General features: G+C 41.9%; 5 protein-coding genes and 1 long non-coding RNA gene across 6 annotated transcripts; 4 read left to right on the top strand and 2 right to left on the bottom strand.

Annotated features, from left to right (window-relative positions):
- Positions 1-3,312: 3,312 nt before the first annotated feature.
- Positions 3,313-20,832, bottom strand: LOC119740741 (BDNF/NT-3 growth factors receptor-like). The gene is made up of 14 exons (XM_038216146.1): positions 20,184-20,832; positions 16,145-16,381; positions 14,034-14,270; positions 13,639-13,707; positions 11,876-12,014; positions 11,325-11,419; positions 10,531-10,773; positions 8,904-9,014; positions 8,432-8,619; positions 7,767-7,889; positions 7,501-7,612; positions 7,141-7,237; positions 6,518-6,617; positions 3,313-3,402 (listed from the first exon to the last, which is right to left on the bottom strand). Exons 1-14 carry the CDS (start codon positions 20,830-20,832, stop codon positions 3,325-3,327), a joined length of 2,478 nt encoding a protein of 825 aa, XP_038072074.1. The 3' UTR covers positions 3,313-3,324.
- A 2,432-nt stretch (positions 20,833-23,264) lies between these two features.
- On the bottom strand, positions 23,265-24,149 carry LOC119740743. The gene has a single exon (XM_038216147.1). The coding sequence runs from the start codon at positions 24,147-24,149 to the stop codon at positions 23,265-23,267; it is 885 nt and encodes a 294-aa protein (XP_038072075.1).
- Positions 24,150-44,371: 20,222 nt separating this feature from the next.
- LOC119740456 lies at positions 44,372-45,041 on the top strand. Its single transcript, XR_005272681.1, has 2 exons — positions 44,372-44,546; positions 44,945-45,041. It is a non-coding gene; the product is annotated as an uncharacterized LOC119740456 (long non-coding RNA).
- Positions 45,042-46,420: 1,379 nt separating this feature from the next.
- On the top strand, positions 46,421-48,274 carry LOC119740748. Its single transcript, XM_038216153.1, has one exon. The coding sequence runs from the start codon at positions 46,421-46,423 to the stop codon at positions 48,272-48,274; it is 1,854 nt and encodes a 617-aa protein (XP_038072081.1).
- Positions 48,275-48,769: 495 nt separating this feature from the next.
- LOC119740749 lies at positions 48,770-50,056 on the top strand. The gene has a single exon (XM_038216154.1). The coding sequence runs from the start codon at positions 48,770-48,772 to the stop codon at positions 50,054-50,056; it is 1,287 nt and encodes a 428-aa protein (XP_038072082.1).
- A 116-nt stretch (positions 50,057-50,172) lies between these two features.
- Positions 50,173-51,315, top strand: LOC119740750. Its single transcript, XM_038216155.1, has one exon. The coding sequence runs from the start codon at positions 50,173-50,175 to the stop codon at positions 51,313-51,315; it is 1,143 nt and encodes a 380-aa protein (XP_038072083.1).
- The last annotated feature ends 20,774 nt before the right edge of the window (positions 51,316-72,089 follow it).

Consider the following 72,089-nt stretch of genomic DNA (forward strand, 5'->3'; position numbering starts at 1 on the left):
ATTGTTCTGAAAGCACTGCCATACTCTAACGTAAACAAGAGATGCAATTTGTGTATAGCAGAGAAGTACATAATCATATGTAGGCCAGATCTAGGTACACTGAATAAGAGAAGCGAAATTGTCTCCAAGTGCAGGCATCGAGACAGATGTGTACTTCAGTGACGTAAACGCTTACTAACTTCAATGACGTAACGCGCGTAACGCGTGCGAGCGCTTGATTCGAAATAAGGTAAGATGCTACTTGTATTCTATTTTTCGTCATTCTGCTGATGAGCGCCTTATGGTACGAAACAGTCTGTCCAGAGGAGAGATATGCCAAAGTTTGTTTAACTCATATTCTGAATTTATTGCTTATATATATATATATATATATATATATATATATATATATATATATATATATATATATATATATATATATATATATATATATATATATATATATATATATATATATATATATATATATATATATATATATATATATATATATATGCAATAAATTCAGAATATTCTCTTTCTGAACAGACTGTTTCGTACCATAAGGCACTCATCAGCAGAATATATATATATTTGTTTTAAGTAATTACTAATCAATTTCAGCATTCATTCCGAGCGTATGTTTTTTCATTAAAACCCGAAACCTTGATTATCAGCTTCTATGATTACACATGTGTTGACTGTTTACGATAATTCATTACTTATCACTACAAATAAAAAAAGGGATTACACATTAATAAGTATATTAACACTTCCTGGTTCCTTTCTCTTGAATTTGATGTTAATTAAAGTCATCAACCTCTACACAAAACATACATACACATAGCATTAAATGTTGCCACGTTTTTCCCCAAGGCTATGTGAAACACGCCATGGGCTTCAGCTGGTTGGTGGGTTGGAGGGTGGACAGTTTACTCCGGGTGGATTATACGGTTGCATGCGACGTGTGTATCACAGCATTGCCAGTGAGTTTTTATGGAATACCTGCAGTTTGCGACACTGGTACGCATGCGTCTAATTTACATATTAGATCACGCCCCATTGCACGGCAAAATTCGCGGTTGTACGGTTCGTGGAACCGCCTTGGGTTGTACCACTTTGTACTTTTTTTTCATGTAATTAGCCAATGTATCATCTCTGGCCCTTCTTCAGACGATTTTAAAGTTGGCACTGAAACCGAGGGCCCAGGGTTCTCTTTTGGCTCTCAATTGGTGCAATGGATTAGCACTGTGAGCTGGTTTTCAATGCTAAATTGAAATTCGTCTACCAAGGTGATTTGTGGTCACATTGTGTGAATACAGTACGCGCGTAACACACAGTTTACGTCCTCACGAAGCGTAGACAAATGCGCGCTTCATAAACACGAAAAAAATGGAGGGAGGACTTTTGTCAAATTTCCAATTTTGATAATTAGGAAATCAAATACAATTTTTAACAATCTGTTAAATCGTTCTTTGAGACAAATATAAAAAGGTGAGAAAAACTCAAAATCGAAAAATTATCTGTTAGTTTTTTTGTTGCACTTCTTGAGAACAGCAAAGATATTCCTATATACAATTATTCATTACAGAACCAGCCGTTAGAAACACCGTTGCTGCAGTACATCAGCCAGACAACAAACACAATTCATTGGTATTCATTCTATGAGATGAGGAATTTGGTCTATTCTGTTTATGCAAAGAACAGGTAGTGTTCCTCATTATTTTTTTCGGGGAGGGGTATGGGGCGGGCAATTCATCCTGAACTACCTTCATTTAATCAAGAACTACCTTCAGGCACAAAAAAGTACCCCAAAATCACAAAAACTACCAGTCTTCCCGTTTGAATTAATAACATAACTACTTCACAACACACATCTGCGTAAACTATATATCGTATTACAAAAATGGAAATATCTGAACAGCATGTAATCACATAATTCAGTACGCATGTAAGTACTATAGTATTGGTGTTTAATATAAAGACATTGTTAAAATCAATTTAACCATTTTTTATCCATTCAGTATCTCGTAATTTAACTTTCTGCCATTGGTTTTCCTAATAATTTGATACCTAGTTTTTGTTTACACTAGCTAAACCAGAAATGTTAATGAGATGGAGTGTCCTGTTGTCCATTTTACAGCTGTGTAGCCATTCAGACTGTCAAAGTATAGTTTCGTTTTCATTCAAAATATTGAAAAAAGGGAATTGCACAGTGATGTTTATTTTGATATCATGTATGCATAGTACTGGTATCGGAAAGCTTCAACATCACAGGGCCTGTTATTATTAAAATATATAGGCAAATGCATGCTTTTGTCTCGGTTTTGCGTTAACTTTGTTGTGAAGCGACACACAATATTTGACAATATGACTGTATTTAATCGACACCATGCATGTATGCCATATGCATGGTAAAACAAGACAAGATATTTCTTTGTTTTCTATATTTGTTCAAATTCTCTCTGACGAAAGAGCCTTTTTAATTGCTTGGGTATAAAAGTAGTGAATTCTATCTCCTGTAAAATTTCATATTTTTTTGGCAATTGATCAAACATTTCCATGAGGTTTTTTTCAGAGTTGTAACCATGTCATTTTTTTCCTAGTCAAGTCAAGTCCGAAGTCAAATTTTAACCTTTAAATTTTAAACACCTTTTTCGTATCTAAAGAGTCTAAAAACGCATTTTGGTATAATATTTTCGAACTTGTTTCATCATGTTGAATTTTTGAAGGACGTCTGACAAAATGTTCTTCGATCGGAACGTTTTCGTTTATTGCATGATGTGAATTATTTTTGCTTTATTGCGGATTGGGGATAGCAGCCGTTTTCCAGTCGTTGAAACCCTAGTTACATTCAGCACGCTAAAACCACTCAATGTGTACATGTAGCGGTAGCCTATGGTCTCTCTGGAATGACCGCTCTATAACAACTGATGGTACTCAGACTACGCACGGCACAAACTTCACCTCGCATGCACGAGGTCCAGTATGATACGTTGTCCATAATACATGCATAGTACTAGTCATGTAAATGTACATGACGTGTGGCAGGCTCAGGATGCCGAACTATTGCGTGCTGGTTGCTGATTCGCTATCTGCATTCTTTTCAACCGATTATGCTAGTGCGCACAAACGCCCAGAGGTTTGTGGGTTTTTTTGTAAGAAACGTGTTAATGTCAGTAAGTCAAATTTATTCGAGTCAAGTCAAGTCTCAAGTCATTTTTTCCCAAGTCTAGTCAAGCCTCAAGTCACAAAAATAGCGACTCCAGTCCGACTCAATTCCGAGTCAGCGACTCCAGCAAACAACACTGTTTTTTTTGTCCCGCAAGACCTTGTTGTCTACTCTCACAGTTTTTCTTTCGTGCGTTCCACGATTTTTACTTCGTAGATCCTTTTATCCAGGTTGCCCATGTTGATGTAATCCTGTTAAATATTGGGAAAAAAAACATACATTTCATGAGTTGCATTTACATATTAATAGCGAAAGCAAGGTGCCCATCATGCTATGAGAGGAATTTGTATATGTAGGACATTTCATATCCGCCCTCTGGTGACCTTCGAGACGTCATGACATTTGTATATACTTCATTTATAGATATTCATAAGATTTGTCATTCAAAACACCTTTTTTAAAAATCCGAGTCTAAAAGTTGGTTCTAAATTCGTGTCAGGTACAGAATTTTCAGATGTGGAGGGCATTTTATGTCTAACCTCTGTTAACATTCGAGAGGTTAAAGAACTTTAAATACCGTATCTGTTGCTTTTTATCATATTTATTCTTCAAACCCACATTTTTCACGGCCCATTTGTCAATGGTGCAAAATACATATCTATATATATAAGAGAGAGTTTAACTCGGCCTCCGAGACGATGTTTGCTCCTGAAAGGATCTGAGACCGCGGACTCCCGCGGCGCCAAAATCGCTCCACGTCCGTGGAAAAATGCGGAGGGTGTATTCCGCCGGGTCGGACACTTCGGGTCGTCCTGATTTTCCCGTACGGATCGGCGATCCGTTTCGGCGATTTTTCGTGACTGCGTTTTGCGCAGGAATTTGCCGTCGTGTGTGCTTTCACGTTGACTGCCTGGCCGCCCCCTGTGCTGGCTTTTCTGCGAGCTTAGACTGTGCGAGGTCAGCGAGGTCAACGTAGGGGTTCCGTTTACTTGTTATACTCGGCCGTTCTGCAAAAGCGTTCACCAAACGGTAGTATGGGGTGGCCTTGGTAAAATATTTTTGGTCCATGGTGCGTGGCCACCAAGTGTCCCTATTCTTTCATATGCTTTGCTTGCCGCCCCTGCGCTGAGTGCAACGAATACTCAGAATGACTACACATTAGTATGCCTTGCGCGGTCTGACCTACACATTTAGTATGCCTTGCGCGGTCTGACCAATCGAAAGTCTACACTGCGTAGTATTTCCGGGCTATGCGTAAAACCGTCGATGGCAACGCGTACTGCAGCCTGCTCCACACCCTGGAAACGAGGTTGAGTCTACGATGATCATTGCTCGCTATTTGAAGCACAAGCATGTGACGAGAGTGCTCTGTCGCTTCCATCGTGTGTACGTGTTAATAGAGATCCATGCTTCCACCAAGGCTGAGCTATGTGAGTTTGCTGTCCTCCACGTATAATGCAGTGTCGGGTTATAATTTCGGGGACCTGTTTGGCATGCTTCAACTATCGCGATCTTAAACGCAGTCACACAAAACATCGACGAAAAAGTGTCCGACCCGGTGGAAGACACCCTCCACATTTTTCCACGGACGTGGAGCCATTTTGGCGTCGGTGGGAGACCGCGGTCTTGCCGGATTCTTTCTGGACTGAGCAAACATTTCTCGGAGGCCGAGTAAAACTTGCTAGATGGTTGAACCAACTTGAATAAAAGTTGAATCGACTTTTTCCTCGCAGACGGTCTCGCAAATTGTAAGAAGTTCAAGTTTACGTCTGTTGAAGAGTCCAATACTGAAACTTAATTATGCTCTTCCTCCCTGATTCAGACCGTTTGTAATTTTATGGTAACACTCAACATTTTCATTTCAAATGACACCTTCACGTTTTATTGCATTATGATGTATTGTCAAAACTGTACAATCAGCCTTCGCCTGTGTACTACAGTAACCTTTCACTACGTTTTCCAAATGCGACTGCCTCACAAATTGCCAATTTAGCATACCAACAGGAACATTTACAGACAGTTGCCATGGTACATGATAATCATGTGCGTAAATGGACGGGGGACGGGGAACCCCCCCCCCCCCCCATTTGAAAGTGGGGGACATTGTTTGGTCCCCATCCCCCACTTCTTCTTCCCCGAATAAAAAAATGTAGCCTACAATAATGATTCTATTGCTCAGAATACATGTAGCTGATTCAATTACTCCAAACTCAAAACTTTAAAAGATGATATTTTGCTCAAATTGGTTTTAGTGGTCAGAAATTGCCTCAGATTACACCACAGAAATTTCTTTTCTATAACTGCATGTCTCCCCAATCATGCCCCAACTATATTTTCCATTTACATTTAACTCCCCACATTTTCATCCCCAACACTACGCCCTACCCGATCTATGATCGGATAAATCAGCTTGTATATATACATTAATATTGCAGCTATTATTCTATACCTATTTGTGGATTCACGCCCAAAGATTTACACATGTCATTGTCACATGTACACATGTCATTGACCTTATTGACCTAATGAAGGTCGCCGTAGGTCAGGTATGAAATTTTCCCACACCTGAAAATGATCTTCATGGAATAAAGATATATGACCTAGACTTCGGTCATAGGAAAGTGGCGTTTTCAAAAATGATAATCAGTCGAGTATGTAAAGGTAATTGGCCTTTCAAAGGTCACCAGAGGACAGATATGGAATGCTTCTACATCTAAAAAAATTCTTCATGGCATAAAGACCTTACCTGTGAAGTTTCATGACTTAGTCAAAAAGAATACAATTTGGTCCCGTTGCAGCCCACAATGTAGGCTTAGTAACGGTTAAATATTTCGTTTCTGGTACAGCTATACTATTGCTTTTGTTTACTAAAAAGAAATTAAGTGTCTTAAATTTGTCCAAGATCCATTGCAGCATGCATATCTGTTTGGTATCCTGCTTTGTGGATTTTTACATCTCTTCTCATGACCAAAGAGTTAGAATTTTGGTTCCAGAACACGTCTTATTTTTTCTTTGGCAAATCACTTCACTCCACTTGCCTGTCTTTACTCACGAGAATTAATGGCTACTGTTATGAGCTTAGGAGTAAAACCTACAGAGCAGATTTTGACCTCATTTAGGGAGAAACATGTATATACATGTTTATGTATATTTATAGTCACTGTCATTTTATGCAACTCTAAAAGGAGAAACACGCCGACCTTATGTGCCTCCGCTGGGTCGGGGCAGTACATTTTTGTTTCTAACATTAAAGTTGCAGGCCCTCCGCTTTAGCAGTGTTATATCGAGCCAAGTCCCGGTGTAACTGAGAGAAACATCTAATCTTAATACTGATATGAAATACTTTGCAGTCTGTGTTTCACTAACCTGATCTTCAGACACCATGTCGTCCAACTGCTGATACAGACTCTGAAAGCTGGGTCGTTCCTTGGGAACCTCCTTCCAACAGCTGCACATCATTTTGTACCTGAAATATGTGATAATCGGTTAAGAAAAAAACACAATATATTTCAACCTCCATGTCTACTCTCAACTTCCTATCTTCAAGGGAGAATCACATAAACATGAATTATTTCGAGCGTTCCATGCGCGGTTCTACGGGGGGGGGGGGGGGGGGGGGGGGCTGGGGGGGGGGGCTGTAGCCCCCCAAAATTTTGTCTAGCCCCCCAAAATAAATTCCGTAAAAACAAAATTGCATTAGCAAAAAGAAGGATTGTGATCTACATGCGAACGGTCTCCTCCTAAAGAAGAAATAGCCGTGACAAGGGTGCATTAGTTAATATAGTGTGAATGATTTCAGAATTTTTTGGCGCTCCCCATTGAAAATATGGCATGAGTGTATGGCATATGGCTAAGTGTCTGGAAAAAATAACCGGTCAACATTTCAGCACGTCTCCCTGAAAAAAATCTGGATCCACCGTGCTAGCCCCCCTAAAATATTGGTTCTAGAACCACGCCTGGAGCGTTCCGCACAATTCGACAATACTTACAGCGTTTTCTTGCATTGTCGAGGCTTCGGCATACGATAGCCCTGCTGTAGTTTGCTTATCATTGTCGTTGCTGTCAACAGCGGATACGGCCGCGCACCTGTCGGAAATAGAGATGCATTTAAACGTTGGACTGTAGAGACTCAACACGGTATACGTTTTCAACCTACATGGTTTGAAATCTTAATTGTGACAAATGAAATCGTTCCACAAACATGTGTGTAAACACCTTCAATAATGGACCTCATATTGTCACCCTTTTGTTAATACTCAAACCTTTTAGAGAGACCTCCCTTATCCATTTCACACATCCACCCAAAGTGGACCTACCGCCAACTGTAGAACCTATGTCCTGTAACTCACCAAGTGTCACAATCTCCCACAGCAGAATCCCGAAAGACCATACGTCACTCTTTGTTGTGTACACGTCCACAAGAATGGATTCCAACGCCATCCAGCGCATGGGAAGAGGACCCTGAAAACAGGTACATCTTTTCGTGACTGTTGTCAGTTCTCAAGAGCTAGGCTGATATTATTAATAAGCTAAATAGGTGATATGGCATATTAGACATTAACGATGTCTTGTTTGGACGGAGCTATATAAAAAAAAAACTGAATTCGTCTGGTACCTGTGATTGTCGTTGGTAGATAAGGGTGTTCATGACGTCACGGGCCAGTCCAAAGTCAGACACTTTACACACCAGGTCATCTCCCACCAACACGTTACGAGCGGCAAGGTCACGATGCACATACTGAAAAAAGAAGAAACTTATCAAATAGAAATATAAATCAATCAACTTATTATACTAACCAATAGGTTAGTGTATGGAAAATAAGAAGCAAATACAGAGAGTATGATTGTTTCTGTTCTCATTGGATCAGTCTTGACGCCCTTGTGTCCTCTGGTTCCCTTTTTCACTAAAAGACTACCTGTCTGTTGTGACTTTGGTTACCCTTGTCACTGACAAAGTAGTCTGAGACCAGCTTTACTAGATTTGCCCAGTATTAGGTTTAAGAGTAGTGCACTCCTTGTAACGGGACGCGAAGAGACAAGCACGGGGACGCTTGGACCTGTACACTGATAGCCCACCCTCTGAACACTGCTGTAGAGGAAAATGCGATACTTGACCTAATTTGCAATCATCCATGCTCGAGCATGGAGTGATTGGCACAAATATTGTTGTCTGTACCTCTTCGGATTGGAGTTCCTTCAAGTGTGCATTGGGCGTGGGTTACTTGATCGGACTACTGTGTTTCTAAAATCGATATTACAATGTCCACGTGTATCAATTACCTTTTGAGAGGATATGTAAGCCATTCCATTTGCGACATCCCTGGCAAACTTGACCAATGTCCTAGCCAGTGATTTGCTCACGCCGGGTAGGTTGGAGTATTCTGCCCCAGGGTCCTTCTCTCGATACTCACTCAGAACTTTCTTCAGGTCACCCTTAGCAAGGTACTCAACAATAACGTACACCGGATCTAGAATAAATCACAGAAATGGCTCGTCAGCCACACTTATTGTTTGTACCTGCCTGTAATCTTATGCTCTTCTAGAGCGCGAGACTAAGGCCAGAACTGTTCAGAGAGAATCACTTCAATACTTTGAAAGGGAACACTACAATGAAAACTGGATTGGGATCTATAATCCTACAACGGTGTTATCGAATGATGAGTTTCGTCTTGTCTTTTCGTCTTGTCTCTAGTTTTTGTCGTGCGGAATCGGACTTCCGTAAGAGTGATTTCTCATTCAAACTGTGATATACCTTTTTCTGCACAATATCCCAGCAGCTTGACCACGTTTGGATGAGAGCCGACTGTTTTCATCACTTGCAACTCGGCCACAAGCTCGTTCTTGGCGTGTTTGTCGGCGCCCTCTATAAATTGATGAAGAGGTTAATAAAAAAAGAGGTTTCCGATCTCAGCCTTATGATCGCAGACCCCAGAATTACATGAAAGCCAATATGCCTCAAATAGAACCACTAGAAGCCTTGGCCTCATGTCACAGGATTGTATCTTTCTGAAAGAGAAGGGAACTACCTTGGGTCGATTTACACAAAACAGGGACCAAGGGACCAAAGCCAAAGGCAATCTAAGGTTTGGAAGATCCAGTGGAAAGACGCTGTCTACACATACTAACGAAGTAAGGAGGCTTATACCATTGATTAGCAGTTTGTACAAGAAGAAAACACACTCTTCCGATAAACCCATTGTCAGTTAAATTATTGCAAAGATCGACTTTTGGTGCGCTTGTCCCTCTGAATCAGTGTTAAAGAAGCTATAGACAGCATGTAGCGTAGAATAATAATAATAATAATTTATAATAAAATATATAAAAAATATAATACAGTGAGTATACAGTGTTTAAACGTCGGTGAAGGGCTTTCCCATAGACTTGTGCACGAACCTAAAATTAATGTCACCTTACCAAATTTTACCTTTTATAAGATGGAATTTGGCGTCGGGGTTATAAATCAAATTAGGTTTTGCCCTTCACCGACGTTTAAACACTGTTAATCAGTTTATAACATCCCGGGTGAAATTTGGAAAAAAAATCACTTGAGTGGGACTCAAACTCACGACCTCCTGCTTTCTAGTGCAGATGTCCAACTTTCACACAGGAGGGAAACACACTGAGTATACAGTGTTTAAACGTCGGTGAAGGGCAAAACCTAATTTGAAGGGCAAAAACCTAATTTGATTTTTCACCCCGATGCAAAATTCCATCTTATAATAGTTTATGCGGTACCCGCTACTATGTACATCAGGTTTGAAACAGCCAATCGATCCCGTTAGCTCGGTGGTCGAGTGGTAAGACATCTGCACTAGAAAGCAGGAGGTCGTGGGTTCAAGTCCCACCCGAGTGATTTTTCCAACTTTAACTCGGGAGGTAACACACTGAGCATACAGTGTTAAAACGTCGGTGAAGGGCAAAACCTAATTTCAAAGTTTACCTTATCCTTTCTACACGAAATTCGGCTTTTTTACTTATTGGACCACGATGAATCAATCTAGTTGGTTGCGACAATAAACGTACTTGTCCTAAGGGTCGTTTTCACAAAAAAAGGTTACAGTTATATGTCGCCTTAATGTGGACGCAGTTAGCAAAATCTGTCGCCCTATTATAGCATTCAGACCACCACCATCACCAGACTAAATGTAGTCAGGAAGGACGGATAATACTTACACATAGGGAAAGTATTACAGATATACCGTACACGTTTAAGTCAATGAATGGAAATTTGATGCTGTAATGAATCAGATGTGTTTCATCAACTTTTTTTATTACATCTCTGTGATTGTCTTCAAGACAAATCACTTCTCAATGAGTATACATAAAATTCTCTCCACTGCGCAGAGCCCCGATTTGATGAATGACATTTGACAACAAACCTTTCACAGTCTTGACGGCAACCTTAGTTTCTTTTCCGGCTTCCTCGATTCCAAGTGCCTTTCCCAAAAGCACTCTGCCGAACTCTCCTCGTCCCAGCTCATTCTCGATCACCACGAGATCTCGCGAGAAAGAGAGTTCCGGTCCTACGTTGCCGTACGCCACGTCGTTTGATGCCTCAACGCCGTCTTCAATGGAAATACTTTCGCATACCACTGCTGAGGCAATTGGTTCCAGAGGAATATCTGAAACACATTTGTTAGTGTTACTAGAATCCAAGATTTAAATTTAGGCAGGCACCTTGCAAGTACTTGTAATCCTCATCTAGTCATACCACACCAAAAATAATTCGATTTTCTAATCCAATGAACATGTATACACTACAAAAGGGTTGAATAAATCACTGTTGGGCAATGTAATTTACCCAGCTTTGATATGAAATTACCTCATATTGGGTTGAATGGGAAGAATTTGCCTAAGAGTGTAGGGTTTTTGTTGCAGCATTGTGTAGGTATTTTTTGTAGTGTACCATTCCCTGTCGCGGTCGGATTCGTCCCTTATCCGAATTTGAATTAGACAGTATCATAACATATATTCGAAAAAATGACGCAGAAGTTGTTAGGTCAAATCTGACTAAGATTCAGAGTCCAATCAGACAAGTGAATTTAAAGGGAGTTCAAGATTTACCAACCTTCATATTGCACAATATACCGGAATAGGTTTTTGTGCCACTTTTTTTATTTTTGTAGTTTATCCTCTGCTTTTGTTTTGACTGGATTCGCTCTTTGATTCTTACCGTTCGGATGATGGGGATCTAGTCCAGGAGACGACTGATCAGTGACAGGCAGTGGTGGGAGCTCACTGTCTGCTCCTTGTGATGCAACGTCATTTCTGAAAGAGGAATTATGTTACATCAACAACAATTGTCGTCTGCATCCATTTGTCACTATAGCGCTTGAAAGTGCCCTTTTCATTACGCACTGTAGCACCAGAAACAGCCATAGCAATTACATTGATTTTTCAGTGAACAAACTCAAATAGTGCTGTGCCGTTAATGTGCTAATAGGTCATACTTATACAAGTAAATGTTATTGTTTTGTGTTTCAGTTTATAGAGGGCGCAATAACAGAAATACCTGCCTGTTATCAACAAATTATTTTATGCCTGTTATCAACAAGTTATTGTTTTATGATTCAAATCAAGAGGCTGCGATAACAGGCATATGTATGGAAAAGAAAAAGATTACTTTGAAAGTCAGGCAGGCATATCACTTTTAAAAGAAACAATACATCTTTGCCTTCACATTAATATTAGTCTCTTTCTGAATGTAGCCTTTTGTTCACTTACAGGTCATCTTTTACGCCTGTTTCTGTCCGTTGTTGTTTATGACGACGCCTCCACACGACAAAAGCGAGACCACCAACCACGGCCACAATGACAATGACTGCCACTACAGATACAACAATGATGCCTACAAGTGAAGAACCTGCAGGAGCAAGAGGAACTTTTCTCAGTTTTTGTAATAAATGTCAGAACATTTCGCCTGTTTAATCCTTTGTACATCTTGTGGACTCACTCAAAACCTTGTCTCCCCCAGTCGCCCCCCCCCCCCCCACTGAGATTTGAGTTTCTAAAAAAATTATCACTGATCTAAATCTTAATAGTCGCGAATGATCCACATGATGTCCACTGAGAAACGACCCTTCGACCGGCGACCGCGGACCAGTAAGCTGACAACCGGCGTGACATATCGCATACTGGTAATCTAAAATGCGTATTAACACCCACTGCACTGCTCGCTCACACCACGGAACACGTATTATAGACAGGTGGTCCGTGGGTCACACAGTTTCAGTCAGCGATATCACGCGAAACGGCCACGCACAAACTTTTTCCTCCATTCATATAAGCTAAATAATAATAATAGACCAATTAAAATTCCTTGAAGTCAGTGGCGTAGCCTCGGCGGGGCGTGGGGGGGGGGGACCCCATGAAACCTTGTCGCCCCCCCCCCCAGTCGCCCCCCACTGAGATGTTGAGTTTCAAAAAAAATTATCATTGATCTACATGACGCCATGGGCGTCAACCCTTGGGGGACATGGGGACTGGTCCCCCCCCCCACTTTTTGAAGGGTGGTGGACACGATATCAAATGCCCCCCCCCAGATTTTTGAACTCGTGTCTCATTTACAGGGCCCTATTATGTACTACAATGTATCTCTTTTGCTTAGAAAATATTGGTTAAAGTGGTCAGAAATTGCCTCACAGAGCATTGAGAATCCAAAAAAATTCGGGGGCCCTTAAGCGGGCCCCGAACCCCACGCCAATAGCTCAGGATTCTAGTAGCTGATTCAATGACTCCAACCTCGAAAACAATGTTCAAAATTTTTAGCTGAGAAAACCTCAAAAATTATGTTTAAATTATTATCTTTTGTGCTAAGATAATTATTGGTTAAAGTGGTAAGAAATTGCCTCAGATCACACCACAGAGCATCGAGAATCCAATTTTTTCGGGGCCCTTAAGCGGGCCCCGAACCCCACGCCTATAGCTCAGAATACCGATAGCTGATTCAATGACTCCAACCTCGTAAACTATGTTCAGATAACTATCTTTCGCTAAGAAAATATTAAATAAAGCATTGACGAAAGTGGTAAGAAATTGCTTCAGATCACACAAAAGAACATCTAGAATCCAATTTTTTTTCGGGGCCCTTAAGCGGGCCCCGAACCCCCACGCCGTAAGGACTTGGCGCTTCGCGCTCGCATCAGTTCTGATCAAGGTATGTCCCCCGCCCCACTTTTGAGAAGCGATTGACGCCCCTACATGACGCCCCCCCCCCATGAAATGTTCCAGCCTCCCCAGCGCCCCCCCCCTCCATGAAAAATTCCTTGCTACGCCACTGCTACTAACTATATTAAACGTTGATTACAGTAGGTTAAGGGCTGCACATTTGGAGGTAAATCTGATGAAAAATAAAAATTAAAAAACGCAAAGCTGTGGTTTCCGTTACGGTTCTGTGCCATTGAAAACTGTATGTTCCACATTGCAATTGCAATTGCAATTAAGTGAAGGAATCTGGTTTAATTCAGTTGGAATGTTGCAAAACTTACCACTCCTCTTCGAGGCATCTGTGGGCCTAGTACTCGTGCTTTCACTTACACCTGTCGTCCGAAGCAATACTGTGATCAAGTAATGAAATTCAGGAAGAAGATTCCAATCTGAACTATGGTGTTTTTTTTTAATTATAGAAACATTCTGACATAGATTGACAATGCCAAAGATTTCTGGAGAGGTTTTATGGAAACAATTGTTAAAAACGAAATGAATGTCTTATAGACTTAGATGTTACAGCCAAGACGAATTAATTAATGTGAAAAAAAGTGGAAATAGTAAATCACATCCACATACGGATGCTCATAAGAAATACATTGTTACTGTTTGCAATTAAAAGATACAAAATTATTACTTTATTTGATTTATTCAATTACAATCGACGAAAACTCACCTGGGCACAGCGGTTCTTCAAGTTGCCGTGACCCAGTTCCAATCGCATTTGTGACATTACAGCTGACCTCTGTGCAGTAATTGTCATCGACATAAAATGCCAGGGTTTTACCAGTAGGCGCGCTAGGCTTGGTGCCATTTAGAATGATGTAATACTCAATGTGTCTGAGTGGATTGCCATCGGCGTCACAAGTGATGATTCCGTTCCTGTATGTCAGGGATGTTACCACCGGAACAACTGTGAGAAAAAAAAGAATTGCACACATTGAATTGATTAAAGTCCTGAACATTAAACCCCAAAAGGCCCGGGGCGGAATCCAACCCCCCCCCCCAACATTATCCGCGATAGCCTCTAACAAAATAGTGACCCCAGCTGTTATGACTTTTTAGCCTCGAGCATTGCGCATCTTTTGATACCAAAAACAGAAAATCGGACCACGGGTTGCTGCGTAGCGAAAAAATTTCCAGCGGTACGCACCGTGAGAACTGAATTTTCGCATATACGTCGTGTACACAGAGCATAATTGCCATTCATACATATGAATAATTAATTAGCCATAATTCCAAAACCCTTTGACCTATAGTCATGAAATGTCTTGGGTATGTTTAGGAAGAGTTGCTCTATGCATGTGCTGAGTTTAAAGAAATTTCGCACTCGATGGCCGAGATCTTAGGGGGAGTGGAATCCCCCCCCCCCAGCTGAGAGACGGTCAAAATAACCCGGCCTCCTTAGGGTTAAGCCTTGTCTGTAATAAATGCATATTTTCAGAATAAAAGGAGGCATGATGTATTGATATTTTTGTAAGGTTGTGGATCGGATAATGCACATTTCGGTTGAAGGTAATGTACATTTGGTAAACATAGCAACATCTACCACGTTATTATGAAATACCTTTCTTGCCTGTAAGTGAAAAATAGTCTACATACAATGAAATCATGGCAATTCGAATGCTAGGGTTTTAATTAATCCGAAGGTTCATTTATCCGAAGGTTTGATAATCCGAATTAAGAATAAGGTTAATCAGTCCGCAGTTTCAATAGTCCGAAACGAAAATAAGGTTCAATAGTCCGAAGGTTTATTATTCCGAATTGACAATAAGGTTTGATAGTCCGAGAAGATTATAAAGTCCTATAGACCGAATCGACAATAGGTCCGAAAGTCCAAATCAAAAGTAAGGTCCGATAGTCCAACTGACGAACCGTATTGCCCATTCGGACTATCGAACCTTATTCTCAATTCGGACTATCGAACCCTACCGTATATTCGGACTATCGAACCTTATTGTCGATTCAGACTATCGAACCCTACCGTCTGTCGAACCCTATCGTCTATTCGGACTATCGAACCTTCCGATTAATTAACCTTATTCTATTTTTTGACTAATGGGCCCTTCGGACTATCGAACCTGTGGACTACTGAAACTTCGGACTATTGAATCTTCAGACTATAGGGCTGCAACCGTCCTCAGGACCAGGACCTGAATAAACCATGATATGAAAAGTGTATAGTGCCCACATTTGATGAATGGAGATTTGACATAAAAAAACACATGTTTTGCTTAAATGTTTTTCAAGCTTTTCTTTGGAAAAAAGATGGGCTGATAATGATATTAATGGATTAGGCTGCGTCAAGCTTTTTGCAAAAGAAAAAAAAACACTCATGTTGAGGTGGTGAGTCGAGACTTTACATAAAACAAATGTTTGAATTAAATGTCTCCAAGCTGTTGTTTGGGAACAAAAAGATGGGCTGGTAATGATACTAATGGATCAGGCTGCATCAGCTTTTTCTAAAGGAAAAAATCCTAAACAGTCATCTCGACAGTAATAGAAATAACTATTTTCCTGAAGTCCTTGGAATAAAATAAATGTCCACTGACTTTTTTCTATAGTTTGTATTTCTGAAAAACCACAACAACTTTATTTGATCTTTCTAAAAAAAAAACAAGGAAATGGTTCATATCAGTATCTTAAATCAGACTTAAATCGATCTGGTTTCTGAGAATTTGGGCTTTTTAAGTCAATTTTAGGGTTTTTTTCTGCTGGTAGAAAAGTTAACATTTAAAAGCTAATTATATGACTTGATTTCTTTAATTACAATCGACGAAAACTTACCTGGGCAAAGCGGTTCTTCAAGTTTCCGTGACCCAGTTCCAATCGCATTTGTGACATTACAGCTGACCTCTGTGCAGTTATTGTCATCGACATTAAATGCCAGGGTTTTACCCGTAGGCGCGCTAGGCTTGGTGCCATTTAGAATGAGGTTATACTCAATGTGTTGGAATGGATTGGCATCTGCGTCACAAGTGATGATTCCGTCCCTGTATTTCAGGGATGTTACCACCGGAGAAACTGTAAAAAGAAAAGTAAATTTATTACTTTAATTACAATCTCTCAACATTTAAGCCTTCTCTGTAACGGCCAATAATTATTTTCACACTGATCGAAAAAAAAGAGCCTGATGTCTTGATCCCTGTAACATATTTCTCGAAAGCCTTTGAGCAAGATACTACTGCGATTCAAGCATAATGCCGTCTGACATTTTGGATTTATATATGTTCATTTTGGTTGAAGGTAATATACAACATATGCAAACATAAAAAAAATTAAAATTATAATAATAATAATAATAATAATAATAATAATATCTAAATTCTTGTATAGCGCCAAATCCGTCGAAATTGACGCTCAAGGCGCTTCACAGAAATAAAAATGAACAGGTTAAAATTTAAGAATAAACTAAAACTTATACAGTCAAGACAAAACCTTTAAAATAACTATGAAATAATATGGTTGATAAAAGACAGCCAAATTGTCAAGATAGGCAATAAGAATAAGACAAACGGGCAATTAAAAATTGACGCACAAGGCGCTTTACATAAATACTGATATACCAGTTAAATTTTAAAATACAAGAGGTGTCCAAATAAAATTGTCTAAAACAGGCAGATATAAACGGACAGACACAGAACATCAATCAAGTAAACAGAGAGATGACCATGACAGAGAAAATTAACAGCACGACAGCCATTACGTATATGGGTCATTCCATGTCAGACCAACGCACTTTTTTACCTCATGTCTTCCGATTTTAATAAAAATTGCTGTGCTTGTAGGTCTTAATGAGCAATGAATACACACCAATTTTTAGCCCGATCCGACCGACCATGTGGTCAGGGCAGAAGCCAAAAGAAAATGGAATTTTTAGAGTAAAATACCACCCTTTTGGTATAAATATGTCAAAACTATGGCAATTTTCATCGAATATATGTGAATTTGGTTTTAAAATAATGAGGATTGCATGCTAAAATCACTTCTTTTGTCACGTGACCTTTAATATGCTATTGTGACCTTTGACCCAATTTTTGTAATAATGTATCATTCCGAAATTCAATGAAATAAAAATAACTTGCAAGAGCATGTCTTCCTCTATCAGAATCTACTAAAAATCAGTTGGGGTCTTCAAAATTTACAACTTTTTGACTACTTTTGTACAGTTGGTAGGTTACAAATGAGTCAAATATAGACTTTACATAAGAAATACACCAACACAACTTACTATTCTGTTTCTTAAGTTACTAAAATTAATCCAGACTTTTATGTATAAAGTACAAAGCCAGGAAAAACAACTTTATGACTACTTTTGTACAGTTGGTAGGTTACAAATGAGTCAAATATAGACTTTACATAAGAAATACACCAACACAACTTACTATTCTGTTTCTTAAGTTACTAAAATTAATCCAGATTTGTATGTATAAAGTACAAAGCCAGGAAAAACAAAATTCTACCTTCTGATTCCAAAGAAACTGTCTAATCAGAATATCTGGACTCGGAAGTGTGCTAACCACTAACAGTAACCAGGCCTTCACCCAGTACAGCGGACTCACGTCCAGGTGAAATTCATCTCAAAGGAACAAAATGCCAAGTCTGTGAGAGTCATTAAAGTTCAAGAAGCACAGTGATGAATGAGTAAAGGTAACTTTGATTGTAATATTAAGTATTGTCTTCAAGCAAACTTGAATCCTAGACCCTGATTAGTCCATCTATAGCAACAACTGTGTGATTTTATATAATATTGCACAGCTATATTGCACCCCAGATATTAAAAATGTACGTGTACATATGTTGTGTTATTTCCTGCAGAACGCAATCCTGCAATTTCCTGCAATACACTACATGTATGCACGTACATCTTCACCGCGTGTACGCATTTGGTATCAAGTTTGCTTGAAGATAAATTGGTTATAAATCCCACTTGCGCTCGTGGAACACGGAATTATGTAGTGCATCGAGTGGCATATGGGTCACAGCAGCATTGCATTATTTCATACTCCAAGCGAGCTCGTGGGATAACTAATTATCAGTGGCACCCAGGAAGGGGGGGGGGGGCTTGAACCCACCCCCAACATTGTCAATTTGTTTGTTTGATTATAGGCTAGTTTTTGTTGGTCCAATCTTTTACAGAAATTTGAACAAAAAAACCGATTTATGACCCCCCCCCCACCAAAAGCCAAATCCTGGGTGCACCACTGCTGATAATTTACACTATGAGTCTGATTAGACCTCATCAGCCCTCAGAATGAGAAATTCACAAACCAAGATATATTTTAGTAACTTTAGAAACAGAATAGTAAGTTGTGTTGGTGTATTTCTTATGTAAAGTCTATATTTGACTCATTTGTAACCTACCAACTGTACAAAAGTAGTCATAAAGTTGTACATTTTGAAGACCCCAACTGATTTTTAGTAGATTCTGATAGAGGAAGACATGCTCTAGGAAGTTATTTTTATTTCGTTGATTTTCGGAATGATACATTATTTCAAAAATTGGGTCAAAGGTCACGACAGCATATTAAAGGTCACGTGACCTACTTTTCACAAAATTTAATTTTGACAAAAGAAGTGATTTTAGCATGCAATCCTCATTATTTTAAAACCAAATTCACATATATTCGATGAAAATTGCCATAGTTTTGACATATTTATACCAAAAGGGTGGTATTTTTCTCTAAAAATGCCATTTTTTGTGGCTAATGCCCTGACCACATGGTCGGTCGGATCGGGCTGAAACTTGGTGTGTATTCATTGCTCATTAGGACCTACAAGCACAGCAATTTTTATCAAAATCGGAAGACATGAGGTAAAAAAGTGCGTTGGTCTGACATGGAATGACCCATATCAAATAAAAAAAGTGACGCTCAAGGCGCTTCATTACAGAACTACAAATAACCAGTTACAATTAAATTGAAGTCTTAGAAATAATGTGAAATATGTTGTAGACCGAATTTGTATTGGTGTGTATCAATTTCTAATGATGGTTGGCCGACCATCAACGGAAAATGACTTTGTTTTTTAAATATCGTCCCAATCCTCCAAATTTAGTCCGCATTTTTTTTGCAATTAGTTACACATTCGTGAACGGGTACAAAGCAGATGACCTGACATCTCCCAGACGTCTGTAAATTCCTCTTTTTCGTCTGAAATAGATTCAGAGTGTGGGTTTTGATTGTTATTTGGCAAAGTCGACTCACCTCTGGTGACTAATGTCTGCGCCCGTTAGTAGAACCTGGGCCTGCTGCGTGGTGTAGTCCGATGGTGGTGCACCGCGACTATGTCGGAACGGCCCGTCGGATTACATACGATCCGTCGAACAACAGTTCGGCTTTATTCCCAGTGAAAATGGCAATAATAACGTTCACAAAGACTGACAGTTATGTACATCTGACGAAGACGAAATAGACGATGATATTTACGAATGACGATGACGAAAATGTACACAGAGGAAAACGATGAAAGCGGATGAAAACTTGGTGAACGCGAAATAGTAACTTGACTGAACAGTGATAAAAACAAGATGGCGATATTTACATGTGCGTTTGTTAGTTGGAGTTTTCATGTCTCCAAGTGCAACGCACTTTGACCTTTGGCCACAGCAAAGGTATGGGCGGCCAAACGGACAAAATTAGAAAGTGTTTTACGTGTCGCTACAGTAGCTCCCCCGTAGATCGTGAGCTAACAAAACGATCGATGAAAAGGCTGTGTCTCTCCAAGTAGCACAAACTTCAACCATGATCATATTGCAGTAATTTGGTTGGCCAATGTACATGGCGTCCAGATCGCGTTGTTCGTTGCTGTGATTGAGTTCCGTCACTAGGCAATTTGGGCGACGCTACTGATGTGTCTGGCACGGGAGGTCGAGTTGGCTTGGCAATAGGCTTGTCAATCACAATAGGCGGATTGTGATCCGGTGCTGTTACCATGTCTTTGTCGGAGTATGCTACTTTGAGGCGGTCGATACCTACGGTGTCCCTTCTGCCATTGAGTTCCAGAACAAAGTACTTGTCTGCTCTTTTGAGGACTCGGAAAGGGCCATCGTAAGGGGGTTGCAGTGGTTTTCTGACGGCATCGTGCCTGACGAAAACGTGGGTGCAAGTGGCGAGCTCGGGGTGAATTTGAGATTTTCTCAGTCGAGTTCTTGTAGGCGACGGTCGCGTGTCTTGCATGAGACGTTTCAGGCGATGGACGTAGTTGCTTGGGTCAAGATCCCTGTCTGGTTTTGCAGTCTCTACGAACTGACCTGGCAATCTGATGGTTGTACCAAGGACCAATTCTACTGCTGAACACCCGAGATCTGCTTTTACTGCTGTGCGTATGCCTAGCAGGACGAGGGGAAGTGTCTCCGTCCACTGCTGGTTGGAATGTGCTTTCAACGATGCCTTTAGCTGTCTGTGTAACCGCTCGACCAGTCCGTTAGCAGATGGATGATACGCTGTGGTTCGTATTCGTGTGGTGCCAAGCATGTCAGTGAGTGCCTTGAAGAGGGCAGACTCGAATTGGCGACCTCTGTCGGTAGTTATGGTTGACGGGGCTCCGAATCTTGACACCCAGTGGTTAACAAATGCGCGAGCTACAGTCTCTGCTGTGATGTCCGGAATTGGCACTGCCTCAGGCCATCGTGTGAATCTGTCCACAGCGGTCAACAGGTAGGATTGACCATTCGATGGAGGAAGTGGGCCTACCAGATCGATGTGTACGTGATCAAACCTGGCGTCCGGTGTGGAGAACGTCTGGAAAGATGTCTTGGTGTGCCGGTGAACTTTACAGCGCTGACACTGGTGACAAGTTTTGGCCCATGCACGTACATCCTTGTTTATGCCCGGCCACACAAACCGTGCAGTTAACAACTGCTGTGTTGTTCGGATCCCAGGATGGGACAAACCATGCAGACCGTCGAAAACTGTCCGACGAAAGTGGGTTGGGATTTAGGGTCGTGGAGTTCCTGTGGACATGTCACATGTGATCATGCCAGTCGACGTGGGTAGGGGTACCTCTGTCAGCTTGAGTGAAGTATCAGACAAATGAAGCAGTTCGTTGTCTGTCTTCTGAGCTTCAGCAATGGCGGGAAAGTCGATGACTGCCGAAACCTCCAAGGCTCCAATTGCTAAGCGAGAAAGTGCGTCAGCCGCCGCGTTGTTATTCCCACTGATGTGTCTCAAATCAGATGTGAACTGCGAGACATAATCAAGCTGGCGTATCTCCCTTGGTGAATGGCGATCCGGCTTGGAGCGCAGGGCATAGGTCAGTGGTTTATGATCAGTGTAGACGCAGAATGTGCGACCCTCAAGCATGTGCCTGAAGTGCTTGATGGAAAGGTAGATCGCCAAGAGTTCTCTCCCGAAGGTGCTATACCGACTTTCAGCTGGTTGCAACCGTTTGGAGTAGAAGGAGAGTGGTTGCCATACCCCTCGCACTTGCTGTTGTAGCACGCTACCTATGCCTACATCAGATGCATCAGTAATGAGGCAGACTGGTGCGTCGAGGCTGGGGTGGACTAGCAGTGTGGCTTCAGCTAACTGGCGTTTCACTTTGCTGAAAGCAGTACGCTGAGTGTCATCGAAGGCGATTGTCGCATTCTTCCTGGCCTTGGTCTGCAGCATATCCGTGAGTGGTTGTATCACATCGGCGCAGTTAGGCAGAAAACGCCTGTAGAAGTTAACGAATCCCAAGAATTCACGTAACTTGCGGAGTGACGTAGGCTCAGGGAAATCGTTGACGATCTGTAGCTTCTCTGGTAAGGGGCATATGCCATGTTCGTCGACAGAATGACCTAAGAAGGTAAGTGACGAAACTCCGAACTGGCACTTGCTAACATTGATGACGATACCGTATTCAGTCAGGCGATCGAAAAGGGTCCGGAGATGTATTTCGTGCTCAGCAGCTGACGAACTTGCAACGAGTAGATCGTCGATGTATGCGTAGACGAACGGCAAACCTCTGATGACCTCATCAATAAAGCGTTGAAAAGTTTGTGCCGCATTCCTCAGGCCAAATGGCATGCGGACAAACTCGTATAGGCCGAATGGTGTTGTGATCGCCGTCTTGTGGATGTCACTGGGTTCTACCGGGATCTGATGATACGCGCGGATGAGATCTATTTTGGAGAAAATGCTGTTCCCGTGTAGTGCGCATGCGAAATCTTGTAGATGAGGTATCGGGTAGCGGTCAGGTATGGTGTTTCGATTGAGTGCACGGTAGTCACCGCATGGGCGCCAGTCTCCAGGGGATTTCTTCGGCACCATGTGAAGTGGTGAAGACCAGCTGCTGCTTGACTGCCGGACGATACCCAACTCGCACATGTGGTCGAATTCTGACTTTGCGATGGGTAATCGGTCTGGGGCGAGGCGACGTGGTTGCGCTGCTACTGGTGGACCGACTGTATCGATGTGATGAGTTACCTTATGTTTTACATCAGTGTTCTGATACGTAGGACGACACAAGGTAGGATAATCAGTCAACAGTGTTTCAAATTGTGAGGACAATGGCTTCACTAACACCGGGCTGAGACTTGGCTGCTTCGAAAGAACTCCATTGACTACCAGGCTGGTTATGGAGTCTACGAGTCTGTGGTTCTTGACGTCCACCAAGAGACCAAAATGTTGCAGAAAATCGGCACCAAGAATGGCTACTGGCAAATTTGCCACTACAAATACCCATCGAAAAACACGGCGTAATCCAATGTCTAAGGTGAGAGAACGCTCCCCATAGGTTGAAATTGGTGACATATTTACCGCTTGAAGCTTGGTAGATGAAGTTGAGTGATGTGTATTCGTATCTCGCCCGGGAAAAACACTCACTTCGGCACCAGTATCGACAAGGAAACGTGTCCCTGAACACTTGTCCTTTACGAAGAAAAGGCGACTGGTTGTGGGTGCGCCAGCAGGACTTGTCGCCCCTAGTTGCCGGCCTCCGCGTTTCCCTGGGGGTTGGGGTTGGTCTTGAAGGAACATGGTTGAACACACTTCCGTGCCTTTGATCCATAGCGCCAATGGTACCAGCAGTCGGTTGGGTCACGAGAAGGGCTGCGACTGCGAGACTGGCGGTTGTGATTGGAGGTATCTCGGCTACGTGACCGTTGTCGTGTTTGACGGCTTAGTTGGCCAGTGAGAGCTTGGACTTGCTCAGTAAGCTGGTTGATCCTTGTCTCGAGGGTCTGGAAGTTCGCGACTGTATGGGCAGGTTCAGGGCTGGAAACTGCAGCGGCATGAGTGTTCACTGTAGACACTGTTGGTACCGATACCTCGACGATTTTGTCGGCGATATCGGCCAGCTGTTCGATGTTCACCGCAGTTGATGTGGAGGCAAGAATCCCTTGGATTGTCGTGGGAAGACGTTGCAAAAACAGTTGCTTGAGAATGTTGTCCTCCAGGGTGTTCTCGCCTAGAAGTTGTCGCATACGTCGCAACAGCTGAGACGGTTTTCGGTCCCCCAACTCTTCTGCGATTAGCAACTGGTGTAGGCGTTTTTGCTCCGAGGCGGATGTCCGCTTGATTAATTCCTTATTTAGGGAGTTGTAGCGATCGTGAGTGGGTGGGGAAACCAGTAAATCACGCACTTCTTGAGCGATGTCCGGCTGGAGCGAACTGACTACGTAGGCAAATTTTGTGTCCTGCACTGTGATGTGGCGGGTGAGAAACTGTGCCTCGACTTGGGCAAACCAAAGTGTGGGGTCATTCGGCCAAAATGGCGGCAGTTTCAGACTCACTGCTGCCACGGGCACGGCGGGCGCTAATTCAACAGGAACGGGCTTGAGTTCCACGGGAGGGTCCGACTCGGCCATCACGTCAGGGTCACCAATTTGTGGGTTTTGATTGTTATCGACTCACCTCTGGTGACTAATGTCTGCGCCCGTTAGTAGAACCTGGGCCTGCTGCGTGGTGTAGTCCGATGGTGGTGCACCGCGACTATGTCGGAACGGCCCGTCGGATTACATACGATCCGTCGAACAACAGTTCGGCTTTATTCCCAGTGAAAATGGCAATAATAACGTTCACAAAGACTGACAGTTATGTACATCTGACGAAGACGAAATAGACGATGATATTTACGAATGACGATGACGAAAATGTACACAGAGGAAAACGATGAAAGCGGATGAAAACTTGGTGAACGCGAAATAGTAACTTGACTGAACAGTGATAAAAACAAGATGGCGATATTTACATGTGCGTTTGTTAGTTGGAGTTTTCATGTCTCCAAGTGCAACGCACTTTGACCTTTGGCCACAGCAAAGGTATGGGCGGCCAAACGGACAAAATTAGAAAGTGTTTTACGTGTCGCTACAAGAGAATATAAGTAGAGCGCCTGTTTCTTTTTTTCTGGCATACATGATCACAATCTTTGGACAAGTCAGTTTAAACAATATTTGCTTTTTTGTTGATATCTTTAGAATCATACACCACACTTAAGAGATTTTCATTAGCTCTGATTTAAACGTCTATGTGTAGGTGATATTAGTTTACCAAACGTTAAGATGTGCTTTCTTACTATTTGTATGCATATACAAAGTAATCAACTTTTTTAGAACGCTATTTCAGGTAATAGAGCAATTACAATATCAACAGAAATAACTTACACAGAACATTGAGTGTAATGAATTCAGACTGTGTGGTTTGAGGTCCTATTGTGCGACATTCTATCCTGCCCCCATCATCATTTCGTGTTGGGATGAATGGGCTGTATGTACTCTGTGTATCTGTTGCCTCACCACCAGGTGGAATCGTCTCGGTGTCAGGTGTAAGAGGATTGCCGCCGTTAAACCAGTCTATAGACACCCGTGGTATTGCTCCCAGTGCTGTGCAGGTGAGTGTGACGTCAGTATCCTCTGTCACAGTCACCATTGCACCTGAGGATTTGTCTTTACCATCAACAGCTATGGTGAGACTGGTGGCAGGAGCTGCATGAATGGAAAATATTTAAAGTCAACATCATTTGTTCTTAACATTTCTTACACATTCTGCCGTCCTTAGCAATACATTACCAACACCATTAAAATGTAAACCGAGAATAAGCATAGAGAAAATTGTGATCGAGTAATGAAAGTCCGAAAGAAAATTGCAATTTCAAACTCATTTTTTGACTTATAGAAACATTCTGACGTAGAATGACAATGCCATGTAGGCGCTAGGCTTGGTGCCATTCAGAATGATGTGATAATTAATGGTACTGATTGGTTTGGCATCGGCTTTACAAGTGATGGTTCCGTCCCTGTATTTCAGGGATGTTACTAGAGGAGCAACTGTGCAAAAAAGGAATTGCACACATTCAATTTAATTACAATTCATGAACATTTAAGACTTCTCTGTAGTGAATGCATATTTTTAGAATAAAAAAGGGGCAGGATGTCTCGATATTTCTCGGAGATCTTTAAAAAAGATACTACAATGTTAAAAATGCCCGTAAATTTACGGACTCCGTAAAGTGAAATATTCCGTATTTTCGGCGTAATTATACGGATCTTTCCGTAAATGCAAATATTAATCATGCAAATTAGCGTGATTACAATCAACCACATCGGCCCAAACACCTCCACATAATATAGTTCATCTGTTCACGACCATTATGTCTGTTTGGTCAATTACGTCCGACAACAGATTTTGACGAGCGACGGCCGATTATGTCCGACCCATTGTGTCCGACAGCCGATTATGTCCGACCCATTGTGTCAGACGTCCGATTATGTCCGACCCATTGTGTCCGACGACCGATTATGTCCGACCCATTATGTCCGACGGCCGATTATGTCCGACCCATTATGTCCGACGTACGATTATGTCCGACCCATTGTGTCCGACCTACGATTATATCCGACCCATTATGTCCACCGGCCAATTTATCCGACCCATAGTGTCCTGATTCTGATAAGTGCTGCAATTGTATTCAGTTCGGCAATTGCACTCTCTGAAGAGATTCCACCATAGTGCAAAACATAATGACATTGACACTAGTGAGAGTAATTCGAGCCCAAAATAGAGGATGAAATAAATCAGATTTCATAAGACGCCAAAATATTATGACAACAAACTTTCAGAGTTTACCGGACAAAATTGGGTCAGAGAAAATCGGATTCCGGGTATCCAATTCTGGTCAAGTCCAATCTCACTTTTATGAGTGAGTGTTTCTATTAAAATACAGCCGCATTGTCACACTACGGGGTAAAGAATAGATTTGGCTTCTACATAATCAATAAGGTAGACCTACAGGCAAGTTAGACAAAATCCTCGATCGGCGGAACCAAGAAGTCGGACGTAATCGGCTGTCGGACACAATGGGTCGGACATTATCGGCCGTTGGACACAATGGGTAGGACATAATCGGAAGTCGGACACAATGGGTCGGACATATTCGGTCATTGCTCGTCAAAATCTGTTGCTGGACGTAATAGACCAAACGGACATAATGGTCGTAAACATACATCTAAGTACATACTGATATTCCACTCACAATTGTGTACACATGTCCAAACTCGTGTTAATGGTCTGTTTATTTTACGGAATGAAAAAACATTCCGTAGGCCATTATCGTTTCAAAATGCTGCTAGGTAAAAGGTGAATAAGTTTTAAAACCAGAATATGATAGATTATGTTTTAAAAAGAATTAATAGTCTATGTTCAACTAAAAATTGTGGTGCATTTTGTGAAAAAAAAGAGGATTTTACATGCTAAGTTGTTGGTGACATGATCGGTATTCAACCTTATTCTCATGTGTAGTTAGTGTGTGCTTGTCAGGTCACAAGTGCTGAAAATAAACCTGTTATAGCCTTGAAAGAAGCTTCCTGGGATAAAATTGTGGGTTGTGTAAGTACATGTGGAAAGATATAGATGGTGTGGAAAGGAAAATTTCTTGTGAATTTGATGCAAAGAAGAGGGATTTGTACGGGTACCACAGGAAGTGCTTCGAATGTTTCACAGACAAGAGGCGTATAGGCCAAGCGCTCGTTCGCAAAGACAAGGACCATCTGAAGAGTAAAAACCCTCGCATTGATGTTCCCCACAGATCAGAACATGTTCTCCCAGAGACATGCATCATTTGCCTAGCAAGTAAAAGTATCGTTGGCCGTACCACCAAGAAGAGAAAACTCTGGTCACATGCGAGACTGATGCGTCAAAACTGTTGGAGGCTACTAGGGCCAAAAATGACTACAGACTCGAGTACTGCTGCAAATCGAGGGCCTTGATCCTGTGTGCATTGAAGTCCGCTACCATGCTTTTTGCTACAAGCAGTACACAAAATGCACTTATGAAGGTAGGCCGACTTCTGGTCAATATCTATCAGAATCGTTTGCCTGCTTTTGCGATGAGGTGATTACCAGGAGGATCATTGCAGGTGGGGAGATCGTGAAAATGAATACTCTTAACAAACTGTTCCTAAACAAAGTGGGAAAAAGAGAGTGCATTGACATTAGCACATACCGCAATTTGCAGTTAAAGGCAAGGCTAGTGCAGAGTTTACCTGAACTCCAGAATGTACACCCCAAGTCAACCTCGTGTGAGTTTGTATTTTGCCCAGCTGATGAGGATAGAGTAATTGTAGGCTCACAAGACAGTGAATCAGATAGTTCTGAGTCCGAAAGTGAGGAATCACGCACCAGCAGTGAAGGCGATCCACGCCAAGTACATGACCCCGACAATGACGATGCTGCTCAGATGTATAGATCTGCACTTGTTCTCAACGATGTTGTCAGCAGTACAGACTCTGTCACAAAGTGGCCACCAACTGCAAGCAGTCTGACAGAATCTTAGAGCGCTGACATTGTTCCGCCACTTCTCTTCAATTTCATCGCATGGTGCACTGGTTTGCATAATGATTTTTCCACAGAGCGAGTTGCAGTACAGGATCATGCTGACAAACTGAAGGTGCTCTCCATTGCACAGGACATCATCTCCCTATCTTCACAGGGACAGAAACTGATGCCAAAGCACTCGGCTTTTGGAATGACACTGCGTCACATGACAGGCTTATCAAAGTTGCAGCAACTTCTAAATGGATTTTGGCACTGCGTCTCACATTCTGTCAGTCTAGAGCACGACACCGCTCTTGCTACCCAGCAACTGCAACTTGGAAATGGTGTCAGCGGTATGTTTACAACATTGGTATGGGACAACAATGATTTCGGAGAAGAAACCCTTATAGGTACAGGTGTGCTTTTAATTTAATTTATTTTTTGTATTAAAACATTTTCAAAAGATTTGCTATGTCATCGGAAACTGATTTCATATAAACTTTTTATTCATTAAAGCCAGTATAAAATATAATTTATAAACCAAATGACCAATGACGTTGTCAGTGAAAAAGTAAACAAATATTATTTGGTCAATCATACATGTCATTGTAAGAAACAAGAGAAAATGAAAACAATATCCGGGTAGTGAAAGTGGAATGAATTTAAAACATGGAAACAATTGTAAAACTGCAACATTGACAATACATTTTCAAATTGTAAGGAAAAGTAATTAAGTAAGTAAGTAATTCCGTATTTTTTTACGATTAAAAACATACTATGAGGTGAACACAATGTACACAGACATGTATTATGTACATTGGAGACTACCATTACAAGCACAGCTGAATGCATAGTGAAGTAAATTAAATATTGGAGAATGCTTGTCTTTACACAGGGAAAGGTACCACGCATAATTAAGACCAATGGGAGAATCATACAAGTCAGCACAGATTCTACTCAAAGGCATCCCGAGGCCGCATCTCTCTTGCGTAAAAGAAAGCGCACGTTTGATTCTCCAGCACCTGATATACTTTGGCAAGAAGTGGTGTGGCCTGATCCAGTTTCGTGGTAAGCTTTCTTTGTTTTGTGTTGTTGTTGGTTTTTTTGTTTTTTTGTTTTTTGTTTTTGGTTTGTTTGTTTTTTTGTTTTTCTCTGGTATTAAACAAAAACCTTTCTGCGTTGTTTTTTTTTAATAGAAAAGTTAAGAATGTTGTTTTCGACCATTTGAAACAGCTCTTTCAACCTTTCACTCAAGTTAAAAGATGAAATTAAATGTTGCGTTTTTGGTCTTGTTACAAAAAAAGAAATAAGCTACGTCTTTATTAGGAAAGAGTTCATACTGTTTATCACCGGCACCTCAATGAATTGTATTTGTCAGGACAAGCGGTTGACCTCGGTAGAACATCTGATGTCCAGAAGCAGTACAGGATGATTGAACAAGCTATTTGGTTCGCTAAGCAGTACAAGGTTAGTTGCAAATAAGACACACTGGATGCTGGTTTTGATTTTTTTTCGGGGGGGGGGGAGCATATCCGATAGTGTGTATGATCAACCTCTTTGAATTTCGCCCTCATTGAAAGATTGTACCAGCCTCAGCCCCGAACCCCTTCTCCCAACTACTTGATTTTATGGAGGTCAAGCGTCCAGAAAAAAACAAGTCTACATTTCAGCATGGATAAGCGAGTGCCTTTTTCAAGAAATTGTTTAACCCCCCCCAATAGAATGACCTGGCTACGCCTATTCAGTTGACCATATTTCACGTGTTCAATGATTTTCATTTGTCATGCATCTACACGTACATGTATATCTCAAATCAATGAGCCACGATGGAAAGCAATTGGGACCTGCACCTATAATGCATTCGTGACATGATTCCTTGGTTCCTTTCCTAAAGAAGTGCCAACTATTCGAGGTATTTGCCGGCTTATCTTGAGATGACAGCTCTTCCCTCAACGCATCCTCTCATCTATGGGCAATTGATGGATGGGGTAATTTGGACGAGAGGAATCCGTTGAAAGCATTATTTGCAAGATTTGGCGACCACGTTTGCGGCCATCTTGGATTTCAAAATCGATTATTTAACATAACGTATGTACTAGGCATCATAGGAAGACGAATTAAGCTGTAGGCTTAATATTGTAGTATAAGCTGGAAATGGTGATGGTGAACCAACAATCATATCATAAATATAGTGTGGTATAAGCATGCCAGTATAATCCCGGTACATACCGTTATTTCGTTTTACCATTTTGAATTTCCTCAAAAAAAGTTAACAAACCATTGACTGTTTTGTCGTTTTACAGTTTTGTAAAACAGTCAAACGGTATTAAGATAAATACGGTTTTTTTCCGTTTTATCAGTTTTATTTGTAGTACAGTTTTTTACACAAATAACTTAAAAAACAGCAAAACGGTAAGTATTGATACAGACTGTTGTTATTTTTAAAACTTCAGTCACGTTCACAGTTAAAAGCCCGTGGTGCATTTTGTGGCGGTGGGCAAGGGGCTGGAGGGAGACCATGCCGCACAGGCATGAATTGTTACCTCGGCATAATTTATGCGTGGTGCGATTAATGGCGTGACCCTGACCCCCTTCTCATGCAATTCAGTTGGTGGGGCTTAAAGAGTTGCAAGCAAAAAAGGCGCTGGAATATTTCAAGGAGGACATTAAGTTTTACAATTGATACAGGATGGTAAGATTACTAAGAACGTTTATAGCTCTATGGTTAGAGCACACGTATGAAGAAGTTGCAGATATTTTGAAGGATATGATTCTTCAAAAGCCAATTTGCAAATTCTGTTGTGAGAACGAACTGTAAGGAGGTCAATTTTGGTCCCAGCATGCCAGGCAATGACTTGATCCCAAGGGCGCATTAACATTCCAAGGTGCATTGCTTAATCGCCGAACCTAAATCCAAAAACGGTATGCAAGACTATTGACCGTTTTGTCATTGCCATGTTTTTGTAAAATAACACTCTAAAATAAAGCAAGTAACCGTTTATCGCTTTTTACAATTAAAAACAACAACAAGTTTTGTGTGTGTGTGCGTGACTTGATACCGTTTGACCGTTTTACAAAACTGTAAACCGACCAAACGAGCAATGGTTCGTTTACTGTTTCTGGTTTTGAGGAAATTCAAAACGGTAAAACGAAATAACGGTATGTACCGGCATTCAGTATGCATGGTGATGCGGTCCTATCCATCCCCTTCACTCATTGCAACGGTATGCAAGACTATTGACCGTTTTGTCATTGCCATGTTTTTGTAAAATAACACTCTAAAATAAAGCAAGTAACCGTTTATCGCTTTATACAATTAAAAACAACAACAAGTTTTGTGTGTGTGTGCGTGACTTGATACCGTTTGACCGTTTTACAAAACTGTAAACCGACCAAACGAGCAATGGTTCGTTTACTGTTTCTGGTTTTGAGGAAATTCAAAACATTAAAACGAAATAACGGTATGTATCGGCATTCAGTATGCATGGTGATGCGGTCCTATCAATCCCCTTCACTCATTGACATGCTGCAGAAATCTGCTGAGGAAGCCGAGAATCTATGGTGGAAGAGCATCAAGAAATTGATTATGATGAGTTATGACGACTAGACGCTCAGAATGGCGATGAAATGTCATGGATTACCATTTAAAGTGTGACTGTAAAGATCGACCCACTCTTGAGTGGCAATCTCTACCACATTGAGTGCAGGTCAAGGATCAGAGCGCCTAAGATGACCTGCCTGCTCCTTTCGTCTGGCTCCCTTGTCAGTCAGGAAGTCATTATGAGAATTTTCAGCCCATCTCATACCCTCCTGTACTCTCTGTCGTCTGCAGTGCGTTCCCAGGTGTTGGGGCCTATTCCAGATGACTTCAGGTCTCTCTTGCAGATTTCCTTATAGCGGAGATACCTGAAGGGTCGCCCTGCAGGTCTTGTACCTTCATCAAGTTTTCCATAAAGGAGATCATTCAGGAGCCGACCTGAGTCCATCCTCTTAACATGGCCCATGTCATCTAAGACGTCTTATGCCGAGGAGAGCAAACGTGCTCGGGATACCAGCACGCCCTACAACCTCCGTGTTGGTCACTCTATCCTGCCAGCTTATACAGAGGATGCATCCGAGGCATCGGAGGTGGAAGCTGTTTAGTGATCTCTTCTCCAGTTCTTCTGACTGTTATAGGTTGCCCAGGCTTCACAACCATGGAGGAGTATACTGAGGACACAGGCCTGGTACACTTGCATCTTGGTGTGCACGGTAACAATGGTGGTTGTTCCAGACTCTCTTGATCGGTCTAATTTAATAGGACAGCTGCGGCCTTGGCTTTTCTGCCGTTAAGCTCTGTGTCAAGAGACAGTGTGCTGGAGATGGCTGAAGCGATGAAGGTATCCACCACCTCAAGAACGTATCCGTCGATGGTGATGGAAACAGGGCGGTCTACAGTGTACACGAATATGTTCTGGGGCATGACGTTGGTCTTTTTTTCAGGCTGATGGTCGGCCCAAACTGATTGCGGGCATGGCGCAGGCAATCAATGAGCCGCTAGGACTGGGAGACATTTCTCCTCCGGCTGGCAAAGTAAGAAGATCATATTCACAGTGGATCTGCGTGCTCTGAAGCCAAACTGTGACTCGGGGTAGACACTTGACGCGATGCTCTGTAGACGGCTCAGAACAACGCGTTGTGAAGACCTTACCGACTAAGCTAAGCAGAGCGATTCCGCAAAAGGTACTACAATCGCACCTGTTGCCCTTGTTTCGCTACAAGGTGACGATGTTTGCATCACGTATGTCGGAACGTGACCCATTTCCCAGCAGAGGCTGAAGAGTTTATCAAGGCGTCGCAGCAACGCTGGTTCCTCGCTCATTAGGACTTCAGGTGGGATACCTCCAGTTCCAGGAGTGGCAATGCGTCTAGCCACTTACTTTACTGGCGTCTGGGTTGGTTTCCAGCTCGGCATCTTTCACCACATTTTGTGTGGCGTAGTGTTCCACCCATGTTCCAGCTGTTTTCCTTTTTCGGTGAATTTCTCCTGTCTTGAATTTCAGCAGTGCCATTTTCGAGATACTCGGTCCTATTGCCTTATTGATGCCTTAATACCTGCCTCGGTGCATCACTAATCTCTTGCGGCCCTGAGAGCATCTTGTGTGCTGCGACTGGGATCTTTCATTGTGGGCAAGGAGAGCTTTTCTCTTGACAGGAGAGCTTTGGGCTCGAACCAGTAAGCGTTCCTACATTCTCCTTTCGCGTAGGAAGAAGTGACGGGGTTGCAGATCATCGCGCAGGTGGGACCACTTACATTCCACGGTGCCATCACCGCCTGAAAGTTCTGCCAGAGCCTCTCCAAGATTGTCAACAAACTGCTTAGTCCTCTAATAGTTGTTGATACGGCAGGTGGTGATTCGCGGTGACCCTAGTCTTAGTGTGGTGGGGCTTTTTGGTACTAGCTTCACTTAACTGGCTACGAGGGAACGGTTTGCATCACCACCAACCACGTAAGGGGTCACCAAGACTGTAAGGAGCTCGACCAACCTGGGTATGTGGTACGTTTTCCTTCTCCTAGGCAGAATGCCTACCCTGGCTTGGGAGTTCTACCTACCAGGGTTTGATGAAAACCCTAAAAGTAAAAGGTAAAGAGGACGTAAGAGCCTGTGTTCCCTTTCCCTTTAACTTTGAAGGATTTGTGATCAGAGTTGTCCTTCTCCTAGGTGGACTAACAACCAATTCTAAAGAGCTCCACCAACTCGGAGCAACCTTGTTACAGTACGAAGGACTCTCCGACACCCTCTGCCATTCAGCACAAATAGGGTTGGTAGGAAAAGTCAGACAGTGGGATTTGTTTTGGAGAGGCTAATGGTGAGACGCTGTGCTATACAATGGAATACTTTAATGGGGAATTTAAATCAGCTCAATCCGGCATTACAACCCAGCACATCGTTACCCTTTTACTCCTAGAATATAAGAGAGGAACACATGTAGATAAGTGGCTTGCAAGATTCCGAGTGCAAATTATAAGTTTAAAGGTATTTAACTTGTTTCTATCATTAAAAAGTTACATTCTATCGATTCGCCATGCCCAAATTACCCCTAAGACGTGTTGCCATGTGACTTTGATGCGTGATTTTTACTGACATTTTAACCTGGCAACCTGGCAACTTAGAATTTTGGCAGCCATGATGGATGGCACACGGACATGTTTTCTACTTGTGTTATTTTTGCATCAGCCACTCAGCTCGTTAACACCATCCATCTGGATAGAGCTCTCTATTCTTCTGGACAAAATTACTCCTATATGTGTATGTTCCTGCCTTTGAAATAAATAAATGGTATGTTCGAAACCATGACCATTCCTCTACTGGGGACACACCCTTGCTCAGTAAGACTCTGCCCTACTGGATTTTCCTTCACTAAAACATCTATCATCAAGTGGTCCAAACATGGCAATACATGCTTGGCCATACCTGGCCATGATCCCCCCATGGATATAACAGTATTTATGGACATTTTACAAAATCCAGCCCCCCCCCCCCACCAGTGTGTTACAGTCACATAAGGATCCTGGCATACTCAACTCTAAAGTACTATCATATAGTCGTCATCAACTATTAAACCTGCGTGCTCAAAACCAATGGCATATTTCGATTCAGAGGATGCAGAGGAGAGAAACGAATTATTCCTGTTGCTGTAAATCACCGCCGTGATTGTTTAATAATCAGCGTGATTGTTGGACACCGGCCATCAGGTTTAAATCAACAAGTTTCTTCAAGTGTGTCAGTGGTCAACCGGACATTGGTTAGGCCTCCTCTACAGTGCTTCCCTGCTAAATTAACTGGTAATCACCCTGAATGTCACTTAACGTAATGTACGCTTAATTTTCGTTCACTGAAAAATAAGTCTGCTGATTTTGTGGATTATGTTTGCACCAGTGGAGCTGACGTCTTCGCACTGACTGAAACCTGGTTAAAGGACATCGATTCTGCTCTTAGATCTGAAGTAACTCCGTCGGGTTTCAAGCTCGCAGATCACTGCACGTGAGAGAAGGAAGGGTGATGGTACTGCTCTCCTTCTACGGGACTCGTTGGAGGTTAAAAAGATTTCCGCCGCAGAACAGACGTCCTTTGAATTCTTGGAGTGGCTTGTGGGATTTGGACCTCAGCAGCTACGCGTTGTTGTCATTTACAGACCACCCTATTCAACTAACCATCCAGTTACAATGACAACATTTCTACAGGAATTTTCCGATTACCTGGAATCAGTTCTGCTGACCAGCGCACCACTGATAATTACTGGGGACTTTAACATTCATGTGGATGATGCTGACAACAATGAAGCAATACGGTTTTCTGAGCTATTGGAATCATTGAACCTTACACAGCATATTGATCAATCAACTCATGTTCTAGGACATACATTGGATTTGATCATTACCCGTAAATCAGAGACAATAATTGAACGTATGCCTTTTGTTGATCATTTATTCTCGGATCATTATTCCATTTTGTGTAAATTTATTTTAACCCTAAAGGGGCCGGGGGGGCGGAATCCGCCCCCTCAACATTTTCCGTGATAGCTTCTAAAAAAAAATTTTTTGCGACCCGAGCTGTTATGATTTTTTAGCCTCGAGCTTTGCGCATCTTTTGATACCAAAAACATAAAAATTGGACAACGGGTTGCCGCGTAGCGAAAAATTTTCCGGCGCTACGCGCCGTGAAAACTGAATTTTCGCATATACGTCGTGTACACAGAGCAGAATTGCCATTCGTACATATGAATAATTAATTAGCCATAATTCCAAAACCCTTTGACCTATAGTCATGAAATTTCTTGGGTATGTTTAGGAAGAGTTGCTCTATGCATGTGCCGAGTTTCAAAATTTTTCGTCACTCGATGGCCGAGATCTTAGGGGGGGGCGGAATCCGCCCCCCCCCCCGGCTGAGAGATGGTCAAAATAACCCGGCCCCTTTAGGGTTAAACAAACCTGATTTATCTGTAAAAGAGGTATCTTATATGAAGATTAGCTCTGTAGACATGGATATGTTTAAAAATGAAATCTCTGAATCTGATTTGTGTAATAATGACTCAAGCCAAGGTAAATCTGATGATCTTGACCATTTGGCTATTTCATATAATACCATCCTTAGTGACATTGTTGATCATCATGCTCCTGTTGTTAAAAAAACGAATATTGCTCGGCCCTGTAAACCATGGTTTAATGAGGAAATCAGAATTGCTAAGAAAATGCGTAGAAAAGCTGAAAGGAGATGGAGAACAACTGGGCTTCAGCGTGATTTTGATTTGTTTAAGTTAAACAGAAATAAGGTCATTTTCTTGATGAACAAGGCTCGTCAAGATTACTTTTTCAACCTGATTAATGAAAATAGTATTGATCAACGGAAATTGTTTCAGGTTAGCAGGTCTCTGCTCAATCTTAACAAAAGCTCTATTGTGCCACCGCACACCGATGATTCGATTCTTGCGAATGAAATGGGTAAATTCTTTGTTCAAAAGATTTCCAATATCAGGTTGAGATTGAGTAATGAGACCTGCTCACCTCAGTTATCTTCCTCCACACCCTCACCACCTAGGTCTGGGGGAACATTGACCGATTTTGTGCAACTTTCTGAAGATGGTGTTCGTAAGCTCGTTTTAGGTTCTAGTAAGAAGTGTTGTATCCTTGACCCTATTCCAATGAAGTTACTTATGAGTTCTTTAGATCTGTTATTGTTAGAATGATCAATTCCTCTTTATTTACTGGTCATATCCCAGCAGCCTGGAAATCAGCAGTGGTTTTACCATTGCTTAAAAAGCCTAGTCTAGACTTAAAGATGGAAAATTTTAGGCATGTTAGTAATCTTCAATTCATATCTGAGTTGGTGGAAAAGGCAGTCGCATTCCAACTACAATCTCATTTAACATTGAACGGTTTATATCCAATTACTCAGTCGGCCTACCGTAGTCACCATAGTACTGAGACGGCCTTATTGAGAGTTAAAAAGGATTTACTAATGGCTATGAACAAACAGCATGTTTCTGTATTAGTCTTACTTGATTTAAGTTCTGCTTTCGATACTTTAGATCATACGGTTTTGTTGAACAGGCTCCAGTCCAAGTTTGGTATTGATGGGACTGTTCTCCTCTGGTTTATATCTTATTTGTCTGACAGATCTCAACGGGTCTCTGTTCACGGTAAACTTTCTCAGAAATGTGACCTTGAGTGGGGTGTACCCCAAGGTGTGGTACGGCTTTTTATTATTTACATAATATTAGACGTATCAGAAAGTATCTGACCAGGGAATGTACTGAAACGTTAATTCACTATTTTATTTCTAGTCGGTTGGATTATTGCAATAGCCTCCTCTATGGATTGCCTGACGTTCAAATATCACAGCTTCAACGTGTGCAAAATTCCTGTACCAGACTAGTCTGTAACGCTTACAAGCACTGTCATATCATTCCACTGTTTTTGGATTTACATTGCCTTCCGGTGAAATTCAGGATTGAGTTTAAAATTCTGTTAATTAAATTTTTATGGTCTCGCTCCCTTATAATTATGCCATCTAATCCAAAAATCGTGCATTTGAGTGTGCTGCACCTAAATTATTTTTCTTTGTTTGTTTTTATCAATTTTGCGTATAAGTCTGTTTATTTCATTTATTTTTTGCCTATAATGCGCATTTGAACATATTTTAAATGGAATTTGCGCACTATAAATTATTAAATTAGTATTATTCTTCTTACTGGTATGATGCCTATTTCAAAAGTTATGTCAAATAACTGATTTTAGTCGAAATCCAAGATGGCCGCCAAGATGGCAGGCAAGATTGAATCCTCATGCCCAAACTACCCGGGAAATGTGTTAAATTGTCTTACTATGATGCCTAGTTCAAACGTTACGCCAAATAACCGATTTTCCTCAAAATCCAAGATGGCCGCCAAGATGGCCGCCAAGATGGCCGCCAAATGAGCCCCATGGGACAATATTTGATCTTGGGAAATGATCACCAGACACCCTAAGGATTACAAAAATTAGGTAAGAAAAATATATCCAGGGGGTGCATGGGAACCCTATATTCCTCACCAACTGAAATTGGACTACAATAAGCGTATATTTGTGTAAAATAAAATGTTTATATTATACATCCGAGTGAAATATATTCTATGTACTGCAAAAAATACGAGGTTCTTTTTTTCTTTACCTAATAAAAGCCCCCTCAACTTTTTCCACCATAGCTTTGAAAAATATATTGTGTGACCCGAGCTGTTCTGACTTTTTAGCCTTGATAGACCAAGATGCATGGCCGATTATCTTGCAGGTTCGTGACGCATATCACAGATCTAAACAAATTGTACTTTAAACTACTCAGGAAGCTGTTGGGATGCTTACATATAAAATCCACCGTTGATTCGTGACCCAAAACGGTACCAAAATCGCGATTTAAAGTTCAGATTCCCTCCGTTTCGGCGCAAAAATTGCCAAGTGAAGAATTTCGTCATTATTTTCCAACGACCAATCAGCGAGGCCCTTCTGTCGTGGTGCGGTGAATGGACCAATAGCGGGCGCCGTAAGCACGAGCGTGCGCATGCGCGTAGGCACTACTATGCAGCAGGATGGCGGACGCCATAAGCTCCTCGGGCGACGGCGATTCGGACGAAAAAATGCATTATGCGTGTTTCGAATGCCCGATCAACCGTTTCATCGTTTTCAGAGAAAAGCTGGACAAAATTCATTGCTTGTGCAGGTAGATGGAAGAATGCGGGGGAGTCCGAAATCGAAGAAATCGTGAAAAAGCGGAGGAAAACATCGGCATGCCAATAGCACTCGTGGAAGGAGATGTGCCGGAAGGAAATAATTCCATATACCTTCGCCATGACACCCTGTGTACCCTGTGTTAAACCAACATTTTGCCATTCTTGAAGCTGGTAGCTCATAGCGTCCTCATTTATGTAACTGTACATTTATTTCCTTACAATTGTTTTTCTAGATGGTATAATAAAATCAAAAGAAAGTAAGACACTGCCCGCTTGTCTAATTTTCAAGCCCTCACTGTCAATATTTTTTGTTTTTTGATTTTGCCTTTTTGCCCCATTTTTCTAACATTTTGCCTGATCACTGATCGCCTGATGAGGAATAGCATAAATTATGAATGTTTGTACCTGTGGATGAATATTTCCCTAAGTTGAAAGATAGAATGTTCCATTCTACGAGTTAAAGCTGAGTTGAATGGAATAGTTCTTTGACCTGTAATCTTCCAATCAACTGACAAGGATGTCAAGGTATCTTTTCCTTTTTTTCCTGTGGAATCAAATATCACACTCCCATAAAAAAAATATAAAATATCAAGAACAGGGGCTGAGGAACAGAGGAAAGAGACACAGGAGGATTTTCCCCCCGAGGAGGAAACTTCTCTCAACATCAGGCTTCCTTCCAGGAAATCCCGAAAAACCTCACATACTGCCACGTATATGCATCATCTGCAAAAAAAAACAAGAGGTGGAGTTTGAACAAGAGGACAAGAAAAACTGTGCTTGACAAACTTTCCCAATGCCAGACGCTCACTGCAGGAAAACGTCTTGAAGCAGCAAGGATAAAAGAAGATCAGCGGCTGCTCTCACAGATTGAGGGAAAGGATCTTGTTGCAATTGAGGTGTGCTATCATCGCCTGTGCTACCAAGAGTAAACAGGGTTCTTAATGTATCTGGCCCCTGCACCACCTGATTTGATGTCTCAGAAATACAACGATGCCTATGACCAGTTCTGTTCAGATGTTGTCAGAAAAAGGCTGATTGAGGATAAGGAAATTCTATGCCTCACTTCACTGCGACGGAAATTTGTGAAGTATGTGAAGGAATTGGAAGGTGTGGATTGTCCAAACTACCGCTCGCACAATCTGAAGATGAGACTGAAGAACACGTTTCCTCAACTTGTATTTCAACCGGCAGCTGACAGACGTATGAGTGACATAGTCTACTGTGAAACGCTTGCCAGAAAAGAGAAGAATTGGTTGAGGATGCACTGGGCTCAGAGACAGACACCTCGTCTGAGACTGAAAGTGAGGCTGACACCTGTGATGTTGAGGCAAGACCAGGTCCATCAAGCAAACACAAGCCGTCGGACTTCCAGCAAACAAATCTGCACACCCTATTCACTGCATCTTTAGAGCTGCATAAAATCATCAAGGATCCTCCGTCTGTTAAATGACCTTGGCTACCAACTGCAGAGGATTTGACCTTGCATCACTCAGAACAGCTGGTCCCCCATCAGCTATACAATACCATGGCATGGCTGACAGGCTACTCTGATGAACCTGAAGCAACTTCCCGGGTTGAGGTAGGGCAGCAAGACCACCTGAAGCTGCTGTCAGTATGCCAGGATGTGCTGTACTTGTCAGGTAGAGGAAAGTTGGCCACACCGAAGCACACTGCATTGTCAATGGCCATTCGACACCTGTCGGGCTCTGCACAACTCGTTGGTTTGTTAAATGGGTTGGTCCACTGCACATCCGTGACATCTGTGCTCGAGCATGACACAGCTTTGGCCAAGGGGCAGTTGATGTTGGGTGAAAATCCAGCTCCAGAGGATGTCAGAGTAGGGGCAATTACTACCTTGGTGTGGGAAAACATTGATTTTGGGGAGGAAACCCTGTCTGGTAAGGGTACAACCCATAGCACATCTGGAATCATTGTTCAACCGGGTATTTATGTGTCATCACATCCCCCATTTTCATCTGGTAGTCGTGCACCACAAACCAAAACCACAAAATGGACACTCCAGAGAGCCCCATCCCATATTGCGTCTTATTTTGGTGGAAAGCAACAAGGCCCACAACCATTTGCCACAGAAATTCAAATTGAGGAGAGTGAATTCACCCAGTTTCAGAAACAGGCAAGCAGATTAGATCACATCTTCTTCATGTTACGTCAGACTATTCATGGATGGACAGGATTCAATACCGTACTTCAAGGCGCCATGTATCCACCAAAGGCATTGGTCCGGTACCTGCCTCTGATTGATGCAAGTCTACCGACCATGACACTGTCTACTCCATACTTCTCAGAAGTTTAGAGTACGCAGACAAATTAGACTTGAATGAGGTTGTCGTAGTGTTCGATAAAGCCATCTATGCAAAGGTGCAACAGATCAAGTGGCAAAACGAAATCTTCACTAACAGGTTGGTTGTCCGACTGGGTGTATTCCACACCTGCCTGTCCTTTCTAAACTGTCTTGGTACAAGATTTGGAGATGGCGGTTTGAGAGATGTGATGATTGAATCAGGTTTGATTGCGGAGGGTGCCGTAAATGGAGTTATGAGTGGTCACCATTATAACAGGGCAATGAGAACTCACAAGGTAGTGTGTGAAGCCCTGCATCGGCTGATGTTTGATGCTTACCTTGGTACCCTGCAAGATGAGGAACTAGAGTCAGCACATCATCTTCTTCATGAAATGCGTCAGTTATATGTCTTCCTTGGTTCAGATTTTGCTGATCAGTTGAGCAGTGAAGAGAATGGTGAGTTAATTCAACTTGAAGAGTCATACAAGAGGTACATTGAAGAGGCCTGCAAACACAGCAAAACGTTTGCCTTCTGGACGTCCTATATGTCTATGGTGCAATTTTTGTTGATGCTGATAGGAACCAGCAGAGAAGGCGACTGACAGTTACACCTTTCCAGTATTAGGAGTATGCTGCCTTGGTATTTTGCTTACGACAGAGTGAACTAGACCAGGTATGGGGCAGTGTACTGGCTCAAAATGTTTGCCTTGCCGACGACACATCCTCACCTCCACAATGGAATGATGATGAAACACTTTGCAGTTCAGATGCAAGATGAATATGGGTTTTCTCAGATTCACTGCGATCAACTAATAGAGGAGACTTGCAACAGGGACTCCAAGTCCATAGGAGGACTGACCTGGTTTACCAGAAAGAAGGGGGCAGTTCAGCGATGGCACTTGACTTGGCATCAGCTTTCGGGTATAACTCACAAATGTCAGGAAATGGCTGGGAAAACACCTGGTAGAGGAAGAATGCGCAAGGATCTTGATGTGTCGCGCAATCAACACGATGAGAAGGCTACACAGGGGGTCATGGAGACCATCTCAAACATGGTAAATCCTTTTGAATGTGAAGGCAGCGACTTGATTCATATCTCATCTGGTGTTGTGGCAAATGATACAGTGTGTGAGGACTTGATGAAAGCCAAGGGCCTTGGAGAGGACAAATGTGTACAGTTCATCAAAGAGCGGTTGCAGAGTGACCAAGTGGGGTTCTTTGACGCATTGAAGAAGAACAAGTTGCTTACATTCTCAAATCAGGGCAAAGAAGCGACCCGGCGAGTCAATAACAAACAAGGAGTATTGAAGGCGAACCGTGATCTCTTTGCTCGTCTGCTAGTAATAAGCCAAGTAAGGAATGCCGATATGAGAGAGGTGTTGTCTTACAGTCTTGGGCCTGTACCTCATCCTATAGCCACAGAGAGTGGCCATCTGTACAAGAACTCCAAGTCTGAAAATGTACCAGAGTTAGAGTGTCGTCATGAAGAGGCAGACACCCGGATGTTTCTGCACTGTGCTTTCATCTCCTCTCAGGCTTCACCCAACAGCCCTAGGAAGAGCATTATCAAAAGTCCCGACACTGATGTTTTCATTGTGGCTCTGCATCACAGCAGTTTTATTGAGTCACCCTTACTTTTTTTCACACTGGCAGTGGAAAGAATTTGCGCACAGTCAACATCTCACAAGTGAGCCATGTTCTGGGAGCAGAGACAACACAAAAACTGATCGGTCTCACTGTTTGACTGGCTGCGACTCCACAAGTGGATTCCAGGGCAAAGGAAAGACAACAACAGCTAAATTGGCATTAAAGGTATAAATATATGTGTACAACATTTGCTTTGCAAAAGTTTTCAGAAATGAGTGGATTTTAGGGTAAGTTTTAAAAAGAAAATATTGTTAACTGTCATCTCAGGAGCTGAAGAGTTTGTCTGCCATCTGTACAGACAGCTTGATTGTGCCTATATGAACATTGCCAGGTATGTGTTTAAAATGCATTAGTTTTGTCAAATTCAAGCACACAGAAAGCAGTACAGCCTTCTTGTTGAAAGACCATAACCAGATGCTACATGTCAGTTCAGAGTAGTGTGTGGATAAAGAGTGCTTTATATTCATGTTTTGTTTTACTACAACTTGAGGACAGTATTTCTTCGCTAAATTAAGTCACAGACCAATGAACTGCTCCACAAAAATATCCACAAAAAAAACAATTCGGTCATATAAAAGTTTTTTTTTTAAGTTAAAAGTTAAAACATACAGTGCCTGTTGCACATTAAGAAAAAGTAATTCACAATTAAAAAATACTGTCATTTAAGAAAGAGATTTTTCTTGTAATTTGACAACTTGCAGATACAACATGTTCCAGATGGGCACTGTGATGGAGTCGTCGATGCCGCCAAATAAGGATGCCTTGCACCTGCATGTAAAGAGGGCCAATTACCAGGCAGCCATTTACAAGCGGGCCCTGGATGCACGTCCTGAAGTGCGGTCTCCACACGGAAGAGATTGGAAGGTCATCGGCGATGACATCGGTATCCACTGGATGGATCGTCCCCCTGCCCCAGAACGTGCCATGGAATTTTCCCATTGTTCTTGTAGACAAAGTCAATGTACAAAAGGCAAGTGTAGCTGTCTCGAAAACAAACTGCCATGCACAGACTTGTGCAAGTGCACAAACTGTGAAAACATTCCAGGTGAAGAGCAGCACACTTCACCCGAAAGTGATGATTCAAATATTGAGGAGTAAATTAACCATCACGTACATGTTCGGCTATCTAAATATGGAATAAGATTGTCACTTCAGAAACGTTAAATCACACATTCTGCTTCCAATCCCACTTAAATATTTCGAAATATGAATCCATAGGACTCGTTTTTAAATAACTTACATTGTTATAGGGACGTACTCGCCTGAAAAAAAACCCGTTGATTTTGTGGCGGACGTTTTCCAGTTGCAGGTTCAGCAAGGGGATGGGAAATAATTTTACCGTGTTTTCTTTGGTGACAATCTTTTTTTTGTGGTAATTTGTAAGGGCTTAAAACAGGTTATTCCTCTTCGGTAATATTCATGCTAACAGTCTTATTTGTTGTTGATCAAATAGACTCTATTAAGACATCCTTGAGAGCTTCTTGTTACTGTAATTCCTTTGGGGGGGGGGTGGATGGGTGCAGAAGATGTCGTTTACTGAGAATTGTCCTCCAAGATGCTATGCAAAATGCCCATTCTCTAGTGTAGCGGCCAAACTCAGATAGATTTCTTATTTTTGTTTTGCCAAGTGAGGGCGCTGTTGCGGGAATACGGGAGCTAAGCAAAAGCAACATGGCTTCAGCTCAATCATGTCAATGACGACAGAATTTGCAACCTGTGGAATTCTTCGCCCAAAGCATTAACTGGCCAAGGTTTATTAAACGGTTGGTTACTCTTAAATAATTTATATCAATGATTCAGTAATTAATGTGAGATTTAGTGATATTTTGTAAGCCTAAAAGTTGTACAAATGTACATGTATTTTCCACGCATGTTATTTTGGATCTTGTTATTAAGCACATGTACAAGTATCATACAGGGTGTACATAAACCCTTTTTGCATTTAGATAAACTCATCTGTCCTTGTACATTGTAGGGGCCTACACACATGTGTACGTGTATTTAGCCTTTAGTTTGGACATTTGTGTGCAAGTATTAAGAGTACATGTACATGTAGGTGATATGTAATTTGAGCTGATTCTGTTAATTAGGTTACACAAACTCTTGATACATGTAATTTCTTGTAACACATACATTTTATTTTCCATTTTATTTATTGTAGTCAATCTGTGCCTATACCTGAGCCTGACAAGTGTACGACTACCAAAACTGTCAGAAGTTGTACAAGACAATAAAATCTTCTGGATCTGCGCACAGCATATTTTCGTCAGTAATCTTTGGCAGATTCATCATTGACGTTTACTACCAGGATGGATAAAGGGGCAGAAGACCTTACCACGCAAGGAGCTACATGTCATGACCATGAGAAAGTTGACATGGACAGTGAAGATACTGCTTTACATGAATCATCGAGGGCAAGAATGCACACAGAAAAGGGACTTGCCTACCAAAAGGACATGAAAGCAAAGCGCGTGTCACAGCTGTTCAGGCAAATAAAGTCGAAAACTGAAAGGCTTGAACTTCTCATGAATGAAAAGCATGACCAAGGTGAAGTACGCGCTGAATATAAGGAATGGATGTCAACTTACGAGGACTTGCTCAAAGAGAACAGCGAGTACTGTACTTTGCTGTCCAAGGAAGAATTACATGAGTATCTGGACAACAGTTGGGACAGTAGAGATACCTACCTGAAGAACTTCAAGGTGTATTACTCCAACTGGGAAACGGTCCGGTCACAAAAGGAGCAAGATGTCGGAGTTCCACGCCAACGCCATGGCACCACTGACAGCGAAAACCTGACAAGCATATCACGCATCAGTGGAAGGGGCTGAAGAGCTTCCATTGCCAGCGCTGTAGCATCGGCACGACTCAAGGCGGAGCAGGAGAAAGCGGCTTTGGAGGCAAGAATGAAGGCACTCAAGAGGAGACGAGAGATAGAGATGGCCAAGTTGAAATTGAGGTTGGAAGAAGAGGAGCTGAATTTGACCACAGAACTGGACATTGTTCATGCCAAGGAAAGAGTTTTGGACAGTTTTGAATTACAATCAAATGCTGTTTCAATTAGAGATTCAAATTCAGTAAAGCAGTTGAATAATGAAACTGTGTCCATAGTAGCACAACCCAATAACCAGTCACACTTGGTAGACCAGACAAATAGTGGTCAGTCTGCACTAAATGTGAATGCTCATAGTTTTACACCAGAAAGTCATAACCAAAGTAGTAGTGTACAAGTACATGGTAAACAAAGTTGTAATAGTTCATCATGCCATAGTGTACCAGTGCCATTGCATGTCAATAATGACCATTCTGTTTCAGCTCAAGGTGACAGGCACTGTGACAGCAACCGAAGTGAAACTGGCATGTCAGGTGACAACGCTCTTCTTGCAGTTGTCAGACAACTAAAAAGGCCTACTCCTGAGATCAAGCGGTTTAGTGGGGAACCAGTCGACTACCGGAAATTCATCCGGCAGTTCAACACTAAAGTGGCAGTACATACTGATAATGACGATGAGCGAATGAGCTACTGGAGCAGTTCACTACTGGAGAGGCATATAAAGTTGTCTCAGGTTTCAGCCATCTTCCTGCTGAGCAAGGATACCCTGCAGCTCTAAAAGAATTGGCATCTAGATATGGAGACATGCATCTCATGGCCCACTCCTTCATCAAGAAAGCACTCGATTGGCCATGTGTTCGTCCGGACAACCCGAAGGCACTTGATGACTTCTCAATTCTGCTGGTTGAGTGTGAAAATGCTGTAAAATGCATTCAAGCAGTGAAGGTCCTCGAGTACCCCGACAACATGAGGAAGTTGGTGGGTAAACTACCATTCTATCTTCATGACAGGTGGAGAAATGATGATCTACAGACCTCAGACCAAGGCGAGACTGTCCAATTTAGCCAACTGGTTAGATTTGTAAAGATGGAGGCAAAGAAGGTGATGGATCCCATGTACGGCAGAGAGGCCCTGAGCCAAGATGTAAAAGGCACAGGGGCAAAGGTCGTCACCAAGCACACCAATCGTTCAAGGGGCAGTTTTGCAACCGAGGTTTCAAGTGGCCAATCCGAGCAGACATGGCGTAACAGAGAAGGAGACAACAGGTCGACAGCAGTAAAGTCTGGCAATGAAGTGAAGAACGTGTGCATATATTGCACTGACACAGGCCATCATACTGACAAGTGCAAGCGTCTGTCCAGTTTGCCTCTGTCTGAAAGAACAGAGTTTGCAAAATCCAAAGGTCTATGTTACGGATGTCTCAAGCGTGGTCACCAGAGTAAGGAGTGTCGCCATAGATCCACTTGTGACATTTGCAAACGTCGACATCCAACCTGCCTCCACGATGAGAATAGAGTTCCCAAGCCCGAGTCAAAGCCTAATCCAGATGGCAGCAGTGGGCAGTGTGCAAACTTTGCAAAGCATGCAGGTCGTAATACAAGGGCCGGTCAGCAGGGTCAATGCACCATGGCAATTGTACCGGTTAAAGTCCGGCTGAGAGATGGTATCAAGGCTGTACCAACGTACGCATTCATGGATCCTGGAAGCACGGTTTCCTTCTGTAGTGAGAGTCTAGCCCGGCAGTTGGGAGCAAGTGGTCCATGTAAGTCCATTACATTGGACACCATGGGTAAGCCCTACTCCATGAAGACGTATCTCATCGACGGGCTGAAGGTCAGCGACTTAGACATGACGAACGAGATTGATCTTCCAGTCATGTATACCAAAGACACAATACCAGTTTCCCAGCACCATATTCCAAAGACTGATGACATCTCCAGGTGGGACCATCTTAAAGACATCAGCTTGCCTGAAATAGATGCAGACATTGGACTCCTGATTGGTAACAATGTGGCAGATGCCTACACCCTGTTTGATCTGAAAACTGGTCCAGCGGGTAGCCCTCATGCTGCAAGAACTATGCTCGGTTGGGTGGTTTGGAATGTGATGAGAGACGCTGAAGAAGTACAGAGTGACATAAGTTGTAGTTTCTCTGTAAACAAGGCTGAGGTCACAGCAGTAGCAGAGGTAGATCAGCTCAAGCATCTGGATAGATTAGTTAGAGAGACCATCAACATGGATTTCCCCGAGAGGCTCATTGACGACAAGAAAGAGCATTCTGAAGAAGACATCAGATTCTTGGCGTCGGTGAACAAGTCTATCACTCACAGAGATGGTCACTACTGTATTGGTCTACCTTTCAAAGAAGAAGATGTAAAGCTGACTGACAACAAGTCAATGGCATTGAAGCGCCTTGATAGTCTGAAACACAAACTACAGAGAAACAGTGAATTCGGCAGTGACTACAAAGAGTTCATGTTCAAGATTATGAGTGAAGGCTACGCCGAAAAGGTCCCACAAGAAGACCTACATCGGGCAGACGGCAGGGTGTGGTATATTCCGCATCATGCAGTTTATCATCCCCGCAAGCCCGATAAGATTAGAGTAGTCTTCGATTGTGCGGCTACATACCTGGGTTCATCTTTGAACAACGTCTAACTCCAAGGACCAGATCTCACAAACAGTCTGATGGGTGTACTCCTGAGATTCCGTCAAGAGGAGATAGCTATAATGGGAGACATAGCCACAATGTTTTTCCAAGTAAGAGTTCCCAGTGAAGACCGTGACTGCCTCCGATTCTTCTGGTGGCCAAATGCCAATCTCAAAGAGCAGCCAGTTGCCTATCGTCTGAAAGTCCACCCATTCGGAGCAGTGTCGTCACCGAGTTGCTCAAGCTTTGCTCTTAAGCAAACTGTTGAGGATAATGTTGGTGACTACGGAGAGGCTTCATGTGACATAGTGAAGAGAAGTTTCTATGTAGACGACTGTCTTGTCTAGGTTGGTACAGAACAAGAAGCTGCTCATTTGATCCAGAGTACCACAGCCCTGTGCAAACAAGGCGGCTTTCATCTGACAAAATGGGTGTCAAATAGCCATCAGGTTCTGCAGACGGTGGCAATAGAGGAACGGGCAAAAGACATCAGAGAGTTGTCGATGGAGAATCAGAACCTTCCCAATGAGCGAGCTCTGGGGGTTTATTGGTTTGTGGAATCAGACAGCTTGGGGTTCAAAGTCAGTTTGCCAAAGCAACCTGCAACACGACGAGGAATACTTTCTATCACGAGTTCAGTTTATGATCCTCTGGGTATCGCAGCTCCTTTCGTGTTGAAGGCCAAAATTCTCCTTCAGAGTCTTTGTCGACGAGACATAGGATGGGATGAAGAGATCCAGGGAGAAGATCTTAGAATCTGGAATCAGTGGCTCAGTGAGGTGAAAGACCTGGATCAGCTTAGGATCAGGAGATGCTACAAGCCTTCAGGGTTTGGGCAGGTTGTAAGCTGTCAGCTTCACATCTTTGCAGATGCTAGTGACGTAGGGTATGGTGTGGCTGCCTATCTCCGGCTTTGTGATGAATCTGGGCGCATCAGCTGTTCGCTTGTTACAGGCAAAGCAAGGGTTGCACCTTTAAAGAAGATGACTATCCCGCGTATGGAGTTGACAGCAGCAACCATCGCAGTTAGACTTGGCAAAGTGCTTACTCAAGAGCTGGACTGCGACATACACGGCACCTACTACTGGACAGACAGTATGACGGTATTGCGGTACCTCGCAAACGAGAGTTGTCGCTTCCAGACCTTTGTTGCAAATCGCATTGCAATAATCAGAGATGCCTCTTGCTTGCAGCAGTGGAAGTACGTGAATACCAAATTCAACCCTGCTGATTGCGCAACACGTGGTCAGTCAGTGAAAAGGTTTCTTCAGTGCTCCATGTGGTTTGAGGGTCCAGGCTTCCTGTCTCAGCCAGAAACAGAATGGCCTCAGCAAGATGCCGATCTTACCAAGCTACCAGATAATGATGCTGAGGTGAAGAAGACTGTGCTGATGGCAGCAGAGACACCTATCAGTCCGGTTGACAGACTTCTGGAGCACTATTCAGATTGGACCAGGCTGAAACGGGCAGTTGCTTGGATATTGGTTGTGATGAAGCGCCTCCAAGATAGAGTAGCTGCAAGCGAGAGGTTGAAACAGGAGCCAGCACAGCAAGAGTTAGAACAGCAAGAACCCAATGCGTTGCACCGTTCACAGAAGCTCGAATCAGAGCAGAGCAGAGTTAAGCAAACTCTTTCATCAGGTGACAGAGAAAGTCTTAACCATACTCGACTTACCACAGAGAACCTTGAGGCTGCTGAGAGGGTTTTAGTGTACCATGTCCAGCAGAAACATTGGAAGGACGAAATCAAATTGCTCAACGAGAAGGAGAGGGAAAACCATCCTCGGTAGTCAAAAAGTCTTCTTCATTGAGAAAGCTTGATCCTAAGCTGGTAGATGGACTTCTACGTGTTGGTGGTCGGATTGGTAGAGCAGATCTCGACTTTGAGTCCAGGCACCAGGTACTGATGCCAAGAGACTCACCTGTCTCCAGGCTTATTCTTCAGCATATACACAAGTCAGTTGGACACTTGGGCAAAAATTCCATCCTAGCAGAGCTTCGACGACATTACTGGATAATTGGAGCACCTTCTATCATCAAGGGTATCGTCTCGAGGTGTGTCACTTGCAGGAGATACCAAGCCCCGGCTGAGCAGCAGAAAATGGCCAGTCTGCCACGAGAGCGACTTGCGTTGAATGAACCTCCATTCAGCAAGGTTGGAATGGATTATTTTGGTCCCTTTGAGGTGAAACGTTGTAGAAGTATGGTGAAGAGGTACGGGGTCATATTCACTTGTTTGACTTCGCGAGCTGTCCACTTGGAGTTAGCGCATTCACTTGACACGGATTCATGCATCAATGCAATCCGCAGATTCAGTGCCCGTCGTGGATCATTAAAGAGCATTCTCTCCGACAATGGAACCAATTTGGTTGGCGCAGAACGTGAGATGCGTGAGCAGATGAGAACCTGGAACCAACAGAAAATCCATGACAACTTGCTACAGAAGGGCATATCCTGGCAATTTAATCCTCCAGCAGGATCACATTTTGGAGGAATATGGGAGCGTTTGATTAGAAGCGTCAGGAAGATCCTCTACTCTCTGATGCGAGAACAGCATGTTCATCTGAGTGATGAAGCTCTCCAAACTTTGTTGTGTGAGGTAGAAGCTATCATGAATGGACGACCACTTACCGAATGCCCTAACAGTCCCAACGACCTAGATGTCCTGACTCCGAATCATCTGCTTCTTCAACGGTCGGGCGAGAGTCTGCCTCCTGGGTTGTTTGACAAGCATGATAAATATCCTGTTAAGCAGTGGCGACAAGTTCAGTATTTCGCAGACCTCTTTTGGAACAGATGGTCGAAGGAGTACCTGCCTATGCTTCAAGAAAGGCAAAAATGGACCCACCCCAAGCGGAATGTGACTGTGGGAGACATTGTGTTGGTGGTTGACTCTTCGCCAAGAAACTCATGGGCGCTTGGCAGAGTACTTGAAGTTGTCAAGGACAAGAACGGATTTGTTAGAAGTGTCAAGTTGAAGACAAAAACTTCTACTTTAGTTCGCCCTGTAACAAAGCTATGTCTTCTAGTTGAAGGCAGTGTTGAGTAGTTGTCAGTATTTACAGACATATTGTTATGCGTTGTATCCACCAAGATTTCAAGTGTTAGTTTAAAGATAATAGTAAAGTTTGACCTTGTTTATTGGTATTATGTAATTGCTTATTGATTAATAACCAATTAGAGGGCCGGTATGTAGCGGCCAAACTCAGATAGATTTCTTATTTTTGTTTTGCCAAGTGAGGGCGCTGTTGCGGGAATACGGGAGCTAAGCAAAAGCAACATGGCTTCAGCTCAATCATGTCAATGACGACAGAATTTGCAACCTGTGGAATTCTTCGCCCAAAGCATTAACTGGCCAAGGTTTATTAAACGGTTGGTTACTCTTAAATAATTTATATCAATGATTCAGTAATTAATGTGAGATTTAGTGATATTTTGTAAGCCTAAAAGTTGTACAAATGTACATGTATTTTCCACGCATGTTATTTTGGATCTTGCTATTAAGCACATGTACAAGTATCATACAGGGTGTACATAAACCCTTCTTGCATTTAGATAAACTCATCTGTCCTTGTACATTGTAGGGGCCTACACACATGTGTACGTGTATTTAGCCTTTAGTTTGGACATTTGTGTGCAAGTATTTAGAGTACATGTACATGTAGGTGATATGTAATTTGAGCTGATTCTGTTAATTAGGTTACACAAACTCTTGATACATGTAATTTCTTGTAACACATACATTTTATTTTCCATTTTATTTATTGTAGTCAATCTGTGCCTATACCTGAGCCTGACAAGTGTACGACTACCAAAACTGTCAGAGGTTGTACAAGACAATAAAATCTTCTGGATCTGCGCACAGCATATTTTCGTCAGTAATCTTTGGCAGATTCATCTAGGTTGATGCCTTTGTGCATGGAGAATTGTTTCATATTTTATACTAGATATATTCACAAATCCTCTTATACATTGAACCATGTTCTCAACTGCAGTTCTGGTTTCTTTGAATGTTTATGACATTTTTCGTCCTTCAATCTTTCAAATGATTTGAAATGTAGACAACGGAATTGAATTTGCCATTGAAAGATTCAAGTCTGTTCACCATTTTTGCAATGACTAACCTTTATTGAGATACGAAGTTCTGGTCTTACCTTGACTGGTTTCGGTCTTACCTTCATGGAAGGACACAGGTAACTAAAATTGGGAATGTCTTATCGAACAAATCTGATGCTATTAATTTTGGAGTCCCACAATGAACTTTCTTGGGCCCATTATTATTTTCCATATTTATTAATGATATCACGTCAGTGACTGAGCATACTAAATTTGTCTTTTGTGCTGATGACACTTCTATTTTTTACTCAAGTAAAGATATTCATCAGATCAACTTGTATCCAGAAAATATCAAACTGGCTCAATGACAAGAGATTAAAACTGAATACTATCAGGTCCAAAAGCATGTTGATTCGTTCAGCCCAAAAACGTGCAAGATGTGAACATCCTAATATTGATACTTATTTTTTTTTTGGGGGGGGGGGTATTATACTTTTTGCTTTTGCCAATGACAGTTATTATTTCTCAAGTATTTTTAATTACCATTTACCGTATTGTTTTTTGTACGAATAAAATGCATCAAAGGCTGAAAATATAAACCCTGTGGTCATGTTAATTTTTTTTCTATTCAGACTATATTCATTCGTATTTGTGTCGAACCCTCCGTTTAATTTTATTACATCTTAAGTCAGAAATACGCTGTAGTTTTAACCAAAACGAAAATTATACTCTAGTAATCAAAAATACCCTATTAAGAAGTTCAGTAAAGAACAATATATGTATTTTAAATGAAAATTTCAACAAAAGGAGGAAACATTTACACTGATGCTGGGAAAGGGTATTTAGAATCTTCCATGAATTTCAATGGGATGGAAAATTTGATATTTAAATTAATTGTTGGAACATTAAAAGTCACCCCAAGTCCCCTTTTATCGAGTCTTGGCTCTGTAGAGACCCTTTTTAGCAAGCAACAGCAATTAAAACAATCTTTCCCATTGAAAATGTGCACAGTTGTCCATTCCTGGTCAGTAGAGGGCGCCCTCTTTTTTTTGAAATGCTGATTAAAATGCAAATATTGAAATGATTGGCCACTTTGGGATTGTGGATCCATATGGTCTCAGCTAATAACCTGCAAAAATTTACTTAGTTCTGAGAGGTGCGCCACGAAAATCACTTTCTGGGCGTTTTGCAGCCATGCCCCGTGGTCTACGAGTCTTGCGCGTCTTTTGAAACCAAACACATACAACCACGGGTTGCATCGCAGCAAAAAATTTCCGGCGCTATGCGCCGTCAAAACTGAACTTCCCCATACACGTAGTGTACACAAATCAGAATAACCATTCATGCATATAAATAATTAATTAGCCATAATTCCAAAACCCTTTGACCTATAGTTATGAAATATCTTGTGTATGTTTATGATAAGTTGTTTTATGCATGTATTGAATTTCATAATATTTCGTCATTCAGTGGGCGAGATCTTGGGGGCGTGGAATCCTCCCCCGCCCGGTTGTGAGATGGTCAAATAACCCGGCCCTTTTAGGGTTAACCCCATTTGAATCGGGGGCCAAAGTATTTAGGGGGTACTGAGGACCAGGAGGGGAACATTGTGCACCTGAATAAGCCATGATGTGAAAAGTGTTTAATGCCCTCATGTGATGAGTGGAGATTTGACATAAAGCAAAAGTGTTAATTTTATTCAAGTTTTTGTTTGAAAAAAGGAGGGGTTGATAATGATACCGAATGACCAGGCTGCGTCACCTTTTTTAAAAAGAAAAAAACGAGAAACAAACAGTCATCTTGATTGTAATATCCTTAATATAGTTTCCTGAAGTTCTTGGATCAAAAGAAATGTCCACTGACTGTTTTCTTTGGAGAGTTTGTATCACGTTTTCTGGTCATTGTGAACCTCTGAATAATCACAAAAAAATTATTGGATCTTTCTGAGAAGAACAACAAAAGAAATAGTTCAAACTAGAGTCAAGGCATTTGTTGAGTTACAAACGCAGATAAGCCGGGCCGACAACTAATTCATTAGACACAGCCCAGTTAAGTTATGAATAATTTTATGTCAGAACAAAGGATCACGAAAATTTAAACTTTCCGGTACATCCGATGATTTTGTTTAAAAATTAAAATGAATCAAATTTCAGTACACATTTTATGTACACGTACAAATAATTTCTGGTTTGATAAGGTTCTTTAGTCCAAAAAAGGGAAAGTTAATACTGATTTAGTTCGGAGAGGACATATGTTGATTTTGAAGTTAAAATATCGTATGAAAATACGGAAAATATTAGTGTCTGTATAAATAACACCTTACTTCCGGTTAAATGACGTCACAGCAATAAAGATGGAAGGGTCAACATTGTAACGGATATCATTATTGGGCTACAAACAAAGTCATAAGAGAGGGATCAAATGATAGAATTAAAAAAAAATAATCATTTTCAAATTCTCCCAACAGTAACTTCTGGTCTGATGACGTCATCATTTTAAAACCTTGCAAAGTTATATGAGGTTGATAAAAAAAAATAATAGGGGCGATTTGGTTAAATTTGGACCAATGGTTAAAAAAAAAGCCGTATGTGATTTACCGCTAGAGGGCGCCATTTTAAATTATGACGTCATAATAATATTTGTGTGTCCTTTATATTCCGTTCTAACAACTTCCATAATTTATTTGCTCATAGTAAAGAGCTTCCGCTTTCCAGTTATATTCAATTTTTATTTTACTTCCGGTAACACCTGAATGTTTTTTAACATCTTTGGACGGGGGGTTCAAGTTAACACCAGTTTTTATCATAATCCCGTAAATCGTTTGGAAGAAATTCGGTTCGTTTTGATTTTGAGGCTTCCGTATGTATTTTCGAATTACCTAACTTTGACCTTCCGGTTGACCCGGAAGTAAAAATCAAACGAGTTCACGTACAAGACAAACAATTTACGGAATTAATGGTCTATCTGTTTGCAAGGTTGGAACATGATTGATCATTTTGTTCAAGAGTTATAGGTTAAAGAAGATCGTCATTTTTACAACGAAAATCGCTTGTAATTTGACACCTAATGACGTCATCATGACGTCAGAGTAAAATGCACAACTAGGGATGAGTGTCGATATATGTTGAAATTTACAAGTTCATACCATATACTGTTTAGGATAAACCCCACGGAGAAGTATTGTCCGGGAAAAAAAGGAGAGAAAGAAAGAAAGAAGATTTATGAGAACAATTCCAGACAAGTGGTCGGGTTGTGCTCGACCACCCAATCAATTTCTTAACTCAAGTTTAATTCGATCAGGGTTCTGGGAAATTGGGCTTTTTTAAGGTCAATGTTAGTTTTCTGCTGGCAGAAAACCAAAATTTTAAAACTTAATTATATGAATTGGCTTCTTTAATTACAATCGACGAAAACTTACCTGGGCAAAGTGGTTTTTCAAGTTTCCGTGACCCAGTTCCGATCTGATTTTTGACTTGACAGCTGACCTCTGTGCAGTAATTGCCATCGACACTGAATGGCATGGTTTTACCCGTAGGCGCGCTAGGCTTCGTGCCATTTAGAATGATGTAATACTCAATGTGTCTGGGTGGATTGGCATCTGCGTCACAAGTGATGATTCTGTTCCTGTATGTCAGGGAAGTTACTACTGGAGAAGCTGTCAAAAGAAAAAAACATTTAATTATATCAATTACAACTTCTCAACATTTTAGCCTTCTATGTAGCGGCCAATAAATATTTTTAAACTGATCGAAATAAAAAACAGAGCGCCTGATGTCTTGATCCCTGTAACAGATTTTTCGAAAGCCTTTGCGCAAGATACTATTGCGATTGAAACGACATACCGTCTAACATTTTGGATTTGTATACGTACATTTAGGTTGAAGGTAATGTACAACATATGCAAACATAATAAATCTTCCAATTATTATTAAAAAAATGTTCTAGACTGAAAATGAATAATAGTGTAAAGCGTCCTGTAAAATCATGGCACCTGGTATATGATGACATTTTTAAGAAAAATGAAATTATGTGTACCAATTTCCAATGATGGTTGGCCGACCATCGACGGAAAATGCCTATTTTTTTTTTTAATATTGTCCCTAATCCACCAAATTTAGTCCACATTTTGTTTGCAACCAGTTACACATTTGTGAACGGGTACAAAGCAGATGACCTTACAATTCCCTGACTAGAAATTGCTCTTTTGCGTCTGAAGTAGAGTCAGAGAACTAGACTTCAAGTAGAGCGTCTGTTTTCAGCCTCGACTCCATGGGTGCGTGCGCGTTCCTGACACTTACCCCTGGTCGTGATGATGACATAAATGACGCTGATTGGCTATTCATAGCGTACTGCGCGCGCATTTCGAGGATTGCACGCCGGGCGCGGGCATAATGCGCTCGCATGCTTTGAACGTAACGTCACGTACGAAAAAAAAATGTTATTCAAAAGTCGCAATGCCTGTACGATATGGATTATGGCAGCTTCGTTTTTCGCTAAAAAAAAAACCTGTATCTTCGTTTGTGAAGGGACGAAAGGGTTCGTACATTAAATACAAAATTTTGCTAAATAACGCAATGTCTTTAAAGTTATGTTTGAAAGGATTTATTATTCAAACTTACAACTTTTAACATTTTAAAGATGGCGTCGGCACGTAAAATGGATAAACTGCAGCCTAATTATGATGTGCCATATTTTGACACATTTAAATAACACAATTCCAGTTCCCATCGTGCAAGGCATGATGGGAAACAACATGACGCAGCGCGATCGTACCCATGGGAAACGAGGTTGGTCTGTTTCCTTTTTTCCAGCATACATAATCACAACACTGTAAAACAGTCAGTGTAAACAATATTGCTTTTTGTTCAGATCTTAAAGTCATAGACTACATTTTATTGATTTTCATCAGCTCTGATTCAAACGTCTTAGTGTAGGTGGTATTAGTTTACTAAGCGTTTAGATGTGCTCTCATACAATTTGTATGTATATACAAATTAATCACCTTTTTTCAGAATGCTATTCCATGTAAAAGAGCAATTACAATATAAATAATAATAACTCACACAGAACATAGAGGGTAATGTATTCAGAACTTGCAGTTTGATGTCCATCTGTGCGACATTCTATCCTGCCCCCATTATCACTTCGTGTTGGGATGAATGGGCTGTATGTACTCTGTGTATCTGTTGCCTCGCCATCAGTTGGGACGGTCTCGGTGTCAGGCGTAAGAGGATTTCCGCCTTTAAACCAGTCTATGGACACCCGTGGTGTTGCTCCCAGTGCTGTGCAGGAAAGTGTGACGTCAGTATCCTCTGTCACAGTCACCATTTCACCTGAGGATTGGTCTTCACCATCAACAGCTATGGTGAGACTGGAGGCAGTAGCTGCATGAACGGAAAAGTATTAAAAGTTAATTATATTTGATCTTGACACTTCACCTTTTTGAAATGTGTAGAGAAATCCTTGCCTTAGCTTTGTGATCAAGTAAAACTATAGTTGGGGTGCCAACATAATAGATATTCATTGTCCTGCTTTATTTTTACATGTTGTAAGGTGTTTTATAAGACCTACACTATAAACAAATGGCCACACTTCATGTTCTTGTATGTACCTGAGAAATACTACTTGTGGCACTTAAAATGTAAAAGCAACAGAATATTGACAGGTGAGGTGCTTGAGGTGATATAGAATAATTAAAGGCGATGTGCTTTGCAACACTTGTCGCACCTCAAGCTCTTGCAAGTAATAAAATAAAGGCACCCAAAGGTCTTCAAGTGATGCGAACTTTTTGCGAGAGACCACCTCATGTGCTTGAATTCACTTATTGCATTTCACGTGATGGCATGTAAAAGATAATTGGCACCTAAAACACTTGATGTGCTACAAATACTTGAAAATTATAGCGCTTCATGTGATTGTACACACTTATGGCACCTCAGGTAAGTGCAAGTGATTGACTGATATCATCTGAAGAACATGAAGAGATGTGAACTATTTGAGAGATAGCACTTCATGTGCTTGAACACACTTATTGCACTTCGAGTAATTTCATGTAACAGATTAATGACTTTTAAATCACTTAAAGTGCTATAAATGTGTGAAAAATTGACCGCTTCATGTGATTGTTTTACTTATGGCACCTCAACTAAGTGCATGGACAAATACCATGTGAAGTTATCATAGTGATGAGAACTATTTGAGAGAGAGCACTTCATGTGCTTCAACACACTTAATGCACCTCAAGTAATATCATATAATAGATTATTGGCACCCGAATTACTTGATGTGCTATGACCATTTGAGAGAGAGCACTTCGTGTGCTTGCCAACACGTATTGCACTTCAAGTATAATTCTTCTTCTTCTCTCGTATGCTACCATCGTCTCTTCGTCACACCTGCAACTTGGTGGAGAAAAGCCATGTCTTTGTGTCATCGTCCAGGGTGATAATGCCATGTTCGCCGTGGGGTGGCCAGTGCTGTGGACAGGACTCGATGATATGGTCAACTGACTGCTCTGGGTGGCCACAGTCGCATGCGGCAGAGTCCCTGAGCCCCCAGCCTTTCACAGTCGCGGCGAAGCGGCCTACGCCAGTTCTGAGGCGGTTCAGCATCGTCCATTGTTTGCGCGGCAGGTCTTCGCCGAGCGGCTCGCCTGGCTCGTCCACGAAACGGTGCAGCCTGGAATGGTCTGCTGCTTGCCACTCTTCTGTCCAGCGCCGTTTGAGCCACAGGCTTTTGGAAATGTCAGGTGGTACGGAGCACAGAAGCTGTTGGGCGTGCTCCTTGAAAGGACGACGTGACTTTAGGCTGGCGCGGTGTGGGATCTCTGCGGCAGTTTTGTGGAGAAGATGGTTGTCGTCATTGGTGGCCTTACGCGACAGTGCCAGGACGGTGGCTTCTCGACGTAGCGATGGTGGGGCAATGCCTGCGAGGATCAGTAGTTGGTTGACCGGTGTGGCGTGCAGGCAGTCGGAGACCGTGCGCAGGGCGTTGTTGAGTGTAATGTCCAGCTTCTTGGTATGGGTGCTCCTGCACCAGACTGGAGCGCAATACTCAGCGGCGGAGATGCGCTGTGTCTTAGTCGATGCACCCCACGTCGTGCCAACTAGCCGTCGTATGAGGGCAATGCAGGCTGATGTCTTTGCTGACACATTTCCCAGGTGTTGGCGGTACGTCAGGGTGCGATCGAGCTTGACCCCTAGGTATGTCGGAGTGGCCTGGAACTGGAGTCTGTTGTTGTTTACGATGATGTTGAGCTCGCGGCTTGCCTCTCTGTTGTTGAGATGGAATGCGGAGGACATGGTTTTGGCCACAGAGAGCTTCAAGCGCCAGTTCGACAGATACGTGGACAAGGTGTCCATGTCCGCCGTGAGCCCCGATTTGATGGAGTCCGCGGAGCCAGACTGTGTCGTACGCCGCCGTTAGATCGAGGAGGACGACGCCCGCCTTCTCACCTTTCTGGAAGGTGTCCTCGATATCCTGAGTGAGAAGGGTCACCTGGTGTACCGTGGACTTCCCGTGGCGGAAACCGGCTTGCTCCTTTGGCAGTATTGGGTCGATCACCGGATTGAGGCGTGCATGCAGGAGGCGTTCCATGATCTTGTACGGCACGCACAGAAGAGCGATGGGCCGGTATCCCTTTGGGTCATCCATCGGCTTGTTCGGCTTCGGGAGGGCGATGACCTTTGCGCGGCGCCAGATCTTCGGGAGCTTGGAGGAGTGGTAGCAGAGTAGCAGACAGAGCAGAAGGATCTTAGCCACTCAGTGGCTTGGCTGCCCTGATGTAGAATGAACTCTGGGTGGATGTTGTCGATCCCGGCTGCTTTGTTTAGCTTCAGATATTTGAAAGCCGACACCATCTCGTCGTTGGTGAAGTCTCCCGAGAGGTTGCGGTTTACTTCCGGCGCACGGGGCCCTCCGTAGGTTGTTCACCTCGCCGGTGATCTTCCTGGTGAAGGCCTTGTCTGCGTTGGGGAACCTGCCATTGCAGTTGAGCTGTGCTGCGATGGCGTCTGCAGTGATGGGGCATGGTTTTGGTTTGGTTCCCTGGCCAGTCAGCTTGTTGATGGTCTGCCACGCTCGTCGGCTGGAGTGGGTAACATCGATTGACTCGACAGTCTCTGTCCACCTCTCTCTCCGTTTGGTGTTCAGCCGGTTAAGGAGATCTGTGGCGGCTGTGGCCCTCTCATTGTTGCTCTTGGCTTCATTGTGAGCGCGCAGGAGGTCTTCACATTCTTCGTCCCAGCAGGGCATGTAGTTCTTTCTGGCTCCCCGCGGGGCGTATTTTTTGGCGGCGTCTTAGAGCACCTTGCGGTAGGCCTCGTATGCGTCGTCGATGTTGGTGGCGGTAGGCACTGGCAGGGCTTCGGCAGCGGTGTTGACATCTCGTGCGAAGTTTGCCCAGTTCGCCTTGCGGAAGTTCCACCTCCGGACTGGTTTTCCCTCCGTCGACTGGATCAGTGATGGTGTTGTGATTAGTGACGGGGGATGTTGTGAGCGAGGGAATCGGTCCAAGATGCGCCGAAGTGGCAGTGGTTCTTGCCCGGAAACTTTGGCGAAGGCCAAGTCTGGGTTGGACATGGTGTTCCAGCGCCCGGAGATGAACGAGTGGGGCTCCTTCGGGTCGAAGAGGAGCACTGCGTCGGCTGAGGAGGACCAATCTGCCAGAAACTCGCCGTCTTTTTTTGGTGTGCCAGCTGTTAAAATCGCCGGCATACAGGGCTGGGGCAGGGACGTCCGGCAGTGAGCCTTGATCTAGTCGACTCGGTGGTGGCTTGTAGACGTTCACCACAGTGGTCTCCTGCACCTTGTTGGCGATCCACTCGGTTTCGGCATCATCTGCGCATTGGCCTGCCGGTGACCAGGATGCGCCATCTTGGACAAATGTTGCCAGGCCGTGATGTTTGCTCTTGGTGTGGCCGGCTAGCGTAAACCCGGGGAGTTGGACAAATGTTGCCAGGCCGTGATGTTTGCTCTTGGTGTGGCCGGCTAGCGTAAACCCGGGGAGTTGAAGGATGGCATCGTTCTTCTTGTGTGTTTCCTGGAGTAGGACTACAGTTGCCTTGGGGTGAAGACATTAGTTTCGCTGAAACAGCTACTAGTACAGGAGGCCGCGTAGAGGCTGTCTTCTTCTCCTCCAGTATAATTCATTGTAACAGTTTAATTGACACCTAAGGTTTTGATGTACTTTGACCATTTGCGCTTCATGTGGTTGTAAACACCTATGGCACCTCAACCATTGCAGGTTATGGACTAATATCATCTGAAGTACTTTAAGCGATGCGAACTATTTGAGAGAGAGCACTTCGTGTGCTTGCCAACACGTATTGCACTTCAAGTATAATTGCTTGTGACGGATTGACACCTGAGTTACTTGATGTGCTATTTGCGCTTCATGAGATTATATACACACTTTTGGCACCTCAACTAAAATGCAAGTGATTAAATCAATTGAACGGGTACGTCGGTGTGATTCCTTAAAATAATTAATTTTGACGACAAGAAAGGGAGCATTAAAACATTTCAAACTGTTTAATCATTCTTCGTATGCATGAACACTGCGCTAAACGACTGTCCCAACGGTAACGTGCTGCAAAAGGTTCATGCAAACGTCATAGTCGTGCCTCTAGACTTCGCATACATGTTCATATGTATGTCCATAGCGCCCGACCATGCAGCGGCGTTAACCGTTTATAATTATTTGAACGCAGACATCATTCTTTCGGAGGGAATTTAATAATTGTCAATTAAGATGTTTAATGTCAGGTGCAGTGCTGGTCTTGTAAATTTGGCGTAATTCCTTTTTGTAGTTTATGCGATGATGTGAATAATGAATGTCGGAAATATTACATAATGTAACTGTCAAAGGTCAGCCTGATATTTTACGCCAAGTGTAAGTTCCTTAGGATTTGTTTGAACTACGTGTGGCGAAGTTTGACCTAGTTCCTTTTATATACACATTTTATGCAAATTAAGGTGTGGCCCTGCATAGTTTACTTCTGTGTGTGGCATGTGCAGGTAAACTTTCTTAAGGTTAAATTAGCATAATATACTGGCTCACTGAAGTGTGCACATACATGCATTGGGTGCAGTTTTAGTTAGAAGCAGACAGGCTCGTGTTGCGATAGCACACTGTAGAGCGATAGCTCCAACATTTTGAAGATTAAGCTACTTTTTTGCTGAAGTCTTACTACATAGTGGATGTTTGAGAATCCAGATAAGGCGATAGTCTACCCTTCAGCAGCGTTAGTTGCAGATAGATTTTTCCTGCCATTTTGGCTGGAAGTTTGCCTGGTCTGAAGAGCTGTGTTTTAGACAGCGAATTTTGCATCCTTTGACGGTGGTCCAAGTTTTAGGAGGCAGTAATATACTGTAAGTTTCATGTTAATATTTGTTTCATTAGTATAAAGTAATTAATTCATTTAAGCATCAGTAAATGTATCAATTTTGCTATATTGTACCTTGTGCATATTTGAATGCGTTACGTTGCAAATCTGCCTTATTGGACACGCCCCTTTTGGGCTGATAAAAATATTTGTGTGTGATCAGTTGATTCTATAATTACAGCCTGAAAATAGGGTAGGTGGTTATTATTATATTTAAATTTATTTCAGGGCTCCTTTTTGTGGAGTTAAGTCCACACGCCTTTCATTGTTGGATCCACCCATTGGTTGGGGACTGCGCCGATACATCCCACCGGCCGATACATCCCTGAGGCCCTTCCGCTCAAGACCAAGGTCGCGGACATCTGATCCTCCAAGCCCCAAGAATCGTCCACAACTTCATAGTCAAGCAAGGACCGGTTCGTGGACCGCTGGACAGAGACTCATCCTGAAGTGAACTGTTAGCTTTTCGCCTTTCAGCAACTTCAGGTTGTAAAGCCCTTCGGTTTTGGGAGTGTTGATGTATGGTGAATATGGATGTATTAATATTGGTCCTATAGGTCATGAAATTAGAGTATGAATCTGGTGTTTGCATTTTATAATTTACTTGGCTGAATTCTCCCCATTTGCTGATTTTGATATATTTGTGTAGATAGTGTAGATAAATAATTGTTCCCTATAAATTTGCCTGCATTTATTATTTTGTCTGAGCGTTGTTATGATGAGACCGGGGACACATTGCGTGTGAGGGGGTAGGGGGGACCCGGGTTTGTGACAGTAACATAAAGTCACACATGATTTCTTCATTTAAAAAAAAAAAATCTGAAATTTGATGATGATTTGTTTAGAAAAAGGAATTCTCTGTTCTAAAAAAGGGGGCACTGAAAGTAAATCATCTGCGGATTGCCTTCTTCAATTTTTGACTGACATGATAAAGGCCTACCTGCATGTATATCAAGGGCGGATCCAGAACACACTATTTTTCGGGGGGGGGGGGCCAAAATAATGGTCCCCCAAAAAGTGGGCCAACAAAAATTACAGTGTTGGGTTCGGGACCCGGTCAAGGGCCCCGACATTTTTTGGATTCTAGATGCTCTGTGGTGCGATCTGAGGCAATTTCTGACCACTTTAACGGATTTTTTTCGAAGGAAAAAAATGGTGGTGTACGCACAACCTGCCTTTATTGAGGGGTCACTGAAAAAGGTAGGCCTCTTTGGAGCAAGGCCAGTATCTCAAAAAGCACCATCCCAAGAATGAATGCATCAATGAAATTATAGACAGCTACAAAAATCAGCATATAAACTTATGAAAAACATACTCATGGGGAAGAAATTTCTTTCGAAAACCCCTTAGTAGTAAAATGGCATTCACTGTTTCCAAACTTACAACACATCAACTAACCGTTACTATACTAACGGCGAAATCGATGTGTTCTTAAATTTCGCAGTGCATGCACTCGACTTTATACAACCATGCGTAATCATTGCGGACGTAGTTTGCTCAATGGTTTTTGCATGACAAAAGTGAAATACATTGGCGTACGCGTTGCCTTTAGATACGAACACCAGTCCAAGTGTTATATCGACAGCGATGTGTATATTTTTTTTTGTTCATTTCAAGATTTCAAATGGGGGGGGCGCATCAGGAGGGCACAGACATCCGCTGGGGGGGGGGGGGGGCACGTTCCCCGTACCCCCCCCCCCCCCCCAGATTTCATGACAATCCACGCGTTTTCTGCAAACTGGGGAATCGTCACAATCACCAGACCAGTACCATGAGCCATCACAGATGTAGGTCATGCTCAGATGTACGCCACACGTAGTTCAATGTAGTTTTTACTTAGATCGCGTACAATCTTTTTGATTCCACAGGGGTTTTTTTGCACTTGCTAGATTTTGCATGCTGGATTTTCTCAAGGACCAAACATTTGACCAATTTATGTTTTAGTGATTATCAATGGTATTGTTTCTTCGTTTTCTGTAATAAAACATAATAAATGTGTTGACAATCTGACTTAAAGCCAGTCCTTCACTGATTATGATGAAACTCTCAGCATTCAAAATCACCTCAACCATCTACAACAATGGGCTGTTGCGAACAAGATGAAACTTAATAAAAAAAAACCAGTAATGTGAATATTCCTTTTTTGTTTTAGCGAAATTTACCTTGTTTACCATTATTTGACATGTTTAACTCTAAAATTAATCAAACATATTGCAGTAAGCTTCTAGGTATTTATGTACAGAGTAGCCTGTTACAATGTAATGTACGTGTACGATATAGTTTTATACTTCGGACCAACAGTACATCGGACCAATGGGACTTCGGACTAAAGAGACGTACCCGAATTAAAAGACTAGATAAGCAGCGCGTCCACACGCGCCCATTCACTGTGCGATAAATCTCCGCCATTTTTGTTGTCTCTCGTGGACGCGCAACAAATTAACATAAAGTAATGGAGCTAAATGTATCTTTCCTCCAGCACGTGACCTAGCTCAACGCGTCTTAAGCTAGAAATTCGCACCGAGTACGTACGCGCTGCGTTCAAAGGATGGCGTGCTGCTTTCCATTTCATCAGTTATGATAATCTTTTAATTTTTCTGCAAACTTGCTAACCTGTATACTTTTAAACTTTTAAGCCAACTAATTTTGCACAGGGTTGACAAGCTTTGCACAGGGTTGACAGAGAAATTCCGGAAAATTCGCTGTCGTAATATTTCATTTCATGAAAAAAAGAACATTTTAATCGACAAAAATTCGAATAAAATTAGATGCATAATCAAATTTAAAATTGAAGTAGCATTCTTCCCCCTGAACAAAGATTAATTTGAATATATTTTCGTTGTATATATTATACATGTATAAACATTAATAAAACATCATTCCTCCACCATTCTTTTTCATAAGAAAATAAGGACATTGTAAATTCTAAAATCGGTCAATGACTTGAAGCTGTGTTGTTGTTACTTGTTTCACATTGTGCACAGAGTAAACATAACCTTAAGCATCCATATTCGAAAGATAATGCTTGAAATAAATAAAGACATTATGAGAACGATGTTTTCTTTATGCTTTTCTCTGTGTATCATTTGGAATGTCTTTTTATTCTATAATCTACTAGCATTCAATTTTTTTAATAAACACGCATCATGCGCGTAAACGGCATTGCGTTCATCACGTTTGGCGCTCGATTTGTATCTTTCCTCCAGCACGTGACCCTCCATGCAAGGCTGTGCGTATCTCGGCGTTTTATTCTATATCTATGTACAAAACACAGAGCGCGAGCAATACATTACCTAACGCTGTCATCAATTTTAAATTAACTTAAAGGGGCACTAGGTCCTGAAATCCCCAAAAATGTTATGTTTTGGATTGTTTACTTAGCCTATTTCAAACATCTGGTTGAAAGGAAACCAACCTAATGTCTTACCGTTCCCGATAAAAGACGGAAAAAACCCGCTTGTTTACATCGGACATGACGGAGTACGAATACGATTTTCGTGTCGTTCTCAGTGTACGCTATACACGTTGTGTGTCTCGGGAACAGCGCGCGGTGACCAATCACCAATTCAAAATTGTGTGGTTTCTTCAACGTCCGCAAAAGGCGAACATTCACGCGTACGAATGAAATCACAACTAGCATCCAAACAGATCGAATTGATGGGGTCGCAAAAGTGGACCCCGAAATTCGTTTTCGCACGCATAATACAGGAATAACACAAAAACGCCCAGTTTTTATATGATAGTTGTGTGGGTGTTTATATCCTACTTTTAAATGTTATTTCCGATTATCATCATCTCGTTCAAAGTGCGTTTTCTAGCCCAATTTGGCTGTTCCAGGACCCAGTGTCTCTTTAACTGACCTAGAACGTCACGTGTGTACGTACCAGGTAAACACGTACGCTTTATAAACACGTGTGCATGTACGTAACATATGGGCCTTTGTAAACCAATCGCATTCGTGCATTCACGCACCGAGCGCTAAGCTCCACCTGGTCACGCGTGCACTACAGTGCATTCAACCGAATATCAAACTACCGAATATCAAACTATTTTTTTCTTGGTCATAGACATATTTTTTTAACTGATGTTCCCCCCACTTTTCTGGTTGTACCAAAAAGGTCCAATAGCCTAAATCGAAAAAGTTCAATCAATAAAATATAAATTTGAATTCAGTTCAGAAAAGTTTGACAATCTGAATATCATTCGGGTGAAAAGCAGGGACGTTTTTAATGTATCTGACCTCGGGAGCGGTTTTACCCTTTAATTAGCTTCAAGTCGTCCACTTAATAAGTGCGAATTTGAATGCCGTTTAAGATTATCGTTCAATTTACTAAAAAAAATAATAAATTTCGTTTTTCATTCCGCGAAACGAAAAATTCGACGATCAAATTTGAAGGATTGATCATTCAAATTGAAGTTATTACCGAAGAGCATTCAAATTCGGCATTTCGGCAGTGAAATTCAAGTAAACCACTTAGACCGTTTTTGGAGAACAGTCACAAAAACAATTGAAAGAAATATCAGTGGCGTAGCATTTGAGGGGAGGGGGAGACTGTTCCCCCCCCCCCAAAAAAAAAAAAATTAAGGAGTGCCTTGTTTGGGGAACGCTGCACGTTCGTCGGCAATATTGCCGCCTTGAAAAGTGCCACCTATTACCCGAAAGTGGCCATGATCTTCTACTTTCCACGTCTACTCCCCAATAAAAATGACCTTGCTACGTCACTGAATATATATTCATAATTCAAACAAGAAATAGATACATAATTAAACAACATAGAAGAAGTTGACTTACGTCACGATGAATATGGCTGCAATGATGAAAAAATAAATTCCGAAGAATTGAGAATAAAAAAAAAAAATAAAGATGACAAATGCAGCTGTCCTAATCAAAACCTTTTGTTTTTACCGTTACTTCTGTTGACCTTTTTGTCCATTTTGATGGAAATGTTATATTGAATGCGCGAAGTGTTAAATTTATTGTTCATAAACGGAAATGAAAGTAAGTATCAAAGACAGAAACCTCAATAAATCAAGGTGTGCGAAATTAAATGTCGATTGGGTAATATTTAATTGAACGCCGCAATTTCTACTTGGCATGTGTTGGCAAACGAATTGGGAGGCCATAAAAATGAATAAAAACCGAACGATAAGCAGCATGATCCAAATCGTTTGAGTGCATACGTTAAAAACGCATTTGAATGTATTTCTGATGTATTTCTGATGCATAAGAGCGGAAAACCTTCTCAAAGAAAAAACCAGAGGTGAAAATAAAAGTAAACAAAAAGTCATACCAATGTTAATGTCATCGATGGCAATAAACCAATATCCATTGCTGTCATCATCGACTGCCTCAAACGCAATATGAAATTCTGAAGTAGCATTTCTCACACATCTCCTTGCTTTTAACCAACGACCCGCAGTCCTATATTGGCTTCTCGTAAAGATGATTTCTGCCTCACTAGTTGTCTCATTTACTGGAAGATGATACACATTAAAAGTCCCTGTATAACAAAAACAATGAAATCACAACGAAATTAATCATTTATGTTATTTACACCGTAGTCGTGTATAGTTTCATGAGTTTTTTTTATAGAATATTACTTTCTAGCAAAATGCATTTTAGGAAAACGAGTACTAAAGGTAAAATATTAAAAGAAGTGTTTTGATCATCTGGATTCTTCTCCATCTGTATTCTGATTGTTTTTTTATTTATCTATTTTGGTAAAAATAAAAACAAACTGAGGTATTTAATCCTTATATTTTATTTTATAAGCTTTCATGTTTGACACAGACATTCTTTGGGTCGATATGCATCCAATCAAGAGAGTGCTATTATATGGTAATATTTTTTTTACCTAATGCTAAGCTACTGTTCGCATCAAAGTTGGCCATATTGAATTTTTTGCATGTATTATATTTGATCACGTGGCCATAACGTTTGGTCTTAAGTCATTATTCTTGATAGGTTTAGGCAAAAACCACACGTTTTACTTAGAACAATGCGTGTTACCAAGTAATCGTTACGAAAAGGACGGGCTTTTATGATAACTATTCGTTTTCAAATCAGTTACCTCGGTGACCATCGACAACCACAGACTTAGTTTTAGTACGATGTTGACCCCTGTTCATGCCGATCGACAAGGGTTTTGTGTGCGGAGATATTACAAACAGTTTAAAATTGGGATGGGTTCACCAGTCATGATTATTACAGGACTGAACTCTGCACTTCATGACCATTACACAGTGATTTATTACATTTTTATTGTAAAATTAATACAAATTACCTTCCCGTCAACTGAAACTCAACGGGTAGTTTCTGAGTATGGTGGGAACAACATTTTGCTCATGAATATTGTGACGAAAAGTGTGTGAGTTTACAGATCAGTTTATTTGTTACGTTATACATATACTACTAACGCTTAATCCACTGTGTTAGTGACTGGGCTGAGCTTGTAGCTCCGTGAGTTGCTGCATGTACGCAATTGGTTAGCCAAGTGTCATAGGCTCTATTGTGCCATAAGTTTAGTGCATGTACATGTATGCGCGTATATCCGTGCACGTGAGGGCTGTACTCACGTGATTACGGGAGTTGATGTTGCGGACAGCGTGCGGGCAGAAGGCACATTACTCTTGTGCTCTGCGTTTTCGGAAATGCTAATGCGCGAATTGCACATAGTCGTATGAGCTGTGCTTGGGTGACGCTGGCATGTAGAGCTGATGTGTAACATGTACAAGGCTGTATAGCTGTACGTAGCTGACTGGCTTGCATGGTCGATGCGTAGCGGGTACAAGGCTGTACTACTGTGCATTGCGTATGCTACTGTACATTATTCATGCTGTTGTACATTGCCTTTGTGATTGTACATTGCTGTTGCTTGGACGAATTGTAGACATTGTGGTGCATTGCTGACATTGCGGGGCATTATTGACATTGTTCTGCATTTTGGATGCTGTTGCGCATTGCTGCTGCGTGCAGTATGCTTGGCTCATCTCTCCAATAGTTAGGCCCAAAAAAAAATAGTCGGTCTCTGGTCAGACCAAAGTTCTGGAATTGATGCGGCGACGCGTTTTTTTTTTTTTGTTTTTTTTTCAAGCATGGATTGTACAGACAAGGTGGGTACTACATGTATGTTGTGCTTTATATATGTCCTTATATACATTGGTGTCCTCCATAATTTGCAATGGTGCCCTCCATCATTTGCCTTGGTGCAATTTCCCAATTTCTTGGTACAAAAAATTGAGGAGGTGCGGCAACAGAGGGCGCTGTTGTAGCTACCGCGGACAATTTGAAGGAAAAAAAGGTTGACGTGCATGATTAAAACTGACGCGCGCACTGACCACAGACCAACTAATTTTTTTTTTTTTGGCCTTAAAGGACCTAGATAATAGAACAATCACGCTCATTAATTCCAATTGCTGTACATTTATTGATTATCTTTGAATAAATTACGATCGTTGTTGATTGAGGTTACCGACAATTCTGTTTCAGGTGTCTCTGTTACAGGTTCATTGTGCAATTAACAGGGTAATTAACAATCATTCACAATCGGGCGGTAGATTTCCACCAAAACAGACCTGCACCCTTAGCCTTGAAGGTCACTCTCAGTGATCTCTCGTCTAAGGAAGAGCCTTGGTTTGGGAAGATTGTCTTCACCCCACTAGGAGTCAGACTTATCCTAGCAGAATTCGGTTGGAGTTCCCGCCAAAATAATACATTTATATGTTTTTATATGTGCTTGTAGACTTTTTCATGTGTAGTCATTTACTGGTGGCATTTATTCACACAGAGCCATGGATTTTTTTGCCAACATGTACATAACTCACTATTTTGTTTAACAATACAGGCTGACACGAGCAGTAGAATTATCTTCAATGAACTGGCTTTTGTGTTTAATTAAACGCGCTTATTCAAGCCTTAATCTATTTTTGTGTATGAATTCTTGTAGATTGTAAATGAATGACGTGGAATGTGAGATGTCAGTGTTTATTTTGATTTTGATCGACATGGATGTCAGAGCTTGATCCCCTAAGCTGCGCGGTTTTTTTTAAGCCGGAAGTTGCATACTTTTGCTTCATGATACAAGAAGCAGATTTTTACAGACTGCTTGTTGGCAAGATTGAGTGAAGTTACCAAGAGCGTCAAGATTTTGAACGTCAAGGAAAACGTGGGTTGTGCTTATTTAATTATCAAGAATTGGATTTTAAATGTAGGACAAATATGACAGTGCTATTTTGCTAAAGTTTCAGAATAATTGACATTGTTGATGTATATTATTGTACATGAACATAAGTGTGATTCTTTTCCGATTAGTGGTGTAACAGATCGGAGATTTTCGGGTATTGTTGTCGGTATGTATATGTATTGGACAATCTTTCATTAAAACAATTGATGGCCCTTGGCCCTAGCTAGCCCTAGCCTGATGTGTACGCCAATTGAGGCAGATGTTTGATGAGCCGGGTTGCTTGCAAAGACGTTTGATACAGTAGTATAGCACCCGAGTATGACGTAACGTGAGTGTCGGAGAGAGACGCCAGAGGACGCCGTGGTCGAACAAGGAAGGCTGTCACCACTACATGTGTACACCACTGAGAGTGTAGAATCAAGAGACCACCTAATTCAAACTGGTCATTGTTGGTGTTTTAGAATTAACATCAAAAATTAGTGTTAGTGCCAAATCCAGCGCCTGAAACAGTTATAGCGCCCTCTGTTGACTGAAAAGTTTATTGTTATTATCATGGGATGGCGAGTGATAGGAGTGCGGAGAAATAAAGTTTTTCAACCTTTTTGACATCTTTTGACATCGTTTTAGCTTGAGTTTATGGATATTTTGTGCGTTTGGAGCTATTGGATATAAGAGGAGCTTCTTATCAACTGTAAGAACACAGTAGGCAAGACAATATTGAAGAAAATAGAACTGATCGAGGGCCTTGAATTGAACAGTGTGTGAACTTGTGTTATTCTTCTGAGAACGATTGACATGTGATTGAAGCGTTGGAAACTAAGGCCCAGTCCTGTCCGCCAAATAAAGGTGAAATATGACCTTCAAAGTGAACTTTAGTTGAAAAAAACTGTCCAGTTTATTGGAGGAATACTAGCTGTTCCATAGACTGAGTTACAATTACATGTATACACAGAACTTGGAATAGAACTGAGTACGTAGGCCTACCCTGCATAAATAGTTGACCCACGGTTACCGACACCCGAAGCCAGTCCGGGTGGTGCTGCAGGTGGTGGAGAAGAACCGAATGAAGAGAGTGCCGGTGCCTTAACATCCTTTCTTCAGCAACAGGGGGAATCAATGAAACAGCAAATCCAACTGATGAAGTTGTTGGTTGAGTGTCACATAAGATCATCCCTCCCCCAAAGACAGATACAGCCATC

The sequence above is a fragment of the Patiria miniata genome, unplaced genomic scaffold (genome assembly GCF_015706575.1).
Source record: "Patiria miniata isolate m_02_andy unplaced genomic scaffold, ASM1570657v1 HiC_scaffold_5, whole genome shotgun sequence".
Classification (NCBI taxonomy): Eukaryota; Metazoa; Echinodermata; class Asteroidea; order Valvatida; family Asterinidae; genus Patiria; species Patiria miniata.

Bases quoted from the DNA above. Each gene is read 5' to 3' on its own strand.
- LOC119740743 (XM_038216147.1), bottom strand. From the start codon at position 24,149: ATGGCCGAGTCGGACCCTCCCGTGGAACTCAAGCCCGTTCCTGTTGAA.
- LOC119740749 (XM_038216154.1), top strand. From the start codon at position 48,770: ATGGAGAATCAGAACCTTCCCAATGAGCGAGCTCTGGGGGTTTATTGG.
- LOC119740750 (XM_038216155.1), top strand. From the start codon at position 50,173: ATGCCAAGAGACTCACCTGTCTCCAGGCTTATTCTTCAGCATATACAC.
- LOC119740748 (XM_038216153.1), top strand. From the start codon at position 46,421: ATGCATCTCATGGCCCACTCCTTCATCAAGAAAGCACTCGATTGGCCA.
- LOC119740741 (XM_038216146.1), bottom strand. From the start codon at position 20,832: ATGCTTGGCACCACACGAATACGAACCACAGCGTATCATCCATCTGCT. The intron at 12,015-13,638 runs GTAAGTTTTGCA...TTGCTCCTGCAG, and splicing joins AGATGCCTCGAAGAGGAGTG to GTTCTTCACTTGTAGGCATC. The intron at 6,618-7,140 runs GTAAGTATTGTC...CACATATTTCAG, and splicing joins CGACAATGCAAGAAAACGCT to GTACAAAATGATGTGCAGCT.